Genomic DNA, 72,089 nt, shown 5'->3' on the forward strand with positions numbered 1-72,089 from the left:
TTGGGCTAAATACGCATTGTAATAATCTTTCAGATTTGGAAGAGCAAGCCCTCCTTGCTCCTTTTCCTCATATAATGTATTTACAGCTATTCGTGGGGTCTTTTTGGCCCAAATAAAAGATGAGAACAAAGATTCTGTTTTAGCGAAAAACGATCCGGGTAAAAAGCAGGAAATGGTTGCGAACAGAAAATTAAATAAAGGAAGAACTGACATTTTAATTAGTGCTACCCGTCCTAAAATAGATAATGGTAGAGGGTTCCATCTTTCCAACATTGAACGTACTCTATGAAGAAGGGGCACAAAATTTAGCCTGTAAAGGTCTGAGACAGAAGAAGAGAAAAGAACCCCTAAATATCTTTTCGGTTTATTATTAATACAAAGTCTTAGATCAGGATGGAGTTCAGGATCGGAACCACCACAAACCTGGATTTCAGTTTTTCTTTTATTGATACGATATCCGCCAAAAGCTTCAAACTCTTCAAATATTTGCAGAGCATAAGTTTGGCATTGCAATTCAGGTTTAATTAACAAAATTATATTGTCTGCGTATAATTTAATTTTAGGCATCAAGGTAATAGGGGGAAGAATATAAGCAGATTTCCTAATTGCGGTTGCTAAGGGTTCAATAAAAAATGCAAATAAAACGGGAGAGAGCGGGCATCCTTGTCTGGTACCGCTTTTAACCGGCACCAGGCCCACTGACTCAGCATTAATAATAATATTGGCTTGAGCCTTTGAGTAAAGGTTCTGAATCAGATTTATAATAGCTACTGGAATCCCAAAGTGATCTAAAATAATAAAAAGTGTTTCCCAAACCACCAAATCAAAAGCTTTTTCAGCGTCAAATAGTAAAACTAACGCAGGAACCCGTCGTGTTTCAAAATAATCTAAAGCCTCAATTAAAAAGTGAGTGTTAGATAATAATTGTCGGCCGGCAATAAAACCGTTTTGATCTGTATGAATCAAATCTGAAGAAAAGGAATTGAAACGAATAGATAATAATTTAGTGATGATTTTATAATCCGTGTTCAATAACGTAATAGGTCTATATGAATTTGGATCATTAGGCGGCTTGCCCTTTTTTAGAAAGCTAACTACGGTTCCTTCCCGGAATGAATCAGGGACTGAGCCACCATCCAACATAAAGTTTACTAACTGTACAAAGAGTTCAGCAAAGGAGCTGAAAAAAATCTTTAAAAATTCTGTTGGAAGCCCATCAGGCCCACATGCCTTACCTATTGGTAGATCTTGCACAACACGCTCTACTTCTTCTCTTGTAAATGGATTAACCATAGTAAATTGTTCTAAAGGAAAAAGAACAGGCAGGGAAATTTTAGCCAGATAATTTAATAACTTTTGCAGATCTATAGTGGATTGAGTATTATAGATCTTCCTATAGTGTGCAACCATTATCTCTCCGATTTCTACAGGAACAGATGTATCTATTTGAGTACCCGGAGACTTTAAGGAATGAATGAGATTAGAAGCGGCTTGCTCTCTGGCCTGCCACGCCAGGAATTTGCTGGTAAAATTACTCTCCTCGTATATCTTTTGCGAACTCTTAAAAAATATCTCTTCACTAAGGGTATAGAAATGTTGACAAAGTTCTCTTTTTGCCTTGTTTAATTGTTCCTGAATAATACTAGCTGAGTTTTGTTGCATAAGAACAGTCAAGGCCTGAATTTTTTGCTGCAGAGATTTATTCTTATTTTTGGCTGCTAAAGAGTCTGCAGCGTCTCTTCCAATCACTAATCCCCGAATATAGGCCTTAAGAGAATCCCACACACAGTTAAGAGGAGCAGTTCCCATATTACGAATGATGAACTCCGAGATCTCATTTTTAATACCTACCACCCATGTATCGTCGCTCAAGTATTTTTTGTTAAACATCCAGTGTTTTGAAGGTCTAACCTTATCAACTAATGCCAGTTCCAAAATTATCATTGCGTGGTCCGAGAAACCATTATGGAGCATCTTTTGCCTAAGGAACTTTATTTGACGTGAGATGAAAAAAATATCAATCCGAGAAGAGGATTTATACCTGCCAGACCAGCAGGTGAATTCTTTCTTAGAAGGATTCTGAGTACGCCAGGGGTCAACGAGATCAAATAAAGACATATTATTATTAATTGATCTCAAGGATTTAGGTTTGAATTGTTTCTTCAAGTGACTAGAGGAGTCCAATGTTGCATTCATGGTTATGTTGAAATCCCCACCTATAATGATCTCACCTTTAACCATTAAAAGAGATCGAAACAATTCCTCGTAGATGTCTGGTCTATCCTCTACTGGGGCATAAAAACTAACCAAAGTCACAGGGCTTACTCTATTTGTAATAACACATGTAGCCCAACACCAACGACCTAATCCCCCTTGTTCTGTGTGGACAATCTGGACATTTAACTTCTTACTAAAAAAGAGCGTCACGCCCCTCTTTGACTCCGAAAATGAGGAGAATCCTCGATAAGACGACCAGGCTTTGAGCATGGAAAACTCCTCAATTTTTGACATTTGGATATGGGTCTCTTGTAGCAGAATCACGTCTGGTTGTTCAGATTTGGCTCATAATTCTATTGCACGCATTTTTTTCCTATTATTTAATCCATTTATAGTGAAGGAGATAATTGTCAGACCCATACTAAAAAAGCATATAGAGCTGCAAACGAAACATTACAGGGCCCTTAGAGGTCCACCTTCTAAACAATATTCTAAACTTTTTTATAAACAAAATATACTTTCCAATGCAACAGTTCAAAATTCCTAGCGTTCATAGTATTGCGCATATCATAGACTAAAAACATCCAAGACTTCGTTTTTTGTGCACCAAACCCCCACCCCACCTGTGGCACTACTCCCACCTCACTACCCAACGCTAGCCACAGCTCCATACCCACTACCCTAGGGTGTTATGTTGTACACCCCCTAGCCCATCTGTGAACCTATATCCCCATTCCATCCCACCTCCCCTCCCAGGGCAAAGAAGAATTTCAAAAAATAAAAATTATAAGCAATAATGGCATTAGCTCTTGTGGCACTTTTCGGTCGGCGATATTCCCTTTAGCAACTCCTGTGCCTCTTCAACATCAGAGAGCATGTAGAATTTTCCTTTGACTAAAACTTTTAGCTTTGACTGTTGTGCTATCTGCGCTTGAGCTCCCTTAGCCCTAAAAAGTTGTAGTAGTTTCACAAATTCTTTTCGCCTCCGGGCAGCTGCAGCGGACATGTCCGAAAATATCCTGCATTTATTAGTTCCATCGAGTAAGAACTGTCTTTGTTGGATAGCTTTGGACAAGATTGTTTCCTTAACTCTAACATCAGAAAAATTTAGGAGAATAGTGCGGGGGAGCGTAGAACTAGGAAACGGCTGCGCAGAAACCCTGTGAGCACGAGTAATCGTTAAATCGCCTTTAAACTCAGGTACCACCCTCTGTTGCAGGAAGGTAGTGACCCAGTTTATCATATTGGATCCCTCCATCCCCTCTGGAACCCCCACTATTCTAAGGTTAGACCTTCGATTATAATTCTCTAACTCGTCCAATTTCATCTCCAGTGCTTTGGAAGTTTTAAAAGCAATTTGAACATTTTTTGTGACCCCAGTCATGTTGTCTTCCAAAGAGGATATTCTGCTCTCTGCCTCTTGAAGTCGAGTTGGAAAAGAAGACACAGAATCCTCGATCTTATCCAATCGCTGATGTATAGCACTCAGTTCCTCCCTTTGAAACCTTTTCATTTCACGTATTTCATCAAGAATCAGATTGAGTATATCCTTGACTGTCATCTGGTGCTCACCCAAAGTCTCAGTGTCCATACTCAGAGCTGGGCTAAGAAGGTCTGAAGGACCCGGAGGGCAGGTGTTACTCAAACCATCCAAAGAAGGTACAGTATTGCCCGGAACGTCTTGATGGCAGCGCAGGGGAAGACTTTTTACCTCATGTATAGAGGGAGAGCCCAGATCAGCCTCTAATATTATATTGGCAGTCTTAATAATAGTCTTATTTGTAGCCAAGCCCGTAACGGCGTCAGCAACAGTAGACATTTCCAGAGAATGGCTTGATACCTCTGATACACGAGGCCCGATGGTCGAAGACTTGGACGAGACCTCTAGCGGAGCTGATTTAGGCACTGAGGTCAATGCAAGTTTTTTCTCAAACAAGGGGAATTGCCTTGGAGTCTTTGAGACTAATAATTGCTCTGCTGGGACAACTGCTGGGGCAACTGCCAAACTATAGAGCTTCCTTTCTGCACCCCCATCTGCAGACTCGACTGATATCGTATGGTCGTTTGGACTGGTTAAATTAGACAAGTTTATAGGTGAATCTTCCTCATCATCGCCAGAGCTCACAAGGGAGGACCCCTCCTTATCGTTCTCTTGATCGACAGCTTTTGCTGCAGCTTCTTTCGCTTGTCTCCGTGCTTTGGCTTTATTCCTAGCGTTAGTGAGTTTACCCATCTTATGAGCTTTCCCTTTCTTCTCCTTCCTAAATATACAGTGGGAGAGTGGAGAATTGTACTGTAGTCCAAATAGCTCACTCTGGAATTATCAGCTACCAGTGTAAGTCTAAAGACACCTGGCTAAAAAAAAAACAAGCCAGGATTTCTGGGTACTGTAGTTCAAAAGTACACTTCGAAGCCTCACTTACCGCCTTTGTAATTTTGCAGCTTGAAGCTCTAAAATTCGTCACAGAAAACGTTTTTTCGTTAAGTGTAGGGGGATTTACTCTCGAAGTTTTGCTGATCCCAACACTTGAAAATCAGCGTTAAGCAGCAAGAGCAGCAAGAACACTCAATCCGTTGTCCATTCATCCGCTCTGTCCATCTGCCATCCGTTGTGATCTCCAACTCTCCCCACTGTGTCTCAGCAGCAGGGCTCCGAAGATGCCAAGGCCGTAGCCGAGAACCGTCGACTCCAGTGGCTTTTGCAGCTTCCCAGTTCCCAGCTGCCGTCACAACACTCCCGAAGTCGGGTGTCAAGAGTGAGAGAAAAAGCTCACCGTCCGCCAGCCAAACAAATGCTCCAAATACCGAGGCCGATTCCGCAGCAAGGACCGTAAAGCTGCCGCCTTAGAGGGCCAGAGCACAGAGCAAGCAGAACCATCAAAACGCTCCTGAAATGCGTCCACTAGCTGCCGCCGCCATCAGCCTCGTTCAGGGAAGGGGGAGGGGTGAGGGAGCCAGGTACACAGGTGCTACGTGGAGGCGTGGAACTCCACTGTAGCGGCCCTCCAGCGGAAACAGCGAGGTCGTTAGTCAATGTTTTTATGTATGTATATATTTTATCAATTTTAAAGTATCATACGGCTAAGAAACCATATCAATGCTTTTACAGTATTATTTTATAATACTCCTTTTACTGTACGCACTTTACTTCATGATAAGTATTGCAATTGTGGCAATTCATTTCTCTTGCATGATAAAGAAGACTGCTCAATAAAATAACATATTTTATTGAAAACGCCCGTCTCTCTATTTCTCTGCACTCAACAAAGTTGTCATGTTATATGGGTGTCAGAAGCTAATCCCTTCTTGTCTGAATCAGGGAAGTTAACCCCTCCCTGTTCATTCGAGAAAGTTTCTAGTGACCTCTGAGCTAGCTGGCAAGACTAATTAAGTCTAACATGGGCAGTAGAGACCTAGATGACCTCAGTCCTACGTTGAAGGACTGGGTTCTTTGGACCCAGCGGTGCCAGGGCACAACACCTGAAACCTTCGTGGGTAACCTGCTCCGGCGTACAAGTCACAGAGACACGGGACACTTCCTTCGGCGTCAAAGAGTCAAGGTTTATTTACTGCAGGGAACACAGAAGTCACAGGAAGTACATCGAGTGTAGTTCGGGGAGACTGCTTCAAATTGTATTTGTGGATCGCTCCTTTTATACAGTTTCTACCCATAGGATAACATGATACACAATAGTTTACAACCTGGTTCCCACAAGTCGCTCTCAGAGGGGTCGCTTAGATCACTTTGAAACACACAAGATCCGGAACATAAGTGCGGAAACATTTGGCGGTTCCCAACTGTAAAAAACCCATCTTCCCACCATTAGCAAATTCCAATCAGCAGTAAAGTAGATCGAAACAGAAACGAAGACAGGTGCAGAGGAAGACGGAAACAGTGGGGAGATCGGAAAGGGTGTAAAAGGGGAGTGTCGAGAAGCACGAGATACAGGCATCAAAGGGACGTGCCTAATGAGATGCACGGCTGAGACAATAAGCCCGTGCGGCAAGATGAGCCTCGAGCGGCGCCATCTGCCTTACAGTAGCATCCCCCTCGTCATAAAGACACTTTCAAAGAACATGTGTCTTCCGCAAATATCTTGGGAGTCCCAGGGTCGCGAAGCGGACAGCGTCCGTTCGCTGGCTACTTGAGGGCAAGAGACAAAATGGATGCCGTATCTAAGATGGAACCCGTGGGTACAGATGACAAACCCACATAACAAACGAACGGTTTAAGTTAGCACAGCGAAACTGCGCACACTTGCTAAACTCGTCATTTGCGGTTCATAGATACTAGACTCGACCATATTCGTGTGAGTCGAAAACACCACTTACAATTGTCACGGAACCTCAGACGCTCCTTTTGCCCTCATGTAGGCAAGCACTAGTCGGAATCATACTCGATATTCATCAGACCATCAAGATGTCGTTGTAGCATAGCTCTGTCCAACCGAGTCCCCTTGGTAACAGATGGTTGTCTCATACACGTTGTAGCACAGAGGCCACATAAGGCAGGACCACACTGCACACAAAGGCAACACGTGAACAGGAACACTACCACAACCCCGATGATCGTCAGAATCTTCCAACCCCAAGTCGACACCAGGCCCCAAAACCAACCAAGTAGCGTCCAATCCCCTACATCCACGTGTATGGATTCGGAGATCTTGTGCAACTTCGAGATGGCTTGATAGACAGTAGGAGCATTATCTGGAATGAAAATGCAACAGCTCGAATGGATCACTTTACATACCCCACCGCGATCTGCTAAGACAACATCTAAAACCATACGGTTTTGTAATGTCATAAGTCTCTCCGCCTGAAGTTCTGTGGTGATATTACCAAGGGCACTGGCAGTAATGTTAGCTGTCGATTCTACCACTCGAGTCAAATGTCTCAGGTTCCTACTATTAACCATAGGTCCCCAAAACGGGAGGAAACCCTTGAAAAAGTCTCCTGCCTCTTGACCGGCAGTATCCTCTTCACTAATTACGCCTCGTACAACTCTAGTCTTGTGGTAATCGGCATCTACAGTAAACGTCGGAGGCAACAGATTTGCAACAAAACATGAGCCCATGAAGTCTGCGGGCAACCATGTGTATGCACGATCATGACAGATGAAGTACGTACCCTTGGCAGCCAGAAGCACAGGGATCGGGGACATTGACAGAACGTAACTTTCAGTGCAAGCACTTACTCCAAGTGAGGCTTGCGAGCCACGACCCACAAGACAAAGATTACCAGTGTGGGGTACGACCCATATTGGGGACGAGCTTTTAAGCTGCTTTTCATTAGTGAACGTACTATATTCCCCTCTATTCGGTGCCCTATAGGCTTGTACCTCTGCCTTAGGGATGAGATAAGCATCATGGATCTCATCTTCCAAATCCTGTATTATCATCGATACCACCCACTGCCATGAGGTAGGACCCGGTTTGGGGGAACGTTCTGGAGAGGGGTGGAAACCTAGTGCGCTTCGAAGCATTGTTTGGTATGCTCGAGCTGACCCTTGGGAACTATACGGTAACACCAGATATGGAATTCCCTTACCCGTAGTATGTGGCATCAACCCACACACCCAACAATTAGTAGTGTTAACCACTAACTGATGCTGATGGAGGAGCTGGATAAAGGAATTGTTGCGGAATTCTACACGTCTAGCCTGTTCGTGTTCTGGTAACATATGAAAGGAATGAGGAGAAGCAGTAGAAGTAATGTTAGGGTAAGGAGTAGGAGTAGGGGTAGGAAGTAAAAAGTAAGACATAGTGTAATACACCCCACCCGCCAAAAATGCAGAAGCAGTTAAAAACAGTACAAACAATTGGAATACAAAACATTTAGTACGACTAAGTTTCTGCAGTTTGACTCTATACGCCTGCGTTCCTTCCAAATCGTTCAGCTTTGAAAATGCCATTTCCCTACGACCGTCCGCAACGTTTCTTGACGCACTTCGTTCTGTGCAGCAATAGTCAATTCCCAGGAGTTCCTAGGAACCGACGGCCTTTAACCTAGCGTCAAGACCTACTGTCCAGAAGGAAGTACGCGCGCGGCCCTACGGCCCTCAATACACAATATGTATTTTATTTAGCACAAATAATTCAGCTGTGGAAGGAAAAAGATACAAGAAAAAAAATCTTGATATATGTACAAAACAATTTTCAGTGATACGAATATTCAAAGTTGATCATGGGAAACGAAGATATTGCAGTTATCAATTTCAGCAAAGCAAGCAAAAAATTTATTTGTCCTTAGTATGAGAACGCAAAGAATATCGATGTTTCCCAGGACGTGTCTGCTCGTCAAACAAAGGATCTGTCGAAGAGACAGCGTCCTGCTGATCAGTTTGCTGATTTGGTCTTGAGTCTCTTGCTGACAATGTTCCAACAATGGCTTTCTGCTGCGCTGAGTGTTCACCAACAAGTTGTGCGTCACTGAAAGGTACAAACGCCGGCAATGTCGCTGCTTCTGTTGACGCAATGCCTTTCCTCACCCACAGGTCTGCCGGCAAAGGAATAGGGACTCGCTTACAATGGGTAGCATGTACCCAGTTCTTCCGTCCCTCAAGACGAACGGCAGTCCTCGTGGCCAAAAGCACCTGGTGAGGTCCAACAAAGCGGGGGTCCAGATTCTTCTTGCGCGAAAAATTTCGGGTGACAACCCAATCACCAGGCTGGAGCTGGTGGCCTGGACCCTCCGTCTGCGTCGGCAAGGCGTCGTAAACCTGTTGATGAATTAACCTCAGTTTAGCAGTCAAGTCATGTAAGTAGTCAATCAACATCGGGTACTCAAGATCAACAAACATACCTGGCCTAGGAACCCCCCACACATTCGCAGGACGGCCGAACACTATTTCATAGGGACTAAGCCCTATTCGGGAGTGTACAGTCGCCCTAGTTGACAGTAATGCTAGAGGCAAAGCGTCAGGCCACGAAAGTCCAGTCGTAGCCTGGATCTTCGCTAATTTCAGTTTAAGGGTGCCATTGTACCCTTCAACCAATCCAGCTGACTGGGGATGATTGGCGCTATGGAATTTTTGATTAATTCCAAGGCCCTTACACACACTCCTCATCACACTTCCAACAAACTCACTTCCGTTATCTGACCACACGACTCTAGGCATTCCATACCGAGGAAAGTATTCCTTCAGTAGGATTTTCGCAGTAGACAGAGCAGTATTATCTTTGAGGGGATAGGCCTCGATCCATCGGGAGAATGCGCAAACCACAACCAAAACGTATTTCAGGTTATTGCATCGCTCCATATGGATGAAGTCCAATTGGATCACCTCAAAGGGATACGAAGGAGGAGCAAAACTGCCAGGGGGAGTTGGGGTTCCTTTGCCAGGATTGTACATTATACACACCATACAATTCTTCACCAAACGTTCAGCACACTTAGTAATTCCATCATTCTTCCACACATCAGCCAACAACTTGCAAATACCTTTCGCGCTAATATGTGCTAACCCATGTGCCATTTGCACAACGGCCAGTACATACGCATCAGGCAACATCCATCTTTTCTGATCTGACAAATCAATCCAGCAACCATTCACATCCAACCTTCCCGTACTTTCTTTCCACTTCATCTTTTCAGTGTCGGTGGCCTCATTCTGAATTGCTTTCACACTCTCTATAGTATTCTCACACATACTTGATTCTGTAGGCCACCTAACCGAATTCGTCACATACATTCGAGTGCTAAGGTTCCGGGCAGTCTCCTTAGCAATCTCATCTGCAAACGCATTACCACGACCAACATCATCCGTCACCTTACGATGCGCACTACATTTAACAATTGCAACTTGAGCAGGCAAAGTCAATGCATCCAAAAGATCGTTCACAAGCTGGCCATGCTGTATTTTCGTGCCATGTGACGTCAAGAAACCACGTTCTCGCCACAGTCGTCCGAAACTATGCGCTACACCGAAAGCATACTGACTATCGGTGTACACATTCACACGTTTACCTTTTGCTAATACACATGCTCTAGTAAGAGCGATCAGCTCTGCAGCTTGGGCAGAATTCTGATTCAATCTCGCAGTCTCAACAACAGTATTCAATGTCACCACAGCATAAGCAGTAGTCACATCACCATTCGGCAATTTAAAACATGACCCATCCACATACAGGGTGCCATCCGGGTCTTCCAATGGGGTGTTTTTAAGGTCCACACGACCTTTTGTTTCCTCCTCTGTCCGCAAGTAGCAGTCATGTTCTGCTACTACATCTGACTCTGCACTAATTGGTAACAAAGTTGCCGGATTTAGGACATTACAACGTTTTATCTGAATGTGGCTTGCCAAGAGCGTCAATTCGTACCCAGATAACCTCGCACTCGTCAAGTGCTGAGTTTTCGTACGGTTCAAAAGAGTATCGACTGCATGCGGAACCATCACCGTAAGCATATTATCCATGACCAATCCTGCTGATTGTCGGATGGAGACCGCAGCTGCCGCAGTTGCTCTCAAACAACTCGGCAATGCTCTAGCTACTGGGTCTAAGGTCGAGGAAAAATATGCACATGGACGTTGCTTACCACCAAAAGGTTGCGTTAAGACACTCAACGCACAACCTTCCCTCTCGTGAACATATAACGTGAACGGTTTACTGTAATCAGGGGTACCTAACACAGGGGCCGAACACAATGAATCACGTAATTCAGAAAAACTTTTCTGACATTCTTCCGTCCATGGTAAAGGAGTCGAAACATCCTTGCACGTAAGAGCCACCAATGGTTTCGCTAGCAATGAAAAATTAGGAATCCACTGCCTGCAGTACGATGTGATACCTAGAAAGGCACGCACATCTCTTTGGGTTTGTGGCACAGCCATGCGCGCAATCGCTGCAATTCTCTCTGGGGTCAATCTCCTTCCCTCCTTTGACAATAAGTGACCTAGATAGGTTACTTCTTGACAACAATATTGGAGTTTAGAAGGTGACACCTTGTGATTTAACTCACAGAGATGTTGCAGCAACGACACCGTAGCAATTTTGCAAATGTCCTGAGTATCAGCAGCCACCAATAAGTCGTCGACGTATTGGATTAAAGCCGCACCAACCGGCAACCTAAACGCATCTAGCTGACCCTTCAAAGCTTGACTGTAAATCGATGGACTTTCACAGTAGCCCTGAGGGGCGCGTTTGAACCGGAAGCTACGTCCACCAAGAGAGAAACCGAAAAGGTCCCTGCTTTCTTCGGCAATCGGGATGCTGAAAAACGCATTTTTCAAATCAATCACCGAAAACCATGAAGCTGTAGCTGGAATCAGAGTCAGTAGCGCCGTAATGTCAGGCACAACAGGGAATTGAGGAACCACAATTTTATTCACCTCCCGCAAATCGATAACAAAACGATAAACAGGCGGTTTGGTAGGATCAGTACGTTTAAGAATGGGCAGTACAGGACTATTGCACACGTTTCCCCGAGTTTCTTCAATGACATCTTTCTCGATCAAATCATAGATGATCGCTAACAAAGCTCGTTCACCATCCAGGGAGATACGATATTGGGGAATACGTGGCAATCGCACATTCGATTTCAACTGAACAACATAAGGGGAGATATCAAGTAGGCCCACGTCGTTTGGACCCGTCGCCCACAAAGATGCAGGAAGAGAACTCAATTCCGGTGGAAGCTTATCGAGGGACAAGTACATGGGAGAGACTACCCTCTCTCCTAACGTAAGCTTTATACCCGCAGGAGAACAATACAAAGTCGCATACAAGCGTTTAAGCAAATCCAGACCCAAAAGATTTTCGCCACAACCAGTAGACAAAATCAATGGAGCTTCGAGCTCACGTGGCCCAATTTTAAGGGGCAAAGGGCGCGAAACTGGATTGCTAACGGGGGCGCCAGAGAATCCAACGGAAACATTTGTTAAGCCAGACAAAGGTGCGCCAGGGAGTCTCGAATGCATGATAGAACTTTTCGCTGCACCAGTGTCCAACAGAAAAGGCTCAACGACGCCCGATGTAGCAACTGCGACGTAAGGCCCTCTCTGATCAACCGGAACTGATACCACTCCCTCTCCTTGTCTTTGGCTGTCCTAGTAATTACTATCGTCAGTTCCCTGATCGACGTAATAATCGTCTACATTGTACTGCGCAGATCGTCCTTGCGATGATCCACGTAGGTCGAAACAATTATTAGAATTTGACGAGTTATCAGAACGGTCGTTCTGAGCACCACGACCTCTACCACGTGATGCGTTCTGTGAACCACCACGACCTCCTCTAGACGAATTACCACCACTACGGTCATTTAAAGCAGGACAATTGAATTTAATGTGTCCCTCCTGTCTACAATAAGCACATTGGTTGTACCCCAACGAAGATCTCTGAAAAGATGAATCATTACGCGGCTGCGATCGATTTGATTGCGACTGCGATCTATTCTGCTGAGACGCATTCTGATTAGAACGCGGCGGATATGCTTGTTGTAACAACACTTTAGTTTTCAGCTCTTTCGTCTTTTTATCGGCACGGTCATTTTCCTCTTTTTCTCTATTTTCGTAATATTGTGCCGTAGCCAGAATCTGAGCTGAGGTAGAAACGGCCCACGCACTTTCTGAATTCTTCAATTTATTGCACAAGTCGGGCAATAAGTTCGATACAAATTTATCCACAAACAACCTTTGTCCACCCTCAGTACCCATATCCTGCCCACTATGATCGACGAATGTTTCCTCGAACCTCGTAAAGAAGTCTGAAACACTCTCATCTTTCTTCTGCTTACAGGCTGACAACTTATCCCAATTTACCCTCATAGCTGGCATAAGCGTTTTCATTAACGTAATGATTCGCTGGGGAAGAAGTTCAATCAACTGATCGGGCTTAGTAGCAGCCACTTGTCCAGCGTCTGCCGCTGTAATGGCAGCCCAATCACCACCTAATTCATTCGCATGATCTTGGTGACGAATCTTGGCCCATACCGGTTGCGGTACGACATTGCCAAACAACATGTCGATATCGGCCAGATTCATTATCGTAGCGTCTACGAGCTGCGATAATTCTTTGTAATACCCCGCAGGATTTTTGCGAGGATCAGGCAAAGTTTGTTTCACCTGAAGCACTTCCGATCGTTTCCAAGGGAGGTGTATCCACACTCTCTGGAAATGTGCTGGTATTGGAGCATTAGCATTAGTATTATCAGCGGGTACCCAAACTGGCGGAACTTCTCGCATAGGATATTGGCCAGACCCATTTCGTTGTTCAATGTCCTCAACGAACAATGCATGAGGAATAGGAGCGGGACGAAGAGATAGCAACCGTTCAATAGCACGTCGGACATTAGTGTCGACTATCAGTCCAGTTGCGAACTGAAGCCGAAGATTAGACAGGGCGGTCAGCACCTCGTCAGGCGCAACAGCCGCTATCTGATCATGTAAGAACTTGCACATTTCATCAAACACATATCTCTGAGTAGGTATGTTGAATTGATCAAACGTTTCGAGGACAACACGAGGTGGATTTCTAACAGGGTTTATCATCCAACCCATCGCCATATTGTATAGCGCAACACGTTCTCTATTACCAGGAAGCTGGCTACGTCTCTGTGGACCATCAGAACCTGCAGACCCAAAAACAGGTCCGAGCGACTGAAAGAAGTTTGTCGCAAGGGGAGAATCACGATTACGAGTAGAGGGACAGGAGTAAGACACAGGACTAACAAGAGAAGGAGTAGAGACATTAGCAACGACAGGGGTTAACAACACAGGAGCAGTAGCGTGAGCAGTAGCGGGAACAGGAGTATGTGGAAGCGGAGGAGCAGTAGGAATAGAAACAGGCACAGGAGCAGGAACAGTCGGAAGAGCGGGTGCAGGTTGAGGAATAGGCGGAGGAATAACAAGTGGGGGAGCAGGTACGGCAGGGACCACAGGAACTGCGGTACCCTGTACGTACGGAGGTGGCGACTTCATAAGATAGGACATTAAAGAATCCTCAACTGCCTCTTCCTTCTTATCCGACTCCGTAGACAAAACAGGATAGCATTTGTCTATGGACATACGCTGTAATCTCTCAAACACTTCCTTATCCTTATCCTCCTTATCACGCTGAAACTGCTCAGCTTTCTTTACAATAGTAGCAACAGTATCTCGCTGACTACGTTTATTTTGTCTGATCTCTTTCTGTCGGGCTTCTTTGCGCCAGAACCGAAAGGCATCAAACATGGCCGGCCTTGATTTACGTTCGAACAACTTTATTTCCAAATTATCTAAGATCGACGCTTCGAAGCTACCGTGAGGTGGCCAACGAAGATCGCCGTCTTTCTTTGTATATTTGATCCAATAATCGTTAAAAGCAATCGGGCCTAGCCCATGTTTGCTATATAGGTCATAAGTAGGAGTTCCAACCGGAGGTATCGGACACGAGTCCTCCAGCAGGGAATCCGCACCACAAGGTCTAAAGCAACTGAACAAAGTACTGCGACCAGGCATCTTGCACACTAGCCGAGTTTCACAAACTTCAAGGGTTACGGGATTTCGGGATTTACCAAGTCCCAGCAAAGAACTAAACCCTCGGTCTTTGGCGGCTGCAGTCGTCAAACAAATACAACAACAACAAAGTACGCTAGCAAAGTGTCACCGACAAAAACACTCACCCAGCGTGTACAACAAAGACACCCGCTAAAGTGTCTACAACAAAAACACTCGCTAAAGTGTTTACAACTAAGAACTCTGGGAGCGACCCACAAATACTTAACTCAAAGATCAATGGCGTCCTCAGGAAGGCCCGTCTAATCGTCTCGCTATACCAAGGTCTACGCCAGGCGCCAAAACAGGTCTACAGTCAGGGTAGCAGTCCGTCGCAGCCGTTAGGAGGCGGGAATCTTCGCGGGAAAAGTCTTCGGGCCACTTATTTCGACAACAGGATCGATGAAGCGGGGTGCACCTTCCCTCGGAGATTTCACACGAAGTTCCTCACGATCTTCAGGCTTGGACCGGTACCACTGATGCAGCCCCACGTTGGGCGCCAACTGAAGGACTGGGTTCTTTGGACCCAGCGGTGCCAGGGCACAACACCTGAAACCTTCGTGGGTAACCTGCTCCGGCGTACAAGTCACAGAGACACGGGACACTTCCTTCGGCGTCAAAGAGTCAAGGTTTATTTACTGCAGGGAACACAGAAGTCACAGGAAGTACATCGAGTGTAGTTCGGGGAGACTGCTTCAAATTGTATTTGTGGATCGCTCCTTTTATACAGTTTCTACCCATAGGATAACATGATACACAATAGTTTACAACCTGGTTCCCACAAGTCGCTCTCAGAGGGGTCGCTTAGATCACTTTGAAACACACAAGATCCGGAACATAAGTGCGGAAACATTTGGCGGTTCCCAACTGTAAAAAACCCATCTTCCCACCATTAGCAAATTCCAATCAGCAGTAAAGTAGATCGAAACAGAAACGAAGACAGGTGCAGAGGAAGACGGAAACAGTGGGGAGATCGGAAAGGGTGTAAAAGGGGAGTGTCGAGAAGCACGAGATACAGGCATCAAAGGGACGTGCCTAATGAGATGCACGGCTGAGACAATAAGCCCGTGCGGCAAGATGAGCCTCGAGCGGCGCCATCTGCCTTACAGTAGCATCCCCCTCGTCATAAAGACACTTTCAAAGAACATGTGTCTTCCGCAAATATCTTGGGAGTCCCAGGGTCGCGAAGCGGACAGCGTCCGTTCGCTGGCTACTTGAGGGCAAGAGACAAAATGGATGCCGTATCTAAGATGGAACCCGTGGGTACAGATGACAAACCCACATAACAAACGAACGGTTTAAGTTAGCACAGCGAAACTGCGCACACTTGCTAAACTCGTCATTTGCGGTTCATAGATACTAGACTCGACCATATTCGTGTGAGTCGAAAACACCACTTACAATTGTCACGGAACCTCAACGTCTACACTGCTGTTTATGTTATTCCAATGCACAGAGCCTATTGGGAATATAGGAACTACACAACAGTATGTGTGCCCAGTGGAAACGTGCACTGATGGCTTCTGATGTGTGTGCCTGGTGTAAGCGTGCACTGGTGGCTGATGGTGTGTGTGCCTGGTGGAAGCATGCACTGATGGCTGGTGGTGTGTGTGCCTGGTGGAAGCGTGCACTGATGGCTGATGGTGTGTGTGCCTGGTTGAAGCCTGCACTGACGGCTGGTGGTGTGTGTGCCTGGTGGAAGCATGCACTGATGGCTGGTGGAGTGTGTGCCTGGTGGAAATGTGCACTGATGGCTGGTGGTGTGTGTGCCTGGTGAAAGCGTGCACTGACGGCTGGTGGTGTGTGTGCCTGGTGGAAGCGTGCACTGACAGCTGGTGGTGTGTGTTCCTGGTGAAAGCGTGCACTGACGGCTGGTGATGTGTGTCCCTGGTGAAAGCGTGCACTGACGGCTGTTGGTGCGTGTGCCCGGTGAAAACGTGCACCAACGGCTGGTGGTGTGTGTGTGCCTGGTGAAAGCATGCACTGATGGCTGGTGGTATGTTTGCCTGGTGGAAGCGTGCACTGATGGCTGATGGTGTGTGTGCCTGGTTGAAGCGTGCACTGACGGCTGGTGGTGTGTGTGCCTGGTGGAAGCATGCACTGATGGCTGGTGGTGTGTGTGCCTGGTGGAAGGGTGCACTGACGGCTGGTGGTGTGTGTGCCTGGTGAAAGCGTGCACTGACGGCTGGTGGTGTGTGTGCCTGGTGGAAGCGTGCACTGACATCTGGTGGTGTGTGTGCCTGGTGAAAGCGTGCACTGACTGCTGGTGATGTGTGTGCCTGGTGAAAGCGTGCACTGATGGCTGTTGGTGTGTGTGCCTGGTGAAAACATGCAACAGTGGCTGGTGGTGTGTGTGTGTTCCTGGTGAAAGTGTGCACTGATGGCTGGTGTGTGCCTGGTGGAAACCTGCACCGACGGCTGGCAGTGTGTGACAGCTAGTAGTGTGTATGCCTGGTGGAAGTGTGCACTGATGGCTGGATGTGTGTGTGCCTGGTGGAAGCAGGAGCATTCACAGTGATAGAAGACACAAATTAAACTGACGAAGAGGGAGGGGGAGAAGAGAGGGGAAGTGGGAGCAGAGGAGCATGACTCGCAGCTGAAAGACACAAATGAAGCTGACCAGGAGGGAGGGGGGAAAGGGAGGGGGTAGTGCAAGCAGAGGAGCCTGATTACAGCAATATAAACACAGATGGCAGCTGTGCACGTGCACAAGCTCGTGAACGCAAGCTGTAGGCCAGCAAATGCCTCTGGTGGCACTTTTAAAAGCAACTTACTAAATGTCTCGAAGATGCAGCGCATGCACTGTCTCAGGCGAGACCTAAAAAACAAAGGGTAATTGCGGCTGTCACCAATGTCCTGGGTGTTCTCACAATTCTTAATAGACATCAACTGCTTACAGCTTCCAAAAACGAGCTAGAAATCTTCTATTTCTAGTCGTCTTCAGCTCGTTTGATATCAGCTGAAATCACGTGGCATGCGGTGTCACCATGTGAGTTGGCAGGTCTGCAAATGGTAAATCAATAATCCTAATTTCCACATTTAAAAATATTCCAGTTGCAGCTCACAATTTACCTATCATTCATATGTTGGCTGCTATCCCTCCCAAATCTATACCTGTAAAATCATCTCTATTGCTAATCCAAACAAAACATCCGGGAGCTATACCTTCAATCTCCTTTGATGAAACAGCACAGTCAGAAGAACACCCTTTATTATTTCTTCACTGCAGCTGTTCCTCGTCTGCAGCCTGGTTTCCATAAAGCTTTCAGTCAATGAATACAAAATTGTGATTTTGTGAAAATGAAGCAAAGACAGGATCATTTTGATGACTACAAATATGAACTAAACGGCTGCGCTGGGCCTGAGCAGAGCCAGCTTGTTTACTTAATCGCCTCTCTATGCTCACATCCTCAAAAACTGTCCGTACTTATCTCTCCACCTTCCCTACATAATGCAGGGGCCAATCTCTGCCTCCAACGTTGCCTCAGACCTTTATTCTGAGAATGCAGTCAGCAAGAATACCCTAATTAGATATCTGTCACTCTCAACTACCCTTCCTTTTTAGGTCGAAGACTACCAGACAGTGCAGCTCTCTGGTTGCGATAAAAGGTTTTGGGGACATTCTGAAATCATCCTAGGGAATTCATTGCACCAATTTCTTACCCCTGGCCTTCTGGTTTGTACTCATATTTGTCTCTTTCTATTTCCTGGCATTATTTGTTTTAGTCTGCCCAACATGTCTTTGTACATTTCATGGATCATAGCCTGTCTACAATATCCTTCCAACAGTGCACACTTTCTGTAAGCAGGCCTTTACATTTTGTTCTTATTTTGTCAGAGTTGCTGTGCCTTCAAAGACAGAGGTCAAATATCAGGCTCTATCTTCCAAGCTAGCTTGGTGTTTACATTCCTTTCTCTGACTTTAAAGTGAAACATTTTATGTGACAATCTTGCTGAATACTGTGAAAGAAAGAGTTTTTTTGTAGCACACAACAAAATTTAAATGACTGTAAATGAATTATGAGAATATTTCAGAATACATCAGAATTAGGAAAACACAAATGAAGCACATTTTTTAATAATTCAGAGGTGTAGTGGAAACAAATTTTAATTTTAATACGGTCAGAACAAATCATTACACTAGCAGATGCCAAATCCACACATTCAGTAAAACAGTATGTGCAAATGTAATGGTCATTTCATTTAAAAACGTATTGTCTACAATGAGAGTGCACTAACACACCATGCATACTTTACCTCCTCTCTACGTCACTCAATGCCACTCTACTCTGCTCTATGTGACAATACAACACTTTATGCTCCACTCTAGTCAACACTAAGCCACTCCACTCTAAGCCACTCCACCATAACTCACTCCATTCTATGGCACTCTACTCTACCTTATGCCTTGCCACTCCAATCCAATCCACTTTATGACTCTCTACTCCACTACACTTTATGATACTCCACCCTACAACACTTCACCCTACGATATTCCACCCTATGACACTCCGCCCTGTGACACAACATGATATGATACTCTACAACACTCCACTTCACTCTACAACCCTCCAGTCAACAAAATTCCATTCCATCCTATTCCACAACTTTCTACTCCACTACATGCCACTCTACAAATCCATGATCCACTCTCTGCCACTCCACCCAATTCTTTCCATCAAACCTCATGCCTCTTTACTCCACTCTACGATGCTCAGCTCTGCTCTGTGACACTCCACTCTATGTCTCTCAACTCTACTCCAATCTACACCACTCAATTGTTCTCCACTCTATACCAATCCACTTTAAGACACTCTAAGCCTCTCCACTCTACAAAACTCCACTACACTCTACCCCATCCAATCTGCTCCACTCCTCTCAGAGACACTCTACTCCACTCTACATCACTCTACACCACTCCACTCTGACACTCTACTTCACTCTACAACACTCCACAGTATAGCACTCTATGCCACTCCACTACATGACATTCTATGTCCCTCCACTCTACACCACTCCACTCTAGGTCACGTTACTCAGCTTACAGCACTCTATGCCATTCTACACCACTTCACTCTTCCTCGTGAAGCTCCACAAAACTCCACTCTGCTCTATGACACTCTACTCCACTCGTTGCCACTCCTCTCTATGACTCTCCACACCACTCTCCTCTATGGTACTAATGTTTAACCATGCTGAATAGCAGCCAGGCTAGTGTACAAGATGGCTAAAACAAATTGGTGGAGCAAATAGCTCTTGCATAGGAGAGGCCTATTGGCTTTGCCAATTTTTGTTTTAAGCTGTAAATTAAACTAGTTCTCCTTCTCTTTCTGGCCTACCACCTCCTACAGCTGAATTGTTTCTCAACCTACAATCTGCCAATCCCTCTCATGCATTTTCAGACAACGTGTCCCCTAACAACTCATCCTATCACCATTGACTATAAATCTGACAGTGGCCTTCAACACTACTATACACATGGAATCCTTGAATCTTTCAAAACAAGTGGTGCAGTGCTCTTGGTCAACCCTTCTTACCATTAGTTATATGGTGGAGCTTTTCTTTGCTGCCTGAGAGGTGAAGGGAGGTAGCATTTCATTCGATAAATGTCAATAAAATGTGCAGCCCATTTGGTTACACCATAAGTACTCAGAATAATGACTATATTTAAGAAGATTTATTACAAGTTAGCAGTCAGCTTAAGGTAAACAAATCTTAGTACCTAGCTGTATAGATACAGAATAACAACTGGACAACCCAACCTCCTAAAGAAGTTAGGGCATACCAATAAGAGGCAAACAAGAAGTTCAATCACAGCAATGCAAACATCAATAGGAAGATCTGATGTTCAGGGAAGACTTTCTGATTCTCCCTTTTATACACAAGTGAAGTCCAATCTAAGGAGGATAGTTTTAACAACTAACAGGATGACAAAAATCAAGGAAATAAAGAAAAATGTAGGAAAGTGTAGGAAGGTACGGGAAGGTGTCAGCATTTCAAAAGCTCCGTCAAGTCTTTTTGGGACAGGAAAAATTAGTGTTGAGCCTAAGCCTCACTCTGCAAGAGTCAAAGAATAATTATAGAGGTCTAAACCTCTCAAAGTCCAAAAGAAAGTGGGGTATCCCCATACATTGTGAACTCCAATTATTTCCAACAGAATTTCTCAGGTAACACCTCTCGTCGCATTATCAGGGGCCTCATTAATAAATAGAGACTTTCAGTTAACACTCTGGCTCTCCATGCTCCTTGTCAAGGTCTTCTTCCCACTCTCTCTCTCTCTATCACTAGAACAGTGTTGTAGCTATTCTGAAACTAGCAAACCATGTGAATTATACCTGCAAGGAAAACACATGCAAGCAGAAATTGAAAACAGCATATCATGAAGAAGAAATACAGATCTCCTTTAGGACAACTTAATAAAATGAAATCAATAGTGCACATTTAATAATTGTGTACATATTTAAACACAAAAAAATAAAACTGTCAGTACATTGGATTCATATTAAAGTTTAAAAAAAGGTAAAATACCATTAGGTATACGTGCATAAGTATGACAAACAACTACATTACAAATGTAAAGGTGAAACACTAGTACACACGTTTCATAAATCCATTGTCGCTCCTAATGTGGGTACATGTCAATAGTGTAAGGATGGTTTATTCAATCTCCTAAACTGTAAATGTCATTTAAAGAATTAAGGCACACAGAATATATGATTCTTTCGTTCTACAGGTAATCGCTTTAATAATGATGTCAAGTGCAGCACTTTACAATAATATAGATAAACCACAAAGAAAACAGGTGCTAAGTGCACGTTTATATTGTGTTTTTGTGACATGAAAGGGTGGAGCCAAAATTACACTGCTCCACAAGCACAGCCACAATTACGTGGCGATTATTAAATAGCTGAAAAATCTGGCCTACCATTCTCTTAGCAGAAGCTGTTGCAAAAGAAGATGTTGACACTCTCCAACAGAGATCAGAGATCAAACATTAAGACTCATGCAGAGCACAGGTATTCCAGCATACATGAAGAAACTCTAGCAAGTTGAGTGCAGCTCTTTGTAAATGGAGGTGGTCTTTGGCTTGTAGCTGAAAAGACCTCTCTGAGAGTGTGCGACTAAATGATTTAAAGGTGTGCTATACTTGCCTTTGTCAGCAGGCATCTAGAAGGAGACCTTAACAGAGCCTGTTGTGATACATCTCAAGTATTTGCCAAGGATACAACTTGATCCAAGAACATACAAACCTGTGATTTATGTAGGGGGTTTAGGAGAGTAGGATCTGCTTACTATGGTTACCCCCACTTTTTGCTGGTGTTTCACTGTTTTTCGACTTTAGTCTGGATGGGGCCCTGCTATCCAGGACCCCAGCCTAGCTGCTTCCTCTCTAATTTGATTGCATGTACTTTAGGTAGACTCCAGGGAGCATATTATCAAGAAAAGGAGTTAACATTATCGCACTTTAGCGGCAGAAAACTGCCGCCAAAGCGGCGATAATGGGCTTGATAATACGCCCTTGTGAATTCCCATAGAAGCCAAGTTCTGGTGTGAACATGGGCTTCTATGGGAATTCTCTATGGCGTATTATCAAGCCCATTATCACCACTTTAGCGGATGTTTTCTGCCGCTAAAGCAGCGATAATGTTAACGCCGTGCTTGATAATATGCATCTTGCCAGTCTGCATTTGGAAGACTCCCACTGGATACTGACAGATTTGCGACTCAAGACATAGACTTCCAGACTTCTCAGAGGCCGACACGAAATCACAGCAAAGCTGAGACCTGTAGCCCTCACGAGTGACGTGGAACCGGAACTAATGGACCCCGTGCACATTTGCAAGTGCATTAACTCCCCAAGCTTTCCCGAAGTTCTGCACTGGGCTACTTGTAGTTTAAACCCCAAGCACCATTTGCACTGAAGATTGTCAGCCTACACTCCACGAGTGTTCTGTGGGCCCGCTTCTAGCATTTCTGCTTGAGGCTCCTTTGTGATCTCTGGTCCATCAACTGGTGGGTCCCCTTGAAGGTAACTCTTTTGTTTCTTGGGCTTTCCTAGTTGCTCCTGAAGTGCTCTGACTCCCCTCCAAAGGGTGAGTCCTTCAGACCTCGCTGGTCTGCACCAAGGTCAATCTTTGTTTTCTGCATGGGTTGCTGTTGCCAAGGCTTATTGGGTCCAATCCGGATACCGAAGCCGAAGCACTCGACATCTTTGTGGGGCAGCTCGAATCCCGCACTTAGTTGTCGTCAACACCTGGTCCTCGTGGCTGAAGAGTCAAGCTTCACCTTCTGCACCTAAATTCACCCAACATCGGCGAGTATCTTCTCCTCGCCTTCGTGGTCACTGGCTAGTGACCCAGACTCTGTCCCCTCTGCTTTCAGGTTCTTCAGATCTCTGATCCACCCATGGATCCATCTGGACACTTTCCACTTGGACGCCTGCAGCACTTTTCAGCAGCTCGCCATAGAAACCGACGACGAAACCCGACACGAAAAGACACCTATGCACCCGGCTTCCCTGGGTGAGGTAACTCAAGTACTCCGGTGCTCCCATGGGTATTGACTCTAGAACTGCCTAGTTTTAAAGGGGTTTGCTCCAAGTACACTTCTGAGTGTCCCTAATCTTTAAAATGTTAATCGCAACTTTCTCCATTGAAGCCAATGGTGTTTGGCGGCTGTGTTAGACACTGGACGCGTCCCCCGTGGGTCACTATCTTGGGTGGTTCCTGGTGGCCTCAGCGGTTCTACAGGCCCTAGACCTTGTCTCTACATCTATCGTGGTTCTAATACCACTTTCTTGGTATAGGGTTTGGTACACCCTTAGGGCTAACCATAGATTGTGTTAATTTACTGTGTGCTAAATAAGTTTACTGTGTGTACTTTTGCTTCTAGCCTCATAAAGAGACTAGAGGGGTTTAGAATAAATACATATATTTTATGTATATACCTGGTGTGGTTATCCTTTCATTTGGTCATTCATGAGATTATAAAACTGGTAAAACAAGCTGCTTTACATTCCTTCAAGACTTGAAGGCTGCTCTCCACAGCTACCACTAGGATAGCTTTCTATATAGGTTGTCTTTAAACCTACCATCAATAAGGGTCATTTGGACTGGTTCAAGGTGCCCACTAGAATAGTGGACAGCATATGCCATGCCAACTTCTCACAGGGGGCATATATGCTTTTACATTGGTGATTCTTGACTGACATATGCCAATTAAAGGATTATTCATAGTACAGTTGTATCTTCTAAAGGTAAGTTCTCCCACTATTTTTCAAGCTTGCCCCTAGTTATAATGTACTTACCCTGCACATGTGCCTTATTGCTGTCATCTTCGAAATCCTGGAGAGAAATTGACAGGGATGCTAAGCCCATCATGCTTTTTTAATGTGCCTCAACTATGTAATCACAAGAAACCTTGGTCCCTATTCAATTCACTTAGGGCCCGATGTAGGTCGGTCGGTAACGGTCAAAAATCGGTATTTTCGGCCGTTACCGACCGGTATTCAAGGATTGGCATGTAGGGGCACAATTTCGGTAAATTTACCGATTCTGTAAAATACCAAATCTGTATTTTTACCGATTCAGTAAATCTCAGATGTAGGTGGGACTCTTCTGAGTCCCAAAGGCCCTACAAAATTGGTATTTTACCACACAATCCTATTGTGTGGTAAAATACCGAATTCAGGTGTGCATGCACATGTGTGCATGCACACCTAGCCATGTGACAGACAGACATGCCCTTAGGGCATGTCTGTGTGCCACATGGCGCACATGCCTATTTGTGGGGTGCCAGAGGGTGTCAAAGTGAAACCCATTGCACCCTTGCAAAATTCAGTATTTACCGATTCTTTAAATACAGAATCGGTATTTCCCATTGATTCCTATAGGCTTCAAAGCCCATAGGAATCAATGGGAAATACAGATTCTGTATTTACAGAATCGGTAAATACCGATTGTTACAGATTCGGTATTTCCACATCTGGAAATACCTACATATCCACCCTTTAGATTTACCGATTTTTAATTACCGAATCGGTAAAATTCGGTAATTAAAAATCGGTAAATCTAATTTACCTACATCTGGCCCTTGGTCCCTCTTCATCTGTGTGCCTACAGGCAAAAGTATTTGTTATGGAGAGGCATGCATGGGAATTCTGATTTATTACACTATTTTCTGTTGTCAGTAGACTCCTGCCTCCCAGTTGCTTCTTCGTAAATGTTGGTGAGTGCAAGAGGAGTCAGTGTCCTACCATCCAAATGCACCATTTGTCCCTTGTATCCATGAAACGGAATATCATGAATCTTCTCTGTTAGGTGCTAGTTCATTTCACAATAATCTATTCACCCCTGTGTCTACCGTATTCCTTACAGTCAGATGCCGAAGATATCCTAAACACATTGCACCAACGTGTCCTGTAATATGCTAGTGGTTTGGGACTGATGGGTAACTTGGAAAGATGATGGTTTGCAAAAGCTAACTTTGCTTGAAGATAGGCAGTCTGCGATTGTCAAACAGCTTTAAGAGATAATGGCCTTTAGTTGTTAGACATCTTAGAAAGATGCTTGTCTATGTACATAAAGTAACTACGTGACTTGAACGAGTGCAGTGGATAAACATGTTTGAGAAATGCTGATTGATTCTTTAACATGTGCCAAAACTATCAGATTTGCAAAGTGATTTTGTACCCGGTCATGGGCACCCCATGGTGCCTGCCATGCAGTGCATGGTTTTACAGGGGGGTCCCTTGGGTACCCCCTTGGCCCCAAACCGGAGGCTGCAGGATGAAGGGAGCCCTGCTAGGGGCCCCCAAAGCCAGTTTTCGACAGCCTTTTCTTGTCGGACAGTCCTACTCAGAAAGGCTGTCAGAATCCGACATCGTAATTGGTCGGTCAGGAACGCTGTCCATAGAGCTGTCCGAATCAGCTCTGACCCACAAGGATTCTCCGAGAGATGGTCAGAACCGATTCGGAATAATGGAACAGTTTCCCTTCCGACCATGTACATTGTAATTGGTCGGTCGGAATGCAATCCGAACGAGTCGGCGGATGGGCTACGACACAGTCTAGGAGAATCCGGCTGTCGGTCGGAGGCTTTCGGCACGAGATAGTAATCGGCCACTTTGTGTAAGCACTATTTGTTTTAATATACTATTCTCTCTTCATCATGGTGTGAATATGTGGCATCTAGAAACTATCTGAATTCAATGAAAACATGTAGCTTGGAAACGAAAAACACTTTTTTATAAAGTCAGCATAGTCTACAGCAATGACAGTTTAGGCAAGTCAAATAAGGATCAGCTACCATAGTTTAGTATTTCCTAAAACATTTCATTCTTAAAGTAAGATGAAGTAAAGAGAGATAGAAAGTTGAAAAGGCCAAGTCTGGTCCTTAGTAATAGAAAAAGGATAGAAATGACAGATGTGTGCATTTTGTACCATCAGTATGTGCGCCATTTTGATAACAAGCTTCACCTTAATTTTAGAGTAGAGCATACGTGAAATTAATAAAGGCACATTTTTTTTTACGAGTCATTTCTACAAAGTGGTTTCCCATTAATATCAAGCTAAGCATTTGGCTTTAGTAATACATTTAATTAAGCTAAAATTCTCTGCTCTGTCACAGGCAAGCCATACTCTTCTTACACACACGTCACAGCACCTGAGCTATAGACGAATCCCTTGCACAGAAAAATAACATATTGCAATGGGTGCAAGGCATCCAAGCCCCGAAGGGACACCTATGTACAAACAAACACGACATTAGGTCCTATTTTTTAGGTACGATTCCATTATTCCTGTCTCTTATCCCCTCTTAACTGCTATCACACACTCGTAGGATGTATTAATTGAGCCACCGCGGTATTTTCTGCATTTATTTTCTTACATTAACAATACAATGGGATTGTACCTGGCCCTTTCTTACGTGTCCTTCGTGGCGTACAGAAGTTAGAGCTGTCGCTTTCAGACTTGCAGTTAAAAAAAATGTTTTGATCAAATCTTCTGTCTGAACCATGAACTCGATAAAGCCAGATCTGTGAGGCATGTTTTCAGGTTTCGTCCTGCCTGTTTCCCTTCATAGGAAACACAACCATTTCCCAAAACTTTATAATGACTCGATGGAATGTTAGGTCAGGATACCGGAGGCTTCTCTGCCCATGATTTATTTCCCACCAAAACTTTCCCGCTCCCACCCTTCCTATCCATGTCGGCTGGCAGTGACCAGAATGAGCCCCGAGACACTGCTTTGATCTCCCTGGTGGCCTAGTGCATGTCTCGGCATGTGGGTGACCGCTGACGTATGCCCCACGGCTTCACAAATCTTCGGAAACAGTTATCTGTGTCGAGATTGCAACCAAGCCTGTCAGATCCTAATCAGGCCACCATGGAAACTTGCCTCGGTCAGCCGCTTCGATTCAACTGAATCAGTGAATTAAGGGGGTCGTGGAAAACCTTGCAGTGAAGCGTGAGCTGCGTCTGACGTGTTGAAGTTCAGTGTGCCCACGGAAATGCCGCAAAAAAGCAGTGTGTGTCAAAGCGAATTCTTTCAGGACAAACAGTCGCCGTCCTGGCCCACGGATTCAAGCGCCGTAAACTAAATGTGGGCTGCCTTGTTGTTATGGTAACCCAAAGTGACTTTCTCTGACTTTCTGGCAGGCGGCGCATCCTATGGGACAAAACTCTCTTGAAGTACTTGGATCTAGAATGGAAAAACTCTAACAAGCATTGGCAATGGCATTAGACCTGACTTTAAAAGAATGTTGTACCTTAATGTGAGTCGTTACAAATAGATACCATGGGAATGAATATGCATTGTGTGGAAGCAAAGAACTGTAGACAAATATTGGTGCAGGTTAAACGGTCAGGTGTCAATATCAATCCAGACCAAAAATCCATGTAGGCTAATAACTGCCCTCCTCACATTTCTGCTACTGCCAGAGACATAATTCATACATTATCTAGTTATCTAAGATACGTTAATAGCATTATAAGGGAATATGTGTGCCAATGAAAATTCAAGCTCAGGCAGTTGGATAAACAAAATGATCACAGCTGTGTGGATGAAAAGCACTATTTTTTATGGAAGCACACAATGTTGCCCAATCAGAACATGTGGTCATGGCTCCAGGCACTTGGGTGGAGCCAAAATTTTTCTCTGGTAATGATTACTTAATTTTCTGGAGACAACTGCACTGTCAAGCCAGACCATAAAAAAAAATCCTTCTCAAAAGCGCTACCAGGATAAGGAACACCATCCCACTAAACAATATGATGGCTTTAAAAATAGTTTAAAAGTCTTTCATTTTGATTCCTTTCCAATTGTTGATTAATCTTCTGAACTTTTCTATAATATTTTAGAAGTGATACTGCTCTGACAGTGCTTTCACCCCACAGGTTGCCTTTGGCCGTGCATATCCAAATGACATTGTGCAACATTTTGTAAACTAATATGTTTAATTTTCTGTTGTTTTTTACTATTATAAATAATGTTTATATATTGTATATTATATTATCATTCTGAATTTCCCTCTATATCTGTATGCAGTTACTAGGGCTAGATTTAACAATTCTGGCAAGTATCTCCTTGTGAGATGATGGTGATTAGAAGTTTTTCCCCTCAAAAGGGGAATACATGGGGATCTCGAAATGACAAGTACAATCCCAAAGGTTTTCCTCCTTCCAGGAAAATAGCGGTCTCAAATCCACAAACATTTATGCCCACATGCATCAAACTGAATTGCATTCGCAAACGGTGCGAATCGCAAAATTCAGCCGTTTGCAAATGCAATTCATTGATTTGGGATGCATTAAGCTTTTCTGCTTTTTTCGCAATTTTAAAAATCGCAATTATGCTGCGATTTCTAAAATTGTGATTGCATTGAAGAAACCGCAATTTGAGATTTCTTAAATGCAATGCATGATCATTTCAAAGTTGCGAATTCGCAATTTGGAAGAGGTAAATTAGCATGAACTTGGACTTCATGCTAATTTGCCGAAAACTTTCAAACATGCACTAAATTGCATTTTTGAAAGTTGCATTTTACACCCACACATGTCCTTGAGACATGTGTGTGTGTAAATTGCACTTAAGTTTAATTTCAGGGGTGCAGGAAGGGGTTCTTTGGACCCCCTACACCCTTGAAATTGCATTTTCAATTTGCGATTCGCAAATTAAAAATCGCAAATTGTGAATGCCTTCCCATTGATTCCTATGGGCCTTTTGGCCCATAGGAATCAATGGGAATGGGATTCCTTAATTGAGATTCGCAAAGTTAGAATCGCAATTAAGGAAAAATAAGAAATCGCAAAAATATTTGCGAAATTTTGATGCATAGGTATTTGCGATTTCTAAATTGCGATTCCTTATTTTTCGCAATTTAGGAATCGCAAATACCAACAATGATGCATGTGGGCCTTACTGCCTACTTGCCCCGGGGCTGATGGAAGAAAACCTTTCACTTCTAATGTGGTACGCTTTTTCTGCTCCCCCCAGCTGAAACATGAGGATGGGCTGCGGTTCACCACAGAAGCTGCCAGAAGCCCCTGCAACTCCGCAGGTCTCCAGGCCCCTTGTCTTTCGGGTCAAGATCAGGGCTCGACTGGGAACCCAAAGCCGCCTTGGCAATTTTGACGGACCAGCCCCCCTGCTACTTATGTTGCTGGGGGCCGATATAGCAGCATCACTGAAAGAACCAGCCCCCAGTAACACAAAACGCTGAAAATTCGTCCCCCACCCTATCAGCGTCGTGGGGAAAGGCCCACTGCCCACTATGGCCAGTCCAGCCCTGGTAAAATTTCCCAGTCTGGAGCTCCAGCCCCGGAGACACTGGGGGCCAGATATAGGTCAGTCGGTAACGAGTTACCGACCGGTCTTGAGCGATCGGTATGTAGGTGATAGAAATTGGGCGAAATCGGTAAATTTACCGATTCGGAAAATGTACCGAATTGGTAAAATACCGAATCGGAATATTTATCGAATCAGAAAATATTCACCGAATGGGAAAATATACCGAATCGGTAATATACCGAATCGGAAAAGTTACCGAATCGGTAAATTTACCGAATCGGTAAAATACCGATTTGGTAAAGAAAAATAGGAAAAAATGAAGATTGAGATGTAGGTAAGCTCTGAAATACCGAATTTGCTCCAAATTCGGTATTTCAGGGTCGGTTTTTACCATGGATTCAAATCAGGTGCAGCCTATAAAAATGGACCCAAAATGCAATGCTGTTTGCACAATGGCGGCATTTTATGTCATCGCAAGACGGCTACGGCTACAGGAGGAAGGAGAGAGGGAATGGCAGAGACAGGAGCAGGTCTACAGGCAGAGGGTGACCCTGTTCATGCTCACAGACGCAGAGATACTGCAGAGGTACAGGTTGGAACCAGACACCATATTGGAACTAATTAGGGACCTCCAACCACTGTTGCAGCACACTACCCCAAGGGCACATGCAATTCCACCCCATGTACAGGTGCTGTGCAGCCTCCACCTGCTCGCGTCTGGGAGCTACCAGAGCGTGGTTGCTGCGGTGGGTGGGGTGACCCAGAGCAGCCTCTCAAGGTTTTTTCACAAATTCCTTGACGCCATGTTGCAGAGGATGGAGCATTACATGTCTTTTCATGCCACCCATGCTGAACTGGTGCAAACCAAATCTGAATTTTGCCAGATGGCTAGATTTCCCCATGTCATCGGCTGCATTGATGGCACGCATATCCCCATTTGTCCCCCTGCTGCCACGGAATACATCTACAGGAATAGGAAGTCCACACACACCAATAATGTCCAGGTGATCTGCAATGCAAAGTTTGTCATCACTGACCTTGTAGCCAAATTCCCTGGGAGTACCCACGACTTCTATATTTTCTAGAACAGCGGCATCTATGCACGGCTGTCTGCAGGGGAATTTGGCGAAGGATTCCTCTTAGGTAAGACACAGTGTGCGACCCCACCCACACCTATTGCAGTAAGAATGACAATTATGCATGTGAGTAATGTATTCCTAATACCCTTTTAGGAGACAGTGCATATGCCCTACGTTCATTTATCCTCACTCCCTACCTCAACCCCTCCATACCCAGCCAAAGGAGGTATAACCGGGCCCACAAAAGTACACGGAATGTGGTAGAACGGACCTTTGACATCTGGAAGAGCAGATTTAGATGCCTTCACAAGAGTGGAGGTGCAAGGCAGTATACCCCCATCAGCTGCTGCAAGATAATTTCTGCCTGTGCCATGTTGCACAACTTGGCTGTGAGGAAGGGTACTGAGGTGGAGTTGTCTGACTACGAGGATCATGACGACGACAACGCTGTGCCTGAAAGACAACCTGCTGGAGTGACAACACCAAGTGATGGCAGATACAGACGTGAGGAAATTACAAGCAACTATTTCTGAGTAAGTAATGAGACACAGACAGGTAGTGTATGGCACCAACGTATGTTTATGTAGCCACAACGTCAATCCACATTAGTGCAACAAATCAAAGTAAAGAAAGATGGGGACAACATGTCCTGGGTTACATCACCCACACTGGCCAAGTTCTTTGCGCCCGCGCTTTATGTAGCCACAACTTAAATCCACATAAGAGGTACAAATCAAAGTTACGAAAGATGGGGACTACATGTCCTGGGTTACATCACCCACACCGGCCAAGTTATTTGCGCCCGCGCTTCCCAGACCCACTGGGGTGTTGCTCACTGCTTCCCTCATGGCCTGCAGGCTCAGCTGGGCGCCTGCTGCTCCTAAGGGGTGAACAACAGCGCTTGACATGCTGCTGCGGCTGCTGCTATCATCTCCCTCAGCCACATCCAGGGCAGTGGTGAGCCTAGCCATGCCCCTTGTGACCTTAGCCGTGTTCTGAGTCAGGCTTTCTTGCATGTTAATGCCTCTGCGGCAGAGCAGTGATGTGGCAGTGGCTAGGTGATTCATTGCCCTGTTGTTTACAAGGGCGTCCCTGCGCCGTGTGTGCTCAAGGCTGTCCAGTTTTGAGCACAGCTGGTTGATTGCAGTGCCCATTTGCTGCATTCCTGCAGCTAGGTCAGCATTGGTTTTCGCTATCTCCCTGTTGCTTTCCACCATGTCTCTAATGCCCATTCCCATTTCTCCAATTTTTCTTTTTAGGACACGAAATTGGCGGTGGCAGGCCTGTATTGCTTTACCCTGCTGGCGTTGGATTCGCACCATACTCCCCTCCAGACCACTGAACACTGATCCTTCTCCATGGACACCTGTACCGCTCGCTGGGCCTGCCTTGCCGTCTGCGCAAGGTGAAAGACTCTGTGGTGTGCTGCAGTGCAGCAGGACTCTCAGGTGCAGTGGCATGGGCCTCTCCCTCAGCTGCCTCCATCAGTGGCAGTGTGGCCACAACTCGCCTCCTGGCTGGTGACATTGCAGGTGCAGGCTGTGACAGTGTTGGGGAGGTCTCACGAGAGAATTGCAATGAAGGCGATTGCGAGAGGTGTGGGGAGTGGGGAAACTCGGGTGTATGGAATGTGTCCTCATCCTGGGAGGTGACAGTTGTGTGTTCTTCCACAAGCGAGGCATGGACTTGGCTTGGCCCTGGCACGTCACTCTGCTCCCTCGCTGCTGCAGTCCCTGCTATAGCTGTGGCTTGACTGGCTGATGTTGCCCCTAGGTATAAATAAGCGTTTGTCATCTGAGTGCTACTGTGTCACAGTCACTTAAATAAATGCATTACACATGTTACTGTCAGTATTCTGATTTACTTTCACTTCCTTGCTGATGTCTGGGCAGTTACACATGGTCTTATGTTAGCTGACTACATTTCCCATAATGCATTGCTCCTGTATGGTGCTAGCAGTACTGGACTTGGGTTGGCCTGTGCACAAAGGGTTAAGGGAGGGAAGTTGGTATGGGGTGTCATGCTGCGCATGCGTCTTACCTTTTTTTTTCCCAGCTCTGGCTGTTCTGTCCACATCTCCCAAGCCCACCACACTGTCTGGCTCGATGGTAGACGCCACCAACTCCTCCAGGTCAGTCAGGGGGGGCGCTGGGTTCCTGCCTCCGCCGGTGACACCAGCCTGCTTATGTAGCTCTGACATCTTTCTCTTGGTGAGACTCCTGATGTCGTAGAAGCGCTTTTTGAGGTCATCTAGGCTCCTGCTTGTCACTCCCACAGCATTCACCCTTTCACCAATATCAAGCCACAGCTTGCGTTTTTCTGACTCAGCTACTGTGAGGGAGAGTCTGCCAAACATTTGTTTGTGGTTTCTCACCACCTCCTCCACTAGTACTTGCAGCTCCATGTTGCTGAACTTAGATTTCCTTTTCCTTTCTGCCTTCTGGCTCTCACTGCTGCTGGCCATTTTCACTGTGGAAAAGTACAACAAATCACTCCCTGCAGCTCTGTGTCTGTGCTGTGCTCTGACGGCCTCTCCAGAACCTTCTAATTAGTTGCAGCTGCCTGGTTAGCCACTTCCTGGTTGGGAGGGGGAGGGTGGTGGCACCCGATTGGCTGTTTTCATTGGTTTCACTTTTGCTTGCTTCCCGTTTCAGAATTTACCGATTCGGCATTTACCGATTCGGTATTTACCGAATCGGTATTTACAATGCATTCCTATGGGCCTTTCGGCCCACAGGGATGAATGGGAAATACCGATTCGGGAAATACCGTTTCGGTAATTATCGAATCGGTAAATTCCGAAAGTCTGATACCGACTTTTACAGATTTGGTAAAAAATACCGATTTTTTACCTGCATCTCATTTACCGATTTTGGAATACCGATTCGATAGGATTCGGTATTTCAAAATCGGTAAATGACCTTTACCTTCATCTGGCCCTAGAAAACATAATACCGCTCCAGACAACTCGAAATGAGGGCTGCAATGCTTCTTTTCTACTGACTGTAATAAACAGTTCCAGTGTAAAGCAGTCAGCCACCTCGGATGTCGTGCCCACACCATTTAAAACTGCTTATTAATAAACAAATAAGTAAATTGTATTTAAATAATGCTGCCCTAACATTATTCGAATTTTCACAGAAATTGTTTTGAAATTAAAATATTAATGGCACATGTCATACTGCTTTACTTGGTCGGTTCAGTGGTATTCATTGTGTAAACCCCATAAGAATTAAAACTTGAGTACGCCTTGCCAGGATTCAAATCAGTGAGCTTTATATTTCACAAATATCTGTTCAGACCCTATTACCCTTCGTTCCGCTCACATGACTGGAGGCTTATTGAGGCTTCCACTTTGAGCAGGTGCTGTGTCTTGAAGCTTCTCACTCTCAGCAAATAATGTGCTAACAAAGACTTATCTCAGAACAAGCTGAGCAGTAATCATTCATATTTTGTATTGAAACATTTTCTCCAAAATACTAAACATATTGGGGGGGATAGCGAGGAAACTGGGTCGCCTTACCATGGTTGGCTAGGGTCTTTCATTCCCCTATCCGGCTGCCCCTGCATCTACAACTCTACTGGGTAGCTTTGTCCTCCAATTTGTTTGTGTGTGTGTCCGTGCGTGTGTGTGTTTGTGTGAAGGACAATGAGAGAGTATGAGAGAGGGAGAGTGAGAGAGAGAAGGAGAAAGAGTAAAGGAGAGAACGAGAGCATCTGGTCACAGAAAGTGAATAAACAAGCCAAACCTGCCACCATTTACATACTAATATACACATCTACCCTCTGGGGGGTACTATACTTGCCTTCATTTACGTTTCTTGAGATTAATGATGCATGAATTTGAATTCCACGCTACTTCAATTACATAGGATTTCATACATTACCCCGGCATGGCTAAAACACTTTGGGGTATATTCACAAGAACGTGTGATAACTACTGCAAAAGTAGCGTAACACAACTTTCAACATCGGAGCCTATCGCAGGAAAATAACTCCGTGTCAACATGGAATTCACAATGCAGCGGTAGCATGCGATAGTGCTGCCAAAACCTCGGATAATGTCTGCGATACAACCACATCAATGGAGACAAAAACACAAACCACAACACCAAAAAGCCTGTGATAGGCCAAAGCGCGATGAGGAAATCAGTGATAAGCAGCGCTAGGCCTGCAACACACACCTGGCAGGTGGGAAAAATCACGATTAAAGTAGAATAAACACCCAAACACAAACTGACCAACACCCAAGCACCACGGAGGCATCCAGAGCAGGCGCAGTTTACAAACGCAATCTCACAAGCACCCCGGACGACCAGCCTGGGACCTTAGGGACAGAGAAGGGCAAGGACAAGAAAAAGAGAAAGTCGAAGTTCAGTCCGCAAGCGAATAGGATCATAGTCATGGAGGTGATGGAACACTATCAAGAACTGTTCGTCACCTCTAACGAGTCAATGGGCACTAAAAATGGAATATGGCGGGACATCGTGGACAAGGTGAATTCCGTCGGAGAGCACAAGGGAACAATGGAGGAAGCCAAGAGGCAATGGAATGACATCAAGCGGGAGGACCAAGGAGAAACTCTCCACCAACCAGAAGGCAGTAACGCAGACTGGAGGTGGGAGCCCAGCGCCACAGCTCGAGCTGGATGACAAGGACCAGCTGGTGTCGACAGTCAGCAGTCTGGAGACTGGGGCTGGAGATGGGGGATCGGACACTGCTCTACAGGACACAACACAACTGCAGCAGGGTGATTGACCACCAGGTACTGGGGGGACGGGTAGAGATGGAAACAATGGCACGCATGCACAATCAAGCAGAGCACTGTGCACACCCACAATGACTCTGGGTCCTCGCCCAGATCTACAGACTGTCACAATGTACAATGCCATGCTGTCTGAATGTCAACATGTACCATGTGACTACATACATGTGGACACATTGTACTATACCATCTCCCCTTCACATCGCAGGGGCACCGTCAACACCTCCTGCAGGGCAGTCCCAACCACTCTTCACTGATGACGAGGAGGACAACACCAGCATCGACACCCAAACCATCCAAGACATCATTGACCTCATCCGCCACTCACCTCCAGGATTCGGGCAGCCCAGCTACATCGAGGAGACCACACCCACTACCCAAAACACCCAGCAGGAGGCACTCACAGCCCTGGCACTCCCCCAAGACCCCCAGGAACAACACATGTCCTTTCAATGCCGTGTGCTGGAGTGCCAGAGGGAGACCTCAGAGTAAGTGTGGTTGGGCTTTAGGCATCATGGCGACCAAACTTGTAGCCGGGTGTGAAGGCCCGCTCCATGGTCTCCAACGAACCCTGACTGACATCGCTGGAGTCATGACGTGGAAAGAAGAATACCTGTCTGCTCAGATTGGCTCCAGCGATACCAGCCGTGAGCTGGCACACATGCGGAGGCTCATGGAGGACATAGTGCGGATAGAGGCAGAAAGGATAGCAGCCACCGCTGCACATCAGCAGAATGTAGCTGGGATCTACCATGCCCTGCAGATCCTGATCATGGCATTGCTGCCACAAGGCATGGCGATGATGAATACTGCTGCCCCCACACCATCCACATCTCCGCCCCCTGGTGTGTCTCTGCCTCCCAGTACAGCAGGCCTAACCACTGTGGCACCTGATGTGTCAGTGGCACACAGTGCCGCAGCCGGAACAACAACACCCATAGGTGGGGCAGAGCAATCATCCGGGGACGAGGATGTGGATGTGCCTGTGATCAGAAGAACTCAGTAGCATTCATTTCTGCCACCTAGCCTGTTTCTTCTTGGTCCCGCACATGGCATCATGACATTCACTGACCCCTGATTCACTCATATGCACCCACCTTGGACAATAACATGGACTGCAACATCCTGTTTGATGACTAATGACATTACGACCAGACCGCGGACTGTACCCTTCCTCTTTCACAGTACTTGTCATCCCCGGATGGACTCTGGCTGGCCCTCAATGAGCCCATATTGTGTAGTGTGCTCGGCATTGCCCTGTACCTCCCCAGCTGCAGAACTGCACTGGATGTGCAATAAACATCCAGTGACGCATTGCTGTGTCATGTCTTACATCATTCATGTATGTATGTGTGGATGAATATAGGGTCAGTGATTTCCCTTGCGTCAATGATGCTCATCCTGTGGGATGCCAGTCCGAGGGTGCTACATTCAAATTTGCATAATGGGTCCCGTGGACACCACAACAGGGACACAGGCATCAGCCACTTTCTTGTCTGGACATGGACTGAACCACGCCCAGGGCCCACAAGTCATTTCTGCAAGCCCAGCACTGTTCTGGTGTACGGTGTGGTGGTCAGACTTTTCAGGGGCCCACCAGTGCAGGGGTTTGCCCTTCTTTGCCCCCTGGCCCTCACATTGCCCAGCCCTCCCGCATTACCTACGATGCCACCACCCTCCTAGCCCTTAACCCCGGCCGCTCCCCCACCTGCGTCCAAGCCGCTCCTGGACACACCCATGGACCTTTCTCATGCTACTCCTGCAAATTCATCGGCACCGTCAACAACCCCGCTACGACCACACCTCAGATTCCCGACCCCAAACACCTACAATGCATCTTGCTCAACACCCAATCGGTCATCAGGATAGCACATTTTATTAAGATAAAAATTCAGTCTCCCTACACCAACATCAGTAATATTAGCAACCTCAGAAGCCCACAGCAATGCGAACCATGCTTGACAAGAACCATTGTGTGAAAACAGCAGAGGAATGAAAGGTGTTACTCTCTTTTTCTGATGAGCTGGCATCATTAACACACCCAACAGTTAGTGACGTTTTTTGCATTATGGGTGTGGTGTAACATCTGAATGAACGTATTATTGAGGCAGGACATTCTGTGATGCTGCTCATGATTGCGAAGTGAGAAATAATGGTGCTCAATGGGGGCTAGAGTAGTGGCATTCAGCTTTTGTTGAGGAGGAGCCACTTCCTCTACAACCCAAGTTATTATTGCCATAATAACCTCAATGAAAGTAAACACAGCAATGAACATGGTCTTCTTGTCGCAGATTCTTGCAACAGTCGATATCTTTTCCATAGGCATGCTTATCTTGACATTGAAATAACAAAGCAGATGGAGGTCTAAAGTCCTGGGCAGCTGTTGGTTTCTTCACTGAGAGTTAAGACGGGTGTCACTAAGAAAAAGACCCCCCCCTCTTTGGCTCAGTCTCTCACTAACCCAGGACGGTTGCTCAACCAGTCTTTTTCGGCAATGCAGTTTCTCTCTGGGGTCGCAGCTGATATCGAGATGCACCAGGGATCGTATGGTTCTGGAAGACTTCCTCAGGTTCTTCAGGTGATATGGCTTGGCCTCTCTCTGTGTCCAGGATGTCTCGATGGTCGGTGAGTGCAACAGGCTCCACCAGGGCTAAAGGCACTCTCTTACAGTGGGTGGAGTGAACCAAATGTTTCCTATTGGTCACTAGGACTGCAGTTCTAGTTGCCAAGAGCACATGCTTTGGGCTGCGCCACCTCGGTTCCAGACTATTCGACCTCTGGAAGACTTTGACCATGACTCGGTCGCTGGGCCGGAGATCATGGCCATCACCTCGTGACCTGTCAGGAAGAGCTTCTCGAACCTGTTGATGATTATAAAGCAAGCTGTTAGTCAACTGTGACAGGTAGTCACTCATCAAGACACAAGGTATATCATGTATAGGACGTGGCTTAGATATCCCCCAAATATTCATGGGCCTTCCAAATACCACCTCATATGGTGTGAGGCCAGATCGTGTATGTGTCACCGATCTAATGGATAGCAATGCCAACAGGCACGCCATTGACCTATGGAATCTACTAGACACCATCTCTCCGGACGTCGCCTTCCTAACAGAAACTTGGATGAACGCCTCCTCCGCCCCTGACATCACCATTGCCATCCCAGAAGATTATAAGATCATACCCAAAGACCGTACCGGCCACACAGGAGGAGGAATCGCTATCGTCCATAAGAAATCTATCCACATCTCAACCAGCTCAGACGTCAATCTCGCCAACTCTGAACACCTTCACTTCCAGATCCACATCGACCCCAAGACCACACTCAGAGGCACCCTCCTTTACAGGCCTCCAGGACCCCGCGCACAATTTAGTGAGGACATCACGGACTTCATCACTCCACACGCACTCCCCTCCAAAGAATACATCCTCCTGGGAGACCTCAATTTTCACCTTGAAAAGAACAACGACCGCAACTCCTCCACCCTTCTGGACAACCTCGCCAACCTCGGACTTAGACAACTGGTCACTTCCCCCACCCACATCGCATGTCACACTCTCGACCCTATCTTCACCTCCAGCAATCATGTCTCCTTCAGCCACACTACGGCTCTCCTCTGGACTGACCACAGCTGCGTTCACTTCACATACAACAAGCCCAAACCCAACAATCACCCCCAACCAACTCTGCAAAGAAACTGGAACAAAATCACCATCGACCAGATCTCCTCATCGCTTCTTCTAAACCCCCCAGCCCACTCCTCAAACCCCGACCAAGCCGCCTCCAACCTCTCCCTTTGGCTATCTAACAGCGCCGACATCCTAGCACCACTGAAAAAGCGTCAAAGCAAACTTGGCAGCAAGAAGGCCTCATGGTTCAACGATGATCTTAAGAAATCCAAGAAACTCTGCCGCTCCCTTGAGACAGCCTGGAAAAAAGACCCATCCACCAGCACCAAGGACGCCTTCAAAAACGCCACCCGCCTACACCACCAACTGATCCGAAAGGCCAAGAAAACGGCCTTCAAGGAACGACTAGATAACAACGCCCACAACAGCAAGGAACTTTTCAACATCGTCAAGGAATTTACCAATCCCTCGGCCAACTCTAACGACATCACCCCCTCTCAAACACTCTGCGACTCACTAGCCTCATTCTTCCACAACAAAATTGCAGACATCCACAACAGCTTCGACAACCAACCCGGAGACCAACCCTCCCAACCATCTACCGGACCTGCACCCCCCTCGAACACCCTTAATGACTGGAACCCTATCTCCACTGAGGACACCATCCGCCTGATGAATTCCATCCACTCAGGATCCCCCACAGACCCTTGTCCTCACCACATCTTCAACAAAGCAGACTCCATCATAGCACCGCACCTCCGAGACGTCATCAACTGCTCCTACAAATCCGCCACCTTCCCAGAAAGCTGGAAACACGCTGAACTCAGCGCCCTTCTGAAAAAACCCACAGCTGACCCCACCGAACTCAAAAATTACCGCCCCATCTCGCTCCTTCCATTCCCGGCCAAAGTCATCGAGAAAGCAGTCAACAACCAGCTCGCCGCCTTCCTCGAAGCCAACAAATCCCTCGACTCCTCACAGTCCGGCTTCCGAGCAAAACACAGTACTGAGACCGCCCTCATCGCAGCAACAGACGACATTCGAACTCTACTGGACAATGGAGACACAGTCGCCCTCATCCTCCTCGACCTCTCCGCAGCCTTCGACACAGTCTGCCATAGCACCCTTCTACAACGCCTCAGAAACATCGGAATCCAAGGAAAAGCACTGGAATGGATCACCTCGTTCCTAACCGGAAGAACCCAGAGAGTCCGCCTGCCACCATTCAAGTCAGAGGCCACTGAAGTCATCTGCGGCGTACCACAAGGATCATCACTCAGCCCCACCCTCTTCAACGTTTACATGAGCCCCCTCGCGGCCATCGCTCGCCACCACAACCTCAACATCATCTCCTACGCGGATGACACTCAACTGATCCTTTCACTCACCAATGACCCTAGCACCGCCAAAACTAACCTACACGAAGGTATGAAAGAAGTAGCCGAATGGATGAAACACAGCCGTCTAAAACTGAACTCAGATAAAACAGAAGTCCTTATCTTAGGCACCTCCCCCTCTGCATGGGACGACTCTTGGTGGCCACAAGCCCTTGGAAAAGCACCCATCCCGACAGACCACTCACGGAACCTGGGCGTCATCCTGGATTCCTCACTTTCAATGAACAGACAAGTCAACGCCGTCTCTTCATCTTGCTTCAACATTCTTCGCATGCTCAAAAAAACATTTCGTTGGATCCCCACCGAAACTAGGAAAACGATCACCCACGCTCTGGTCACGAGCCGACTGGACTATGGAAACACCCTCTACGCCGGTACTACAGCTAAACTCCAGAAAAAACTCCAACGAATCCAAAACGCCTCAGCCAGGCTCATATTAGACATCCCGCGTAAAGAACATATCTCTGATCACCTGAAAACCTTCACTGGCTTCCCGTCAATAAGAGGATCACTTTCCGGCTCCTAACCCACGCACACAAAGCACTCTACGAAATCGGACCAGAATGCCTCAACACACGACTGTCCTTCTACACCCCCTCCCGCCAACTACGATCAGCCAACCAGGCCCTTGCCACTGTACCCCGCATCAACAAAACCACCATGGGAGGTAGATCCTTCTCCTACCTGGCAGCTAAAACCTGGAATTCACTTCCCACTTACCTTCGCCTTACCCAGAACCATCTAGCATTCAGAAAGCAACTTAAAACATGGATATTTGACAATTAATTCCCCACCCCTCCTCAAGCGCCTTGAGACCATCTGGGTATGTAGCGCGCTATATAAATTCTTTGACTTGACTTGACTTGACTTGACAGTTAAGTTTGTAACAGGTGCATTCCAACAGTTACAAGTCTTTCTGAGCATGCGCAAGGCTCTGGCTCAGTGCTGAAAGAGTTCATTATAGCTGATGACTCAAGCGAAATACAAGGGCAGGCAACAGTGAGGATGGGAGAAGCACATGGGGAGCACATGGCTAACTAAAATGGCTTCCAAAAACAAAATGGCTTGAGCTAATGTTAACAGCGATCTCTGCCAGTTTCCACAGACGACCCTTTAAGCATTAGCTGAAGACATTTATGATCTAGGAGGAACAAAGAAAACATCCTGTATATCAATTTGCATCATTTGATTAACTTCTTGGTCTAATACATATTGGGCGTTTACATTCCTAATGTTGCGTTTGGTAGATATACAAGCAGTGATACAAAGGGAGCAAAGCATTGGACCACATTGTAGACATAAGCAACATAATAGTAGGATCGCAAAGTATATACAGTGTTGACCAGCCCCAAGTAACAAATAGAGTCCACAGGCAACCGGCTAAAGTCCTTGCTCGAGTATCAGGGTGAATCTCAGCAGCAATTTTATGTAGTTTAGAGATTTCATCAAAAACGGAAGGGATCAGGGATGTAAACACAACAACTGCTCCCGATGATGCGACATGCACCACCTTGATCAGCAAATACGAGGTGGGGGACTATTCAAATTTGGAGCGCCACAATCCTCGCAATTTGCAGTTCTTCTGTGATGTTTCCAAGTGCCATAGCTGTCTGGTTGGTCACAGCCTCTACAACACGTGTAAAGCTTCTGATTTTCCGACTGTTTAAGGGGGCACCAACAAAGAAGAACAATCCCAAATTAAGGTCAACATATTGCTGCAGTGTGGTGTCAGTCTGATCCACCTCATCATGATTTATTGTCCTCTTATATCGGTTCTTGGAAATGTCATTATACAGTTTATAGTCTTTATGGTAGGATGCAGGAGCCATATATATAGCAAGTTCCTGACCATCCAATGGGTGGATGGTAGTATCCTTTATTACTGCATGTACAGTTGGTATTATGTGAGGACATAAAACTACTGTTGTTTACCCCAGTAATATTCAACACCAAAATACAGTTGCTTTTCCCCATGGGAATTCTTCCAAAACTGTTTACGCACAAGTCTGCTCGGGCTCTAGTAACAGCTATATTAGGAGGTCCATTACCCGTGCATGTTCGAGTGTTTGGGAAAACATAGCTCATAGAAGGGTTTCCTCGGCGATACTCCTCCATTTCCCATACAGTTCCTTTAGCCTGTGGAACCCCTTCCTCATCAGGATAGCACATTTTATTAAGATAAAAATTCAGTCTCCCTACACCAACATCAGTAATATTAGCAACCTCAGAAGCCCACAGCAATGCGAACCATGCTTGACAAGAACCATTGTGTGAAAACAGCAGAGGAATGAAAGGTGTTACTCTCTTTTTCTGATGAGCTGGCATCATTAACACACCCAACAGTTAGTGAAGTTTTTTGCATTATGGGTGTGGTGTAACATCTGAATGAACGTATTATTGAGGCAGGACATTCTGTGATGCTGCTCATGATTGCGAAGTGAGAAATAATGGTGCTCAATGGGGGCTAGAGTAGTGGCATTCAGCTTTTGTTGAGGAGGAGCCACTTCCTCTACAACCCAAGTTATTATTGCCATAATAATCTCAATGAAAGTAAACACAGCAACGAACATGGTCTTCTTGTCGCAGATTCTTGCAACAGTCGATATCTTTTCCATAGGCATGCTTATCTTGACATTGAAATAACAAAGCAGATGGAGGTCTAAAGTCCTGGGCAGCTGTTGGTTTCTTCACTGAGAGTTAAGACGGGTGTCACTAAGAAAAAGACCCCCCCCTCTTTGGCTCAGTCTCTCACTAACCCAGGACGGTTGCTCAACCAGTCTTTTTCGGCAATGCAGTTTCTCTCTGGGGTCGCAGCTGATATCGAGATGCACCAGGGATCGTATGGTTCTGGAAGACTTCCTCAGGTTCTTCAGGTGATATGGCTTGGCCTCTCTCTGTGTCCAGGATGTCTCGATGGTCGGTGAGTGCAGCAGGCTCCACCAGGGCTAAAGGCACTCTCTTACAGTGGGTGGAGTGAACCAAATTTTTCCTATTGGTCACTAGGACTGCAGTTCTAGTTGCCAAGAGCACATGCTTTGGGCTGCGCCACCTCGGTTCCAGACTATTCGACCTCTGGAAGACTTTGACCATCACTCGGTCGCTGGGCCGGAGATCATGGCCATCACCTCGTGACCTGTCAGGAAGAGCTTCTCGAACCTGTTGATGATTATAAAGCAAGCTGTTAGTCAACTGTGGCTTAGATATCCCCCAAATATTCATGGGCCTTCCAAATACCACCTCATATGGTGTGAGGCCAGATCGTGTATGTGTCACCGATCTAATGGATAGCAATGCCAACGGTAGTACATCAGGCCATTTCAGAGATGTGGAAGCCTGGTTTTTTGCCAATGTAAGTTTGAGGGGGGAATTGTATCGTTCCACTAGCCCCGCTGATTGTGGGTGGAAGGCATCATGAAACTTTTGCTTGATTCCCAATCCTTTCAAGACATACTCAACAACTTGCCCAGTGAAATGGGGTCCATTGTCACTCCACAAAAGTCGGCAAACGCCAAATCTAGGTAAAAACTCCATTAGAAGCACCTTTGCTGTAGTAAGAGCTGTATTATCTTTCGCAGGGTACACTTCTATCCACTTACTGAAGGCACATAGCACTACTAGGGCATACTTTAAGTTATTACAGCATTCAAGCTGGAAGTAGTCCATTTACAGAACCTCAAAAGGTGCAGTTGGTGTGTCAAACCCTCCTGTTGGAGTTTGTGTTCTCTTTCCAGGGTTATACTGAAGACAAATCAGATAAGACTTTACTATCCTTTTAGCTGTGCTGGCAATTTCAGGAAGTATCTTGCAGGCCAACACAACTCCTTGGCTTTTCCTCAGTAGGGAATATACAGTCATGGGACTCTTGTGACTGAGTAACTGGGAATGGCAATAGAGTAGCCGGATTAGAAGTCGAACACCTTTTCAAGGTGATATGAGGGTCCAAAAGTGTCAATTAATGTCCTATCAAATGAGCACTAGTTAAGTGCTGCATTTTGGTTTGGTTCAAAAGGACATCAACTGCATGGGGTTCTAACAAAAGCAATCTATGTGACAAAACTATCTCCTCCATCTGACGTATGGACACAGCCGCCGCTGCCACAGAGCAAAAACACCCAGGCAACACACGAGCGACTGGATCAAGGACAGCTGAAAAATATGCACAAAGACGTTGCTTATCACTGTGTGTCTGTACTAGAACCGAGAGAGCACAATCATCCCTCTTGTGTACAAGGAGTGTGAAGGCCTTGGTGTAATCTGGAGTGCCTAATACTGGTGCAGAACATAAAGCTTCATGCAACTGCTGATAAGCATTTTGTCATTCAGTAGTCCATGGGAGGGGCATTGGAGTGCCTTTAGTCGAAAGGGCCAACAAAGGTTTAACAATATGTGAAAAGTTAGGAATCCACTGCCTACAGAAAGACGAAACCTCTTTCTTAGTGTAGGGCACAGGCGTTTCTAAAATAGCTTGGATGTGATCTGGTGTGAGTGCACGTCCCTCCTTAGACAGGGGGTGACCTAAATAGGTAACCTGCTGTTTACAATATTGCAATTTCTTCCGGGAAACCTTGTGATGGTGAGATGCAAGAAAGGAAAGCAAGGACAGTGTTCCTTTTTCACACTGTTCAGGGTTATCCGCTGTCAACAATATGTCATCAACATTGTATGAGAGCTACCCCTTTTGGCACAGAGAAATAATCAAGCTGTCTTTTCAAAGCCTGGCTATAAATGCTAGGACTCTCTGTATACCCCTGTGGAGCTCTATAAAATCTGAATGATCGATTATTCAAAATGAAGCCGAACAAATAATGGCTGTCAGGATGAATAGGTATTGAGAAGAAAGCGTTCTTCAAGTCGATCACACTGAATGTAGTTGCAGTCGGAGAAACCATAGTAAAAAGTGTCGTAATGTCAGAGACTACTGGATATTGGGGCACTACGATCTTATTAACCTCTCGCAAATTAATGATAAACCTGTAAATTCTAGTATCAGTATCTTTCTTCAAAATGGGAAGGATAGGACTATTGCAAACATTGTAAGGGACTTCTTTCACAACTCCTACTGCAATCAAATCTTGAACAATACATATCAGTGCCTTCTCGCCTTCTCGCAATATTTTATATTGAGGCAGTCAAGGCAATGAAGCTCTCTCCTTCACTTGAATATGAACTGTGACAATAACCATTTGCCCCACATCAGTATCTGATGTAGCCCACAAAGTACTAGGTAGTGAAGCAAAAGCAGTATCTTCTTAAATAAGACAAGACCTCTCAGCCATAGGATAGTGTCATTTAAAATAACACACACACCTTCTGGACAACAGAGTATTGTGGGACGAAAATGTTTGAGCATATCAAGACCCACAATATTATCTGGTGTGTTAGGAGAAAGCAAAAATGGACATGCAGCAGAAAACTTATCAACATGAAATGCAAGCGATTGTGACAGTGAGCTAAGGGAAGGTGTTCCATCGAATCCTATTGATGTTATTGTTAAGCCAGAGAGGGGAGCCTAGGAACCAATTGTTTAGTCAGGGCACTAGAGTAGCTCCTGTATCAACCAAACACCGATCAGTAGAACCCAAAACGTTTGTATTAACATAGGGACCCTTCTGATCTAATGGGATTTCAACTGATACCTTACCCCATCCTAGGCATTCCTATGCTTAATTAGAATCCTTCAAATCATCAGGCAAATAATCAGACATCTGATACTGATTTCGTCTGTCAAAAGTATTAGAAGAATTTTAAGTATGTTCTACTGCCTCAAAACACCAGTGTGATTATCCATACCTCTCCTATTTCCCAAGGTCCCCGGGCATCTTCTCATTTGTCCTTTACCATGCTGAGATTGCTGACCTTGCAAAAGTGGGCAGTCAGCAAACCAATGTCCAATCTCCTTACAATAAGCACATTGATCAGAAGACAAAGTAGCTCGAGGGAAAGATGGTGCACCAGGACGAAACATCGCACGTCCGCCTCTTCCACCACCTCTATAAGATGGACCATAAATCTGAGCTAAGATAACTTTTATTTTGAAATCTTTAGTCTTTTATCCTCCTTGTCGTTTACATCCAAAAGAGAAACAGGGGAAGACGTAGTCCATGAACTCTCACTGGCCTTTAGGCGACTAGCTATTCCTGGCAACATGTTTGACATAAATTTGTCGACTAACAGATCCTTGCCCGTGTCATCTGTCAGTGACTGCCCACTAAAGTAATGGAATGTCTCCTCAAAACGTGTAAAGAAATCAGAAACTGACTCATTCGCCTTTTGCTTACAGGATGCTAACATAGTCAAATCTATCTTTTTAGGAGGTATAAGGGTTTTTAATTTAGTTATGATAGCCTTTGGAAGGTCTAAAATTAATTGTAGCAGTTTCTGCGCAGACCCTCTTTCTGCATCTTTTCTCTCTATTTCCTTCCAAATATCTCCAAAAGCGGTATGATTGTCTATTCTACGGATATATCTACACATATCAAGGGGTACGATATGCCCCAAAAACATGTCAATATCAGGCAAAGTCATAGTGCAAGAACTAATAGCTCCTTAAACTTCTTCATAAAAAACAGCCAGATTGTTCTCTGGGTCAGGCAAAGCAGCTTTAAGTGCCATGACATTTGCTCTACTCCAAAGAGGATAAACCCAATTGTAAACAAAATATCCCTTCGCATCATCTGATTCTTTACTATCATCTTTTCCCGCACCCCTAGGGGGGACGTATAATGGCGTAGCTTCACGCATTGGTTTCCCATGAACCACATTATCCTTATCTGTCCCTGGGACTGCCTCCTGCGACACAGGGGTCTGAGTTGTTTGTTCAGGCGTAGCAGTTGCCTTTTTCTCCTCTCGCAAACGCTCCTACCTGAAGGCAGCATTGGGGGCTGTCAAGGCTTCCGCACTCTGGGCCATGCAACTGGGGCACAGCCCATTTAAAATAGCGGTTTGGAAAAACGTGAAAACTCTTTCCCTAATAGAGGACAAGGCCGCCTTTTCTAAAAGAAACCATGCGTGGATGACATTGAACACTTACAAATCCCTGACACCACAATTTTACTTCAGCCAGGGCTACCCAAAAATCACTAAACTGAAGTTTTTGAAATACAGATTGGAGATCTTGCCTACCAGAGAAAAAAAGCACTTCGGCCTGCAAAGATAAGGGCCTCCTCATGCAGTGTACATCCTTAGTGAGATTTCTAACCTACGTCAAGACCACTCCTTTGGGAATCCGAGTTTCCGATGAGCCCCATGTAACGGACGCCAAATTGTGGGGTTGAGCCTTACCAGGGGCCCACCGGGCAGGGGTTCGCCCTTATTTGCGCACTGGTCCTTTAGACTGAAAAAATAGAGATTGGCTCGGAAGCTGTAATATTAAAGAGATAGTTTATAAACACTCATGAGTGGAACTGCATCGATACATAAACCTCAGGCAATGTTTGAGGCAGTACGTGAAGTACAGAAACCATGGTGCTTTTATACTGTGATAATTGCAGTGTAAGCATGGAGGCTCAAAAAGAGGCATTATAAGTGTACACACAAATAGTCTTTTACACATAAAGGTACATGAGAATCGCTTAGTCAACAAAAAGGGTGAAGCATCACAACTGCTGACTAAGCACGGGTGGAATTTGTGAATTCGCGACATGCTAATTCGCGCAAATTCGTAATCGCGATTCACAAAAATCCGCCAAATTCTGCGAGCTTGCGATTGTTTTTTTTGCGAGTTCGTGCGATTTTTTTACCAGTTCGGGAACGAGAACTTGCGCATGCGGTCACAAAGGTCGCTAACATGTTTTTTCCACTTAACCAGCCTGCTCGCGATACCTTTTTCCTGTTTCGGGTCGCAATTACGTGTTCGCGTTCGCAATTTCCTGTTTCGGGTCGCAATGACGTGTTCTCGTTCGCAATTTCCTGTTTTGGGTCGCAATGACGTGTTCGCGATCGCGGCGTAGCTCGGCCAGCTACCAAAATTTCGCAGCGCACGGGAACAGGGAGAAAAACTCATCAGCGAAGGCAGAATCATGGTAAGTCAATGTTTTTTTGATGCGCGAACAAGAAAAAAAATCCACCAACTTGCGAATTGCGGATTTTTGGGCAATTTTGCGCGATTCGCAGATCGCGAAATTGCCAAAAATTCTCAAAATCCACAAGCGGAACGAATTTTCCGCCCATACTTACTGCTGACATCAGTAAAAATAGCCTGACAGTTACATTTGTAACAGGTGCATTCCAACAGCTACAAGTCTTTCTGAGCATGCGCAAGGCTCTGTCTCAGTGCTGAAAGAGTTAATTATAGTTGATGACTCAAGCGAAATACAAGGGCAGGCAACAGTGAGGATGGGAGAAGCACATGGTGAGCACATGGCTAACTAAAATGGCTGCCACAAACAAAATGGCTTCAGCTCATGCTAACAGCGATCTCTGCCAGTTTCCACAATGGCAGGCCAGACCACTCCGCTACCGCTCTGAGGGGGGCCTCATTGCTACCCATCACAGGCGTTCTCGCTGGTGGTGTGCAGGGCACTGGTCTAGTTGTCAGCATGTCACAGCCCCACCCTGAGGGCAGGTGTGCACGCACACCACACCCATCCGACATAGGCGTCACAGGCCATGTGACCCCGCAAATATAAGGGGCCAACAACGTCACATACCCCTCTGCTGGTGGTGACTGGATGACGGACCAGAGGTCTTGAGGTCGGCAGGTACCTACCACCACGTGGCGCTGACTGGGGTTGAACAGAGTATGTGGCACACAGTGCATTGTGGCCAGCCCAGGCACCCCGCCACGGGACGGTGACTTTGGGTTCACTGAGTCATTGGCACCTTAAGCTACTGAGTGCGTGTGCAGCCTGCAATGATACACCATCCCGGCAGTCCGGACTGCTCAGGATTTGTGTGCCCTGCTGTACCGCAGTGTAGGCCGAGCCAGCAGGCAGAGCGGGTCTACTGTCACGTGGCCTCGCTTTCGGGATTATAGAGTACGTGGCCTGCGATGGTGCCGGGTGCCCTAGTATGTCCTAGTATGTCCTATGTCATAGAGTAATCAAGACCCAGACCCAGATGTGAGACCTGGTGGCCCATGCAGTGTAGCTGCATGGTCTGGAGGGTGCCATGTCCGCGGCCCCGGGTTTGTGGTTTGCAGCAGCACGTAGTGGACTTCCTGTCCACACACCAGTGGCGGAAAGTGAGCAGTGAGGCCGGGGTGTGCATGGGCGGGCATGCTCCGATGGGCGGTGGGAGGGCCTACAGTGCCTCGGCCTGGGTGTGCATGGGCGGGCGGATGATGTTGTCTTGTGCAAGTGTGTGTACTGTGCCAGTCATGTATCTGGTCTCTGTTTCAGATGACGGCTCTGACTCTGATGTGGTGTACTACTATACATACCGGCAAGTGGCTGGAGACACACCGGTGGCAGCAGGTGAGTAGAAGTGGAGAAGTGTGGCTCAATGGTTAGAGCGGCAGACCCTGATGCAGTGGTCTGGCCCGGGACCAGGGTTTAATTCCCGCCTCAGCGGGTCTTGGGCTCAATTTCCTCGGACCTGATAATTCTCGCCTCGTTGCCTATTCTAATCATGGGTCCCACTCTGCAACTCTGGGCAATAGCTTGCTTAATCTCCACAACGGCCCCAACAGTGCAGGGATGCCTGGCTTCACCTTGGGAGTGCCCAGGAGTGGACATTTCACAGGGAAAAGCCAGGAAGGGTTCCACAGCGGTATGCGTTACAGCGCCAGGACACCCCAGTTGGGGTATTAGTGCGCTTTACAAGTACAAATTACATTTACATTTACATTTACATTTACAGCAGTGTGGCCTGGGTGCTCAGGGGCGGCACTCTCTCTCTCTCACCCTCTCTGATTCTCTCTCTCTCTCCCCCTCTCTTCTCTCTCTCTCTCTCTAACTCTCTCTCTCTCTCCCCTCTCGTTTTCTCTCTCTCTCCTTCGCTCTCTCTCTGTCCTTTGATGTGCGCAGGACACACCTTCTCATCATGTTTTTTGTCTTGCAGGCTGTCACCTACAGACTGTCCCGAGGGGAGCTGCCATGTGCCTTCATTTCATTTCAGTCTTCATTGGTTGCTTCGAAAGTGAATGTGTGATGCTCATTTCTGTGATAACACATGCATGTCACCAGTTGTGATTGTGCGACATCAGGTGGATTATTTTGTACATGTTTAGGTATAGCTGATGTGGCCTGTCTTTGGTCGGGGTGCCAGGGAGGGGTGGTCCGGGGTGTGGTGTCAGTGGGTGCTGCTTGTTCAGTTGCTCCATGGCATCTGATTGTCTTCAGGTGTGGCTCTGGGGTGTGCTTTCTTTTGTGGTGCAGTATACTCTAGAAATGGCCATGGTAGTACTTTTGTGTAAAAACACATACAATGGAAAAAGCATTCACCGCTTGGAGCTTCAATATGATTCAAATACCAGGAATTTAATTCCATGAATTATGCAGGCTTTAAATGCAATATAAAGTCAAAGCATTAATGGTTAGCAACACAGTTGCTCCAATCAGTAGCAGTGCATTCAATAATTACAGTGCTCTTGTTATGAAGAAAAGGAAGGGTAGGGTCAATGGTAGTGAGTCAGTGGGTGAGGGACAGGGTAAAGGTATGGTGACATTTACACATTTGTTGTTACATAGAAACTGACCTTTCCAGCCGAACATAGGTCAGTTGTTCCCATATATGAACATAGCTCAAAGGTACATATTGCTTTAGTTGTTCAATTCTTTGAATCTTTCAGCTTGGAAACAGGTGGTAGATTGTCTATATTTCAACCCCTTGGAGGGTGTTTTGTTCCTCACGTTGGGGTCTAAGTTAGGGCAGGGCTGGGAGGAGCATATCCAATTAAGTATTGGGAATGAACATACATGTTCCTCGATAGCCGGAGCCTCTAGTACCATCAGAGGACAACTCGGGCTTACTTCAAGATAACTGCGTGCCAGAAAGTCATTGGCTGCAGTCCAAATGTTCCAATTGCCTAGAACCCCATGAGCCGCTGCGCAGGCCATAATCCCAAAACTAGAACAATCTATTTCATGAGCAACTAAGGGACTCATTAGTAGATTAAAGTCCAGGTCAGGAGACACCATGTTGCATAGCCACAAATCCAGGGCCCATTCAAATTCACAGTCCAAGCAATGGAAAACAGGCTGCATGCAAGTGAAGAATGAGAACCGGAAAGATAAACTATACGCCACACTCAGAGTCGCCAGAGGCAGCGATCATTCTAGCATCCGGTTACGAAGTAGGAGCAGCTGGGGCAGATCGTCGTGGGGCACAAACTGTGCATCCATTCTGGAGTAAACAAATTAACAGTAGTATGCGAGAACTAACATCAAACCGCTGAATACAGTCGAAAATATCTAATGAAAAAATGCAGGGATCACACCAAATATAGTCTGAAATGAGGTCACAAGGCCTGAACATACTACTTTTAAAAAGTGTGCCAGGCCAGTGGTCGACGAGGCATTAAAAATTGTGTGAATCAAAGTACCGAAATGCAGGGGCAGGTCTGTGTTTAATAAGGCATTCACCTCAGTATGAGTATTTACAACGTGAAGGACGAATGTCTCATGTGCAGATGTAAGGGAGACTTCCTTCTGGGAAAAAAGAGCTCTTATTCGACTCAGCTTGTTGAACTCTGCTTTCAAGGTCGGAATGGAGGGCCAGATGGAAACATCGACCTCCCATGTGGAGGAGGAAACAAGACATTCTTACAGCAAACAACACACTGGGAAACCGTAACGATATAAGGACTACCAGCAAGCATACTACAACAATCTTCATTCTTTAATAATAAATAACTACCGTTTGCATGCAGTGTGAAAGTCGGTGTAATAGCTGTTGTGGGAGTGCCTTTCAAAACACACGCATGATTAGGCACCTGGACATTGCAAGAACCGTGCAATTGCTGATTCCTACAAACTAATGAATGGTCGGGTGTGGATGTGCAATCTTCACCTTTCAAATAAACTTCTTTTCCTTCCCTCAAGCACCTATACGTGAATGGGAGATTCCAAACTTCATGAAGATAAGCACTACTTAAAGGTTCAAATCTGCCTATTGCATAGTGTTTCATGCAGGACTCAAATTTGAAAACGGGAAAAGGTAGAGTTATTAACCCATTGATGAGCCAAACTGCCAAATTGGACTCGGCAGCTGAAAAAGGTAATGGGTCCAATTTCTCAATATGCAACCGTGAAAACGTGGCATCCGTCATTGACATAAATTGTTGTTTAACAGTCAAATTAAAAAGCAGAAATAACAAACTCATGTTCATGTAGTCCCATGGCACCCTGCCATTTTTCAAAGTTTGTAGAGTCCATGCAAACTGCAAAACAGAACGCAATTGATTCTGCCCATGGTATAGTACAGCAACGTCTTCTTGCACAATATCAACAACAGATGAAACAATATTGTCCAATGTGTAAATGCGGGAGGAAAGGGTGTTAATGCTATTATCTACAACGGCAAGCACTTTTTCCTAATTGGCCTGATCTACAGCCCTGAGCCTAGAGCAGCTTCAATCTGTGTCAGTTTCCAAACCTTGTTTGCAGCATATATCCATCTCTTCGATCTGCCTGCAGCAGGACCTTCAAAATCATTTAAGTCGATGGTGTCAGTCAGCTTGGACTAATGTAGCTTAACAGACGCCAAGGTGGAGTGTCTGAGCCAACTCTGACATAATTTGCCTACAGAATAGTTGGTGACTGAATGTTGAGTCTGAAAACGGGGATCTACTCTAACCTCTGTATAGCCAGGGGTCAGACCCAAAAAACGGTTCTGTCAGGAATCTGCACTTTTTTGCCATAGCAACCAGCCTTTGAGATTAATGCTGAAGACATTAAAAGAGGAATTTTTCAACAGGGCTTGTAAATCACTTAGGGAAGTACTGGTGTCATTATTCCAATGGGGAAATTTACCCAAATCAGGAAACGAAGGAGCATTTAATTTTTTAGAAGTAGCCAATCCAAAGCATGTGGTTTTTGAAATAGTAGCATTCAGAAACAACATATGGTTTGGAATGAGACATGCACAATGCAAAGCCTCAGTGCCTTGCACTTGTTAACTTTTAAGTACACAAAACTGATTTAAGATCAATTGTATCTTTCCACAGTTCATAGCCCCCAACAGCCAACTGGTCTATAAAGGACTTCGAATACAGTAATTTAGGGGCCTATTACGATGGAGGATTTTCCGCATCCTCCGGGCTGGGGGAAGCCACCGCCGGCCCGGAGGATGCGGAAAATCCTCTGCGGACCCACCAAAGACCCACTGCCACATTAGGATGGCTGGTGGGTCCTGGTTTCCGTCCGCAGCTTTTCCGCCGCGGTTGGCTTACAACCACGGCGGAAAAGCTCTAATATGGTGACGGTGTCTCTCAGACACCGTCAGCCAGATTAGTATGGGCTGTGAAACATGCTCTTCCGCGGCGGCTTTTCCGCCTTGGAAAAGCATGTGTAACTTCACTGCGGGGGCACGTTGCGGGCCCCCTGAGCTAAGAGGGGGTGGGGGGTGCACATGGGGGTTACCTATGGTACCCCCCTGCATTTGTATGCAGAAATCGGCAGGCACCGCACGGTGCCTGCCGCTTTCTGCATACAAATGCACTGTATGCATTTTTACCATTGCAGTGGATCCAACTTGAAGCCGCACCCGCCGCAATGGTAAAAATAGAGGATGTGACCGCCAGGGTGGCGGTCACATCCTAATTGCACAGGAGGGAACTCCGCAGGCCATGCGGAGGTTCCCTCCTACTCTATGGTGGCGGACGGACTCAGGTCCGTCCGCCATCATAATCGGCCCCTTAGTGTGGGTAAGTCTATCCTTGGAAGAGGAACTCTCAGTCAACTTAATATAAAATGCATCAGGGTTGGATTGATTAAAATCAGTAAAATAAAAAAACGTTTTCAAAAGCGTTTTTGAGGCTGCCTTCCACTGGCGCAGGCCAATGTTCCCAATGTGTGTAGTTAACCACATTTTTTAAATGAATTTGTTTTATGCAGAAAGTGATTGCCAAAACGCTGGTAACAGTACAAATCACCATAGTTTGCAGACTCTAAATATAAGTCTTCAGCATCGAAAGCAGCATAATATTTCAACTCAGAAAATAAAGCCTCTAGGGCCTGGACTTCACAATCATCAGAGAGAATATTTCATTTAATCACATCCCTCATAGAAACACGGAGTACATTGGGAACATTAATAATCTCTTTGGACCATGAATTTGGAACTTTACAGCATCTCATACAATCCCATCTAAAATGGGTCAAGCAGTTATATTCACAAATGTCTGGTCCCTCTTCATCTTGTGCAAAGAGGAGCTGGGGGCCAAAGTTCCATCTATCATTCTAATTGAAGTTCTTTCTTGAACGTAGTGTCCTTTTATAAAGCGAAAAAATACACCACAAATCCGATGGACATGAATAAAAAAATTGCAAATAGTACCAGCCAAATGTAAGTCCAAGGGGGGATAAAAAATGTTTCTTAAACCAGGTAGCAAAAATCGAAACTTTCGAAGGGGACTTAGATGTGGAAGAGCCAGTGTCAAATGAAAAACTGGACTGATTAGCCACACGGGTCTCCAAATCAGGCAAAGACAAGTCAGTGGGGTAAGTAAGTGTCATTAAGAGGATCACCAGCAGGTAGATTCAATAAAGGATTTGTAAGTGGACTAATTTCAATGACATCATCAGGCCCGATGGCAGGATTCAGGGCCAAAGCAGAGTGTCGCACCATTGCTGGACACGAAATTGCAGGCGTTATACTATATAGAATCGGCCACCCTTTTTGGTTTGACATTGTCAATGGAGATGTACCTGTTCCCCTTTCGCCCAGGAAGAGAAGTTAAAATGATTGTTCTTGTACCCTGCACGCCAAGCACAGCAACTGGAGCTCGATAGGAAGGACCAAATTCTTTCTTGTTCTCGATCTTCTCTCGGACCAGTTCTTCAACTTGGGGTAGCCAGCCGACTACCGGAATCTACAACGCAGCTTCAGATGTGGAGGGCAAGTGTCCTTTGCAAGACTGTCTCTGGTCTTTTGTAGGTCCTGCAAAATATTAGAATGTTCATCTACGTCAAAGGATGCAGCTGCCGCCGCAATGTCTAGACCATAAAGGTCCGGGACAAACATCTTGATGCCAAAGAGCATTTCGTATAGGGTCCGCCACCCAGAGACCTTCTAGGGCGATTATTTAGTTCACGTTAAACGCTATTGAGATGAGTTACCCAGTCTCTGCCAGCACCTAATACCTTCGCTGTCAAGGATTGCTTTAAGTCACTGTTCATTAGCTCCACAACACTATTACCCTCAGGTCAGTATGGAGACAAAAATTTGACCTGGACCTCAATGAAGCCATGGCATCATTGTACGCCTTAGAGGCAAACGCTTGACCCTGGTCCGAATGGAAGGTACCACATGCAAAAATTCCCACAAAGACATGCAAATCCCTTACGACAGTTCTAGAATCAGCGCTCCTTTGAAGCTACACCCAGACAAAGCGCGTGCCAGAGTCAACTGCTACTAAGATGTACTTATACGTAGTATCAGCAGAGAAAGGACTGCAGTGATCTAAATAAACACACGCAAATTGCTTATTAGATATGTACAACTGAGTTTAGGGCGGGCGTACAGCAGAAGAAGGTTTCATTTGCTGACAAATGCCATATTGAAGGAAAATTCACGTTATACAAACCCCGCCACCAATATCGTTGGTGGAGAAGAGATACAGTAGCTGACACCCAGGCGTGCGCCGAAGCCATCGCGGCGTGGGCTGCTGTAATCAAAGCCTGCTTGCGGTCCGCGTTGGGAATCAACCCGTCACCAATGTCGTTAATTTTCACATAAGGAACTTTATCAGGACTTAAATGATAAGAGTACTTAGAAGGGAAACCCTTGGGGTAATTACCTCCCTTCTCTGTTTCAGCAATAGCTGCCAAGATATCATCATCAATCTTATTTTTGGAACGTGTAACCACTGCTACTGCATATGTTGCAATTGCTGTCTTCGCAGCCTTGTCTGCGAGACAGTTGCCAACAGCGTGAACTCCAACACGCTGATGACCTAGAGTATGAATCACAAAGACCAGTGGGAGCCACTCAAACCCAGATCATTTTATGTTTTATTGTGCGCTCCTTGGAGTCAGGATAATCATTTTGAGTCCAGAAGGGTAGATTGTCATTGTAGGACTGAACACAGTAGTACCGGGCTCCGTGTGCTCTAATGCAAGCATCAGAGCATCAGAGCACGGAGGTCTGCCAATTGGGCCGTACAGTCCCCTAATGTCTGAGTATGCACGACATTGGACTTGAATTCACCATCCACCATGGTACCAACCACAATTGCGCAGGCCGAAGAATATGCTTGCTTTGAACCCGTACCCGCTTGCGCACTGCCATCCATGTAAATGATACAACGCAAATCCTCAAGTTGGCGCATAGTCAGAGGAGCATGAGGAACAAATTCATACTGCAAGTACTCCTAAGTCTGCAGTGAGAAATCAAAAATGAACGTGGCATCCGGAGATGTCAAATACGTGGCCCATTGTATCAACCGAGGGTGCAAAGCTTTAGAATTCGGTATACTGGCTTTCGTCACTGCCTCCAAGGCAGGATACAGGGTAACAACCAAAATGAGCTTTCCCTGCTACAGTGCACGTTCCTTAAGAATCGCCATTTGCAGTGCTGTCAAAACTTTTTCCACAGTGGAAAATCGCAACTCATCCGAAGTGTACAAGTGTGACTTGAAAGCAATAGGGACTGCGTCACCCTCATTAAAAGTGAGGTACGTGAAACCCACCGCCCCTGGCACGATTCTGATCACCAGGTTGGTGTGGTTATCAAGGGTCAACAAGAATTTAGATTCAAGTAGATCAGCCTGCAAAGATTGCAAGATGGCTGAATGTTCAGGCAGCCAGCACGATTTGGAAAAAGTAGGTTGTATCAAAGCACAAAGAGGCTTGATACACTGGGCATATTCAGGAATATAGGTACGCCCGAAATTCAAAAAGCCCAATAAGGATTGTAGTTTCTTCAGTGTTGTGGGAGCTCGCAAAAGTAGGCATTTCTCCAGGAAGTGAGGAGCTAAACCTCGACCTTCATTGTTGAGCTCGTAACCCAGGAACAACACTGTGTACTTTGCAATGTGAGATTTAGCAAAGTTAAATTTGTAGCCAAAATCCGCAAAATTGCGAATTATGCGTTCCACACGGCACAGATGTGGCCATAATTAGTCGTCTGTGAGATAAATGTCATCCACATACGATACCCTCTAAGAGAGAGACAACGCGAGCGGCAAAGACGCCCGAACTGTTCTTCTAACCCATAGCCAAACGGCGAAAGTGGCGCTGTTTGCCACCACTGGTAAATGCTGTCCATTGACTACAAAGTGGGGACAGATATTTGGCAAAAAAAAACATTGGATATGTCAAGTGTGGTTTTGTACCGTTTACGCAAGAGACTATCCACAAGAGCAGAACTGTGAGTATTCTGCACCCCACACGTACAACAATGTGAGTTTAAGTGACGGTAATCCAATACCAAACGGTACGAACTATCCGGCTTGGTCACGGTAAAAAGGGGGTTATTCATCGGAGACACAGACATTTCAATTACACCTTGATATTCCAATTGTTCAAGGATTTCTGCAACGGAAGCTCTTGCTTCTCGCCACATGGGGTATTAGGGTTGAGGCTGTGGCATTGACCGCAAAGGAATTTCAGTCGACCTCCGCCAACAAAATATCATAAGTAGTAGTTAGATTCTCCTAAAATACCCCTTTTATGGTACGTTCTATGTCACCTTCAATTACAAGGATAATTTCATAAAGCCTGTCATGGGGAGCCACTCTAGAGTCAGCTGCCTCAACTACCATGAAGGGGTCAGTCACTGTCACCTTCAGTAGTGGACGCAACGCCTCTCGAATGATGGTAATCTCCGCTATGCTGTCCCCCAGTCAGATTCCGAAACTGCTTTCTCACTATCTGTGGCATATCTCGCTGTTACCGCAGCAACTTTCCTCTTCTGAAACTGAGGCCTTTGACACAGTGTCTCATCCTGCTTGCCTCTTCCGTCAACCTTGCGGGGCTGCTCACGGCTCGGTTGGGCACATTGACCTCTGTCGCCATCTCCTCCACCTGTGGTTGAGACCGATGTTTCCTGCAAAGAGCGAGGAGAGCGTTGTTCAGGAACCTGAAATCTATCAGGTGACTTAATAGTACTGCGGTCGTGCAACTCATATGTACACTCAGCAGGGGCAGGTGTAGGTGAAGCAGGACGGGACCCCTGTTTCTGTTGTTTTTTCACCTGTTTTTTGTTGGTACTCTAATTTTGTTTTTGAACTTTAGGGTGGTCATCTTTATCAGACGACGCTTGTCGTGTATGCTGCTGTTTTTCTTTCTTAGCGAAAGGTTTAACACCCAAACTATTACGGCCAACGGTCTTATAAGCCTCAGTAATAATTTTCGGTAACTGACGGTGTTTGTCGGCGTCAGGGACATCGCGCAAAGCATTAGAGACCTGGAAACCTATCGTATCCCCCTTGACATTAGCAAGGACGAGATCACGTACCACGTCAAACGCTCCCACGAGTCGCATTCCCAACTCCACAGCCGCCACCGGTCCGTGTTCATCCTGAACACGCTTGATCACAGAGGGCAGAACAGTCATTGACGGGGTGCCAAATCACCAAGTATAGACTGCCGCAAAAATCCCACCCCAAGTTTTACATTCATATACGTCTGGCACTAAGTCTTTCTGCAAACTAATTGTGAGGATCCTGTGTTTCTCCACAGGAGTAGTATTCGGGTATACTGCTTCCAGTTGGTCGAATTTTTCAGCAAGCCAAAAAGTCATTTCATCCTTATCCTGGGCAACCTTGCCCATGACCGCATTATCCATGACAGGACTAAGCTTCAGCCCGCCCCGCCGACTGGATGCGCTGCACCAATCGGGCACCACCCAGGAGGTTGCGGATAATGAACCAGACCCCTAATAACTGACACTGCAGAGGCATACAGGGGTCTTAGTTGCGGAGCTGTTAACGCACCCACCTGAGGATGCGGTGTGTAAGCAGCTAAAACAGGCCAAGTAGCGCCTGGGATCTACAACGGCCCTTGTCTGACCACTGTTATAACATGTGGGAGGGCGCCATTAAACCAAACGGCATGCTACTAAGCAGAAATTGAAATTTCCACTGTCCCAGCACACGCTGCAGGAGCTTCAGCAGGGGTATAAGTGTGAAAAACACCAGTACCAGCATTTACCGCAGGAAATGTAACCCATGAGTAAAACAACTCAAACGGGTACACTGCGTCAGCTGAAACTACAAAAACCACTGCCTGTCCCTCCAAAGAAACAAGGTATTCCTGCAAGTGATTCCGCACAGCCACACAACTGTGTGCTGGGATGTCAACCGCAGTCATATTGAGACAGCGATAGTGAAGTACAGTGCAATAGAAAAAGGCACAACTGGGTAGTAATTTGAATAAAAAAACGTTTTAAAATATCAAACGTGAACAGACCTATGTAACCACAGGTAGGTTTTATCTGTCACTATTGTCAACCGGAAACAATAGTGAGGGGGTTGTAGACTGATATAAGCACGATTCAAGTGTCTCACAATAAGACCACACTCATTGGCGGCACCATTTTGCAAAGATTTCTGCTCATACACAGAACTGTGCACAGAGACCTAGAATATTAGTGAATAGTGGTGTACCAGAAACTCACCTCAGTACCTAGAAAACCCCAACCAGCTAGCATCAGTGTCTCCTTAGCTCTTCGTCCTGTAGCAAAGTAACCAATGATTAGACAACCTAGAACATGCCACTTAGGCCCATCTCAGGAATGGTAGGAAGTGAGAACACTCTTTTGTTATACTCTGTAAATAAGAGACACGGTAAGGTTAAAATATTTATTTTAACAACGTGATCTCATGCATAGTATTTTAGTCAACATAAGCAGACATATGATTAAGAATAATATGGTCATCATGGTTACAATTCCATAAAATACAAAAGGAGGAATCATATTATAATGATTGTGCAAACAGGTTATATAGCGCCTAGTTTTAACACCCTCCCTATATAGGAACTATGTATTATAAACTAAAGAAGGTCTCTTGGGCTTGTTTTCGGGGTCCCCATTACCTTTCCGCTCAGTAAGAGTAAATTACATCTGGATCAGCAAGGCTCTCTGCATTCCTGGAATCTTCCAAGTGTGTGAAATCATGGCAAGTGTGCTATGATAAAGGCGCAAGAATCTTACTTGGCTCACAGCTGCCAAAATGTTGTGTCTAGAATGTGTTACACGGACATGCCGATAAACAGGCTCACATGTTATGATGACCTTGACGGCTCAGCACTCACTGTTCTGACAAGGAGCATGATGTATGTCTAGAGATGTCGAAAAACAAACCTTTTCTCATGTGTAGACCTTCGTGAAGGCTAACATACAAAAAACAGCTATGCAGTGTTGTGTGCAAAAGCAGCAAAAGGTAAAGTGGCGTTTAAACTTCTAATTAGCCATGCTAACATAACATGCACACAAAAGTAGGCCCTAAACCATACTACAGGGAAGGACGGTCAATGTGCATTCCCTTGTGGGCTATCAAGTAGCTCCTGAAATTCAGCAGCAGTGGTTGCTGGCGGGGTAATAAATCTCCCACAGCAAAGACTAAATCTTTATCAGGATCTCCTCTCACTGACCGCTTGGCTCTGGTGTGAGTGCAGGCTGTGGTCCGACTTTACACCAGGTCAGAGCAGGTGTTAGTTTTCTGCTGCTAACGCGCCTTATCGCGTGTTTTGTGTTCTTATCGCCGATCTGGCTGGTCGTTGAGAATGTTCAGGTGTCGTGTTGTTGCAGCTTTTTGCACGGGTACGCGTACTCTGCATCTCATTAGCGATAGTTGTGGGGGTCCTCTGTGATGATGTTTTTTGCGGCTGCTATCGTGGGAAAACTGGAGCTGTAGGCTGTTAACACCAGCTTGTGAATGGAGAGGTACATTTATCATGCCTTTGGCTGTGCTAAAGTGCTGTTAATTCGGCGATTTCTCCTTGTGAATATGCCCCCTTTATTGGGGAAAAAAAGTACAATGTCCTAGCTTCCTATTTGCTCTTTCCTCGACTTCCCTTTCTTTAAGTAAACTCTCTCCTTCAATAACATCCCCTTTGTTCCCAAAGTGTTTTGCACATATTGAAGTTTATATCTATCACTAACTACTTTTGTTACTATTTTTTGGAGTTGTAGTTGAATAAAATCCTGACATGAAGCATGAAAAAAACAGGAGTGGATAGGATGATTAATCTGACATTGACTGAATCTGTTGAGTTTTTGAGAAGTTTGGCATTCTCACAGAATCATAATTCTCAAGAAGATCGTATGAAAACTCAGCACACACCTTGCAGCACAAGAGATGATATTGCATCAAAGTTTCACCATTGTGGAGCAAGTATAATTCTTCATTACAGAAAATTTGTGGTGAGGCAGTTGTTCTGTTATTCTGTTATTTGACTCATTTTGTATACCAACCTTTATGAAAATAGTTACAAACATTAGTAAATATTCTTGAAAATTAGATATGCTTTAAAAAAACAGGAGTGGGGTGCATGGGGGGGGAGGTTTCTTCAGCAAGGGATGATTTCAATTGGTAATTGTTAAAGGCAAAGTTAATCCTGCCTATATACAAATACGTGACTTGAAAATGAACTTGCTATGAAAGGTGCAGGCAGAGCTGGTGATGGGACAAATGTAGTAATTCGTAGTAGGCTAGTTCCTTTTCCCTTTGTTTTAGGAAGAAGCAGAGGGGCATATTTACAAGGAGTAAACGCCACCAGCACGTCCCTTTTTCCGATGTTCTGGTGGTGTTAAGTCCTTCGCCTTATTTACAACGCGGTGTTAAGCCATGGTTAAGCGAATCACTGACAGATTATCGATTTCCAAAAAATCGACCTACTATAACATCGAGTCTCTAATATCGATAGCACTAATATCGACACCCTATACTTAACATGTAAACTACAAAAATATCGAGCAAACTATATCGATGCACAAAAATATCGTCTACAGAAATATCGTTAGCATTATTTTCGAATACCATAATATCGACACTCAATACTACATATACCACACTACAATAATATCGAATACAAAAATTTCGATAGCACTATTTTCGTCAATATCAAAATATCGATAGCTAAATTATACTCCTTTTTTATATATAACACCAATAAATCTATTCTCTAAGTAATACACACATTTCTAATGACTTCACTAATGTATTTTCAAATAATTAAGTAACATTTAGTGCACAATATTGGTTTTTCGCTAACTGACGCAATTTGTATATAAACTCTTTGTAAACATACTTATTTAATACTTAGTACTCATTTTACATAAACTTTATTTATAACAAGAGTTTTATTTTACATAAATATATCATTTTAATTCCTTAACATAAACTATATAAGAAGATATATCTTAAATGTTTTACTTAAAAAAAATTCAAACTAACCAATAGTAACTCGTCTTTACATATCTGACCAATCAGATGGCAAACTTAATTACACATAGACTATATAAACCAATCACAAACAGCCATACAAGTTGCAGGAAATATTCTTCGTGACCACATACTGCCAATTTTGGGAGCACCATCTATATTCTTCTCTTCAAGAAAATTCGTCCTAAAACTACAAGTAAGTAATCATATAACTCTGTTAATAAATTCTAATTTTTTTGTCTATTAATTATAGACCAAGATTTGTAACCTAATTTGTTATTTCTTTATGTACTTTACCTTTAAACAGACTCTACAAACAAATCAAGTTATACTTCAACTTCAAGATACAGGACACTTTACATTTAAAAAAGGTATCTACATATGTTTAACATTTACTTAGCGTTATTAGCCAATTATTGGCCTAATTTAAAACTCTATACTTTGTTTCTTAGCCTGTAAATCTTAATACATATTGTGCAGGCAGAATTTTGAAGAGGAAAAAAAATTACAATGCTGTGCTAAAAATATTTTCTTCCTGTTCTTAAATATGTTTTGATGTGCTTTTACTCATAATACATGTGTCATCATCGGTTCTTTTTAGCAATTAAGTAACAATGCTTTATAACAAATGTGTATTATTTATATAACATATAAACGCATTAGTAATTTTCATCAACTTTCTCTCTAAACAGAACACAAAGGTACAGAAAACAGATAATTCACATCAAAGAACAAACATTCTGCTACTACTATAATTCTCTTGGTAAGACCATAAATAAAACATAACTAGTCTTTATAAACTCTATGGAATGCACTAGAAATAAAATGCCTCTTGTTATGCATCTGTTAGTATAATCTTCCTGTTCTTAAATATGTTTTTTTGTGCTTTTACTCATAATACATGTATCATCCCCGGTTCATTTTAGCAAATAAGTAACAATGCTTTATAACAAATGTGTATCATTTATATTACATATAAACGCATTAGTAATTTTCATCATCTTTCTCTCTAAACAGAACTCAAAGTTACAGAAAACAGATAATTCACATCAAAGAACAAACATTCTGCTACTACTATAATTCTCTTGGTAAGTTCATAAATAAAACATAACTAGTCTTTATAAACTCTATAGAATGTACTAGAAATAAAAATGACTCTTTTTATGCATCTGTTAGTATAATCTTGGAAATTTCTCTTTTTACATTCAATTAACAAAACTATTTTTAGAGACATTATAACGTAAGAAATAAGTTACCAAGCCAAAAATGGTAACTTTTCCTATAACATACTTAATTATTTCTCAACAGACCGTGGCAATACAAGAACAACATCTAACTGAACAAGCATCTACTTTCGATAAATAGAACATTACTGTTGGTAAGTAAATTACTAGAAGAATACTAGCTTTATTTAAAATCTTTTATACATTTCATATTGTATTAATATTTGTATATTAACTTTTCTAGATACCAGAAGTAAAGAATGACTGATGATGCAAGATTTATTACATCTCAGAAAGGGAAATTTTTGTTATGCTATATGGGCTACATTTATACTCAAGAGAAACAAAAAGACCTTAAAGTGAATTGGAAGTGTACAAAATATTACTCCAATAAATGCTATGGCCGTGCTACAACAAGGGAAACTAGTGTTATAAATACCACTGAACATAATCACCCACCAAACATCTCCGAAATAGAAGTGAGATCCACTCTTGAAAATATCAAGGAATTAAGTACCAGATCAGAATTACCTACCAACGTAATTCTGAAAGAATTACTACCTAAAGTTCCCAAAGAAGCAAGAGGTCAGCTACCATCTATTGCTACCATTAAAAGAACAATAGCAAGAACCAAAAAAGCAAGTAGACCCAATATACCAACTCCAAAAACTTTTGAAGAAGTCATAATTCCGCCAGAGCTTGTAATTACTCATAATGAGGAGCCATTTATATTTTATGATAATCATAGCAAGGACAAAAGAATAATCATGTTTGCAACTAATAACAATATAAAAAAATTAACTGAAAGTACTACTTGGATGATGGATGGTACTTTTTCTATATGCCCAAAACCTTTCTACCAGTTATACACAATTCATGGGCAATATCATAATACCTGTATCCCCTTCATATATTGTTTATTACCAAACAAACAAGCCACTACTTACTCTGAAATCTTACAAAAAATAAAGGAACAAAGTTCTGACTACTTCCCAATGAAAATCATCATAGACTTCGAGCAAGCTATGATTAATTCTATTTTGAAAACGTACCCACACACATCCATTCAAGGATGTTATTTTCATTTCAATCAATGTCTCTGGAGACATTTACAAAAATCTGCCCTTAGTGTTGAGTATGCAACAAATATAAATTTTGCATACCAGATCAAACATCTCATTGCTCTGGCATATGTACCAGTAACTGATGTGGCCGAACATTACAATTTGTTAATTGAAAGTCCTTTCTACACCCAAAATGAGCAAAGACTCGCCCCACTTTTAGATTACTTTGAGGACAACTGGGTAGGAAGACTACATAGGTCAGGCCACAGACGCCAGCCAAAATTTGCAATTCCCTGGTGGAATGTCTATCTACCAACACTCAACCAAGAAGCAAAAACGAACAATGCTGTTGAAGGTTGGCACAATGCCTTCCTCTCTTCTACTGGACGTACAACACCCACATTACACAAGCTAGTCTCAGCTATACAAAAAGAGCAAAGCTTTCAGGAACTACGTATGCAGCAATCAGTCATACAACTGAAACCAAAACTCTCTAGACAAACTGCTCAAATGTATTTATATCTACAACAGCAAGTCCAACTATATCCTACAACAAGAGGACTGGAATATTTAAAAATGATAGCCAAAACTTTGAACTAATTGCTATAACTAAAGTAATTGATAGAGATCAAAAAATATCCTTAATTTAAAAAAACACATATTTTAATATAATAAAAAATATTTATTTAGTCTAATTTATTTTTTAACACTATTCTAAAAAGACTAAATAAATATATTATTATATCACAATATTTGTTTTTAAAAACTGCTTCCATCCAAATAAAAGAACATAAATGTATAACTTACCTTTAAATAGAACATCATAAAGATAATCCTTTATCCGACAATACAATGTGTAAATATCAAACACTTAATCCAACGATTCATTAATTATGTTTTCTTTAACTCTGCAAAAACTATCCATCATCCAAATTAAACGACTATTTAAATGCCATTTACAATAACGACTGTTATCTTAAAGTGTGATAAAAATATCACAGAACTCAAAATATAAAGGCAGAATGTAAATCATCTCCGTTCTAACAACTGAAACACACTTCCTTTCCCTTAAAAAAAAATTATCGGAAACGGAAATAGCTGTTTCAAAATACGAGAAAAAAAAACAGCTAAACAATCCCACCGACATAACACTAACAAATATCCCAGAATATTTAAACATAATATTCCTATTTATTTATAATTTCATTAAATTATACCACATACTCATTAACTCCAACTATTTTAAATGGCTCAAAAAGTCGTGACCGAAAATACGTATTGATTCCACTCCATTATATGTAAATAGTCATACTTTAATTCTCAACCCCAAAATACCAAAATATAACCTTTTATTATAATGTACAATACTTTAACAATATAAAAGTAGATTCGTACCTACTCAAAAGTGAACCTGCTTCCAACCTCGACTTTCCATTTACCAAAATAACGCAAAAAGACAAAGAGTGGTTACAAAAGAAACGATCCAAATAATATGTAACTGTGAAAAGAACTACTATAAATGTCGATTATTGTTATATATATGGCTCGAAATTATGTGTAATGTTAAAAAAATTGTATAGTATATTGTGAATAGAAAATGTTTTTGCCTGTATATTAATTATATATTACATACTTTTAATATTTATTACATTAAGTATAAAAAAATAAAAATATTTAATGTAATATTTATTAAAATTATTATATAACTAAATGTGTAATATTGTTTTTGTTTATCAGATTTAGAAGTTTACAATATGACTAATATGTGAAAATTGTTATTATTAAAACGTATTTATTAATAATAATAATCATACATAAGAATATTGTAATGTTAAAAGAATCATTGATGATGATGTCCATGTTCTAATTAGGATATTTATATTATATTATAATTTTAAAAGTGTTCATATGTTAATATCATCATCAGTATATCACTATATATATTAAAAATTAGTGACTTATGTTTTTCATTACACATGTTGATGTTTTATTAAGAAACAATAATAGTATTATGTATGTATAATATCATACATTACATTATGTGAACTAACCATTTTTTCTCTACAAATTTAAAGTACTTGTCAAGAAAATTACTATAAAATGTGATTATTAAAAAGACATTGTCCTCCATTTTTTTTTATATGTATACCAAAGATAGCTTAATAAAATGTATATATGTTCGTATATTTCAAGTGTTGAATAAAAAAATTTACTGGAAAGAAAACTGGTGTCATTATTTTGTATTACCTATGACAAAATCATTTTTATGAATTTTTGCAAAAGTATTATAACTGTAATGTTATATCTATTTCTATATACCACATGTAAATAAAGAACATACTATACACTGAAGTTATAAAAATTATTATTCATACACCCATATACATATAATATCAATTTTTGAAAAACACATAATTAAATGTTTAAATATTCCGACTCCAATAACCAATTACTTTCGGTAATTGCTTCTCAAAAACAGTAATTAATTTACAATTAGAAATGCAATCACCATTTAATTAGAGTAAGTGCAGAACACAGAACATATAAAATTTACTCTTCCAACACCAATTAACAATTAATTTAAGTAACTGCAGGACATTAAATATGAATTAATTACTATAAAAAAAGAAATGTTAAAAAATTAATAATTTATTGCATTAAAATTAATTTAATATAATAATTTTAATTTAAAAATAATCTTAATTTATGTTTTCCCTGTACCCCTATAATAAAAAACTGACCCTGAAACCTAAAAATACCCCTTCACCCACAAACTAAAAACTGACCCTGAAACCTCACAAAACCCCTTTACCCACAAACTAAAAACTGACCCTGAAACCTAAAAATACCCCTTTACCCACAAACTGAAAACTGACTCTGAAACCTCACAAAACCCCTTTACCCACAAACTAAAAACTGATGCTGAAACCTTACAAAACACCTTTACCCACAAACTAAAAACTGACCCTGAAACCTAAAAATACCCCTTTACCCACAAACTAAAAACTGACCCTGAAACCTGACAAAACCCCTTCACCAACAAACTAAAAACTGACCCTGAAACCTAAAAATACCCCTTTACCCACAAACTAAAAACTGACCCTGAAACCAGACAAAACCCCTTCACCAACAAACTAAAAACTGACCCAGAAACCAAAAAATACCCCTTTAACCACAAACTGAAAACTGACTCTGAAGCCTCACAAAACTCCATTACCCACAAACTAAAAACTGACCCAGAAACCTAAAAATACCCCTTTACCCACAAACTGAAAACTGACTCTGAAACCTCACAAAACTCCTTTACCCACAAACTAAAAACTGACGCTGAAACCTTACAAAACACCTTTACCCACAAACTAAAAACTGACCCTGAAACCTAAAAATACCCCTTTACCCACAAACAAAAAACTGACCCTGAAACCTGACAAAACCCCTTCACCAACAAACTAAAAACTGACCCTGAAACCTAAAAATACCCCTTTACCCACAAACTAAAAACTGACTCTGAAACCTCACAAAACTCCTTTACCCACAAACTAAAAACTGACCCAGAAACCTAAAAATACCCCTTTACCCACAAACTGAAAACTGACTCTGAAACCTCACAAAACTCCTTTACCAACAAACAAAAAACTGACCCTGAAACGTTACAAAACACCTTTACCCACAAACTAAAAACTGACCCTGACACCTAAAAATACCCCTTTACCCACAAACTAAAAACTGACCCTGAAACCTCACAAAACCCCTTTACCCACAAACTAAAAACTGACCCTGAAACCTTACAAAACACCTTTACCCACAAACTAAAAACTGACCCTGAAACCTGACAAAACACCTTAACCAACAAACTAAAAACTGACCCTGAAACCTAAAAATACCCCTTTACCCACAAACTAAAAACTGACCCTGAAACCTGACATAACCCCTTCAACAACAAACTAAAAACTGACCCAGAAACCTAAAAATACCCCTTTACCCACAAACTGAAAACTGACTCTGAAACCTCACAAAACCCCTTTACCCACAAACTAAAAACTGACCCTGAAACCTAACAAAACACCTTTACCCACAAACTAAAAACTGAGCCTGAAACCTAAAAATACCCCTTTACACACAAACAAAAAACTGACCCTGAACAGTTAAAATACCCCTTCGCACATACACAAAAACCAGACCCTAAACGCACAAAATTTACCTTTGATAAAACTAGCCACCCTGACCTACTATAAACTCTACATCCCACTCCTAAAAATATGATACATTTATTTATTTAATATCTACTACATTATATATTTTTGATTCTTTTTACTACATACACAAAATACCTCAAATTAGAACAACAACCTAATAGTGTTCATAATTTCGTATTTGAATAATATTTATATAAAATTTCGATTCGAAACTAAAATGAAATACAACGCGAAATTTTTACTTCTATGATTAGAGTATACTTTGTTTATACACTACCCACCCTTATCCCCTTGAAAATATACATCCCACTCATAACATAATTAGTCAAATATTTTCAGAAAATATATGAAAATAGTATAATTACAAATATATTTTAGTACATAAACAACAGCAAACTTAAAAAATAAATACTATATTCGAATAAAATCGATATCATTTCGCAAATATCGAAATATTAATTTCAATTTTTGAAATTTCGCAAATTTTTTTGAAATTGCGAAAATGAAATTTATATAATTACCCTCTATATTTTTAAAACACTACCCACCCTTATCCCCTATAAACTCTACATCCCGCTCCTAAATTTATAGTAAAAATAATACAAATATGTAATGTAATATTTTATTATTTAAAAAATTTTTATTTACATACACAAAAATTAATCATAATGTTTAATTAACTCCCTAAATTTCGAACACATTTCGACTACTCCAAAACAATTTTTATAAATATCGAAATTTAGAAATCTAAAGGAAATGCGAAATTTAATATTTTACAATTTCACTATACTTTTTTAAAACACTACCCACCCTTATCCCCTATAAACTCTACATCCCGCTCCTAACATTAATATACAATTATTTAGTAAAAAAATAAATATTTAGATATATGTACACAATTTATTAATATATATCCAAAATCAAAGAACAAATAATTTAACAATACTCAATAATTTTATATAAAATTTCGCGAAATTATATATTTACTTCAAATGCGAAATTTATTATTCCATATTTACACTATACTTTTTTAATACACTACCCACCCTTATCCCCTATAAACTCTACATCCCGCTCCTAGACTTCTTACTAAAAATAATAAAATTATATATAAAAATGATCTTATATATAAACTACATATAAATAAATCATTACTTAACATACTTTAAAACATCACTTTTACATATCGATATTTTTGACAATCGATATTTTCACCATCGATATTATTGATTTCGACATTTATGTCTTCGATATTTTTAACACACACATAAATCGATATTTTCTACGACGATATTTTTGGTTTCGACATTTCGTACCATCGATATTTTGGACTCGATATTATGGTACATCGACATTAACAACTCGATATTTTGACTGTCTACCGGTTAAGCAACTTAATGTGGCTTAACGCCACCTTCTAAAGAATAATGCTCCTATTCACGAACAACTTAGTGTGATAGGCATATGCAATGGGTGTTACGGTGAGCATTCTGCCGCAAAAACCCATTGCTTTTTAACACTGCGCCATATTTAGAAGATATGTGGCAGCAACAAAAATATTTCTAGGGAAAACTTTGTTCTGAGCAGGCGATATGAGGAGAAATGTTTCATTTCTCCTCGTATTTTGCTCTTTTCATTAGTGTTGCATTCCGCATCACACATAGAAGCAGCAAATCGCCTGTAGAGATTGTTTATGTGCAGGAAGGTCTCCCTTACTTTACATAAACAATCACCCCTGCAGCGCAGCCACTCCTGCTACATTGAGCAAGGGTGCATGCACTGGTACTAGGCAGCTTCTTCAGTGCCAGTGCTAGGGGAAACGCAGGGGTGCACCACACTTTTGTACATACGGTGCATCCCTGCCCTTTGAAATTGACGAGTGCTATGTTACTAATTTTGGCGTAACACTGTGCTCTGCAAGTTTCTAGTAAATAAGCCTCAGAGTCTTTTAAGTCAAGCACATCCGATGCACCCTTTTATCAGTAGCTTTCTGTTTGGGCATATTACTATTCAGAAATGATATAAACAGGATGATATCCCTATTAAGCCTCTAAGACTTATAAAAGAATTGGAAGCTTATTTAAAGTTTGACTGGAGCAGGACAATCACCAAAAATTGGAGGATGCCACATCCACTCCATTTAAAGTATATTAGAAAATTGAAATGTTGGGAGCTCCATTGTAGACAATAGAGCACTCCCTGCTTCTATTGGCCAGTAAAGGCTGGCAGAGCAACATTCCAGTGTGTTACAAAGGCCTCTTGGAGCTCGAGGGGATTTAAATCCCCTTGAGCTTCGAGCAGCCTTTGTTTAATTTGTTAGAACATTCTGCCCTCTAGTGGCAGAAAGTTCTAATAGCCTTATAGCCCTTGTAGCAGAGCTATACCGGCCATTAGAGTCCCATCCCTTGTTAAAGTTCCTCGCCTTCGGCTCAGGTCTTTAACGCGGAAGCAGGTCTTTAATAGCCGGTATAGCCCACTACGTTGGGTTATGAGGCTATATTCATGTGTCTTAACTCTTAATAAGGTAGGCGCAACATCTGCTAATTTTTTACAAATGTCCCACACCCTCCAAACTCTAAAATATGCTGAGTCACATGGCAAAAATATGGGTCTAGATTTAGTTGTCCTGCAGTTAGGTAAATGAAGGGAATCAGCCTTTACCACACGGTTCTTACTGTGCAACACCTTTACCACGTATATGCCTTTACTACACATACCATTATCAGACATGATGGTAGGTATAGGTAAGTATGTTGTTTTTTAAAAA

Source organism: Lissotriton vulgaris, chromosome 9 (genome assembly GCF_964263255.1).
Source record: "Lissotriton vulgaris chromosome 9, aLisVul1.2, whole genome shotgun sequence".
NCBI lineage: Eukaryota > Metazoa > Chordata > Amphibia > Caudata > Salamandridae > Lissotriton > Lissotriton vulgaris.